Source organism: Miscanthus floridulus, chromosome 1 (genome assembly GCF_019320115.1).
Source record: "Miscanthus floridulus cultivar M001 chromosome 1, ASM1932011v1, whole genome shotgun sequence".
Classification (NCBI taxonomy): domain Eukaryota; kingdom Viridiplantae; phylum Streptophyta; class Magnoliopsida; order Poales; family Poaceae; genus Miscanthus; species Miscanthus floridulus.
Window position 1 is genome coordinate 61,855,782 of NC_089580.1, and position 72,089 is coordinate 61,927,870.

Consider the following 72,089-nt stretch of genomic DNA (forward strand, 5'->3'; position numbering starts at 1 on the left):
GACTTGAATGAAACTGCTCCTGCGTTAACTGACCGTCCAAATCCATGTTACCTTGAGCTGCTTCCCATTCGACCACTAATTCTTGCTCATTGCCTCCAACACCATCAATGGACGATCCATCCAGGCCACCCTGCATCCTGTATCCATTCTCCACCACCACCTTAGCCATGGGCACATTGGAACCTTAGAGCACCCTAGTGTAGCAGGACTACTGAGCAGGGTCACGCAAGGGCATCAGGACATAGTGTGCCCTAGTTTTCCTAGTATCAAACCTCCCCTTCAGTGTGAAATCACCGCCAAACTTTGCATTCAAATAGACACAAAGGTCGTTGAAGCTAGGAGGTTCATCAAACCATTCCAATTCTTCTTCCATATCCTCAAACATACTAGCTTCTCTCCTAACACTTTCTCCATAAAAAACTCTAACACAACAATTCATCTACAAAAGCATTTCAAGAAACTTCATCAAGTCGTCGAAATCATCGTACGTAATGTCCATAGTAATATTAATACCTATTCTAACTATAACTATACTAACTAATCTAATATTAACATCTATATAAGGCTGACTACAACAACTAATTATACTAAATACAATGCATAACTAGACTCACTAACTATACTAACTAAACTAACTAACTTTACTATCTATACTAACTTACTATATTGCCTATACTAACTAAACTAACTAACTTTAATAACTATACTAGCTATACTTTACTAACTATACTAACTTTACTTATTGTACTAACTTACTATACTAACAATGTCGATTCACTCAACAAATACACTAGGAGAGTACCTCACGGCAATGGTGCTCATCCTCACAGCGATGGTGAAGCTCATCCTTGCGGCAGCAGCATGCACTCGTCCTCACGGTGGCGGTGTGCTAGACTAGGCTGAGAGGCGCGGGCGCTGGCCTCGGTGGCAGCGGTAGGTGGAAACGGGATAGAGAGAGAGGGGTGTGCGACAGTTGGGAGTAGTGTACAACACGGTAGTGAGGGCAGCGGTGGTAGTCGTGGCGGCCAGCCGGCAGTGGTGGCGCGCCGGGGTTCATGGTGCGGTGGGCGTGTGTAGGTGCGGCGGGAGTGGCGCGTCGCGATGCGTGGCGCGGCAGGCGCGGCGTGTGGCCGCGACGGTGAGAAGGTGCGACGGGCGCGGCGACTGCATGTGGGCAGGTGGGCTGGCGCAGGCATGCGTGTAGTGGGCAGGGCGTGGCACGGCGGGACTGGACCACGGGCCTATAGCCAGCTCTGCCGCGCCCTGGGCGATGGCGCGTCACTGTCGCGCCATGCGCGGGGCATCACCGCCGCACCCTGATCATTGGCGCGGCAGAGCTGGTCACATCACCAGTCAGGCCCTTGGTCCCTGCCACGTGGGCAAACTTGCTAATGGAGACGGGGATCCCGATCTTCCATCAGGTGATGTTAACTATCGTTGTGGCAGAGAATGACAGACCGATCCGGCTTCAAATCGAAAGATCGAACCCTACAATCTTAGCACCACAGCTCCTCTAGTTATCAACCAAGTCATGGACTAGGTTGACCTCACCAAGAAGGCTAATCCCTGCCTGCGCAATGAAGAACACAAGCAAGAACAAGAAAGAACGCAACCAAATTACAGATGAATGATTATCTCACGAAGTTGGGGTCTCACAAACCGATGAACGGCGAAACTGTTCTTGACAGAATAATCTAAGCAAAACCCGAACCCTAATGGAGGGGCGGTGACTGTTTATGAAGACTCTAGGGTCATGCAAGACCCCTGGACGTGCCCCTAATGGGCCCAAACTCGATACATGGTCCAACGGACCAAAAGACGGTGTCGCGGCACCCTGGCAGATTCTGGACGCTGACTTGTTTCGACGATTCCTGTTGATTCCGAATAGCTTTTGATGTGAAACCACTTTGATTAGCTTCCTTATCAAATTAGCTTTCCATCCATATATGGATCATCGAAAACGGAGTCTGGATGCATTCTGGATGACCAGTTTAAGGCAGACTGGTCCTGGAGGCCGAGGCAGACTCGAATTCTTGTTGGACTGGGCCTCCGGCTTGTGTTGGATGTCCTTGCTGGTCATCATCACCTCCACCACTTCGTCTAAGTCCTTCATGACCCTCTCCAATATTCCTAAGCAAGATAACATCATTAGATAGTAGTCTATTCTCAAAAGTATGAAAAGTGTCGCTTAAGAACGAGCTCACCTCTAAATTGAGTTGTCACTTTTGAGCCCGGGTCATTGGACCTTACATGACGGTTGGAGGATCAACGGGTACCTCTGAAGAAGTGATGTCCTCATCATCCTCCCCCTCTTGAATTGGAGTCATCCTCGACTCAAGCTCATCTTCTCCCAAATAAAGTTTCAAATCTACAATGTTAAAGGAGGGACTAACCCTGAACTCGGGTGGCAATTCAAGTTTGTAGGCATTATCATTTATTTTCTCAATGATCTTATAAGGACCAGCTGCTCTTGGCATTAATTTAGACTTACGCAACTTAGGAAATCTATCTTTTCTCAAATGTAACCAAACCAAATCACCCGGTTCAAGTTTAATCTCTTTTCTACCTTTACTACCAGCAATTCTATACTTTTCATTCATTCTTTCAATGTTTGCTTTAGTTGTTTCGTGCAACTTACGAATAAAATCAGCATGCTCTCTAGCATCACTATGTATTCTCTCAGTGGTAGGTAAAGGTAAAAGATCAATAGGAGCACGGGGGTTAAAACCATACACTACCTGAAAAGGACTTACCTTGGTGGTGAGATGTTCCACCCTATTATATGCAAACTCCATATGCGGCAAACACTCTTCCCACATCTTCAAATTGCGCTTCAAAATGGCTCTCAACATGGTAGACAATGTTCGATTCACAACCTCAGTTTACCCATCAGTTTGGGGATGACATGTTGTAGAAAATAGCAGCTTGGTCCCCAATTTATTCCACAACGTGCGCTAAAAATGACTCAAGAATTTCGCATCGTGATCTGAAACAATAGTAGAAGGCATACCATGCAAGCGAAGGATTTCTTGAAAGAAAAGGTCAGCAATATGAATAGCATCGTCGCTCTTAAGACAAGGAATAAAATGTGCCATCTTAGAAAAACGATCAACCACCAAAAAAAATACTATCCCTCCCCCTCTTAGTCCTTGGCAATCCCAACACAAAATCCATAGATATATCTACCCAAGGAGTAGAAGGAACAGGAAGAGGCATCTACAAACCATGTGGGTTCAACCGCGACTTAGCTTTTTGACATATGGCACACCGAGCCACGTACTGCTCTACATCTCGCCTCATCCTTGGCCAAAAGAAGTGTGTGGATAGCACCTCCTCCGTCTTCTTGGCACCAAAATGTCCCATCAATCCGCCTTCATGTGCCTCCTGCAACAACAAAAGACGAACAGAACCAACTAGAATGCATAGGCGGTTAGCTCTAAACAAAAACTCATCGCTGATCATAAACTTATTCCATGTGTGTCCCTCTCTACAATTAAGCAACACATCCTTAAAATCAGGATCAAGCGCATATTTTTTTTAATGGATTGAAGACCAAAAATCCGGCAATCAAGTTGGGACAACAATGTATATCTTCTAGACAAAGCATCAGCAATCACATTATCCTTCCCTTTCTTGTGTTTGCTAATATAAGGAAAAGATTCAATAAATTCAACCCATTTAGCATGCCTATGATTCATATTATTTTGAGAGCGAAGATACTTAAACGATTTATGATCAGAATGAATAATAAATTCTTTAGGCCACAAATAATGACGCCACGTCTCTAAAGAGCGAAGAACAGGACCATGCAATTTTTCACTAAAGTAAGCAACTAGTTTACCATCTTGCATCAAAACACCACCAATGCCAACTTCACTAGCATCACATTCTAGCTCAAAAGTCTTACCAAAATTTGGAAGTTACAGCAATAGTGCGTGTGTAAGCTTGTCCTTCAAAGTGTCAAAGGACTCCTCTTGTGCCTCTCACCAATGAAACATCACTCCGTTCTTCGTCAACTCATGCAATGGGACAGCAATGGTGCTGAAATCTTTGACGAAGCGGCGGTAGAATCCTACAAGACCAAGAAAACTCCTCACCTGTGTGATGGTTTGGGGAACCGGTCAGCTCTTTATGGCTTCAATTTTTATCTCGTCCACCTCAATTCCCTGTGGAGTTACAATATAGCCAAGAAAAGAAACTCAATCCATGCAAAAGATGCACTTCTCAAGGTTACCAAATAGACGTGCATCACGTAAAGCATTAAAAACAGCACGTAAGTGATCCATATGTTCATCAAAAGACTTGCTGTAAATCAATATATCATTCAAGTAAACTACCACAAAATGTCCAATAAAAGCTCTTAAAACCTCATTCATTAAGCGCATGAAAGTGCTAGGTGCATTTGTCAAACCAAAAGACATTACTAACCACTCATACAACCCGAATTTGGTTTTAAACGCAGTTTTCCATTCATCTCCAAGTTTCATTCTAATTTGGTGGTAGCCACTTCGCAAGTCAATCTTAGTGAAAATTATAGAACCACACAACTCATCAAGCATGTCGTCTAGCCTAGGAATAGGATGACGATACCAAATAGTAATATTATTGATGGCTCTACAATCAACACACATACGCCAAGTTCCATCTTTCTTAGGAACCAAAAGTATAGGAACAGCACAAGGACTAAGGCTTTCATATACATACCCGCGGTCCAAAAAATCTTGGACTTGTCGCTGAATTTCCTTAGTCTCCTCAGGATTGGTTCGATAGGCAGCTCGGTTGGGCAAGGTCGCTCCTGGAATCAAATCGATTTGATGCTCTATCCCTCTCATAGGTGGCAGCCCCAGGGGTATCTCAGCTGGAAAAATGTCCTCATACTCCTGCAAAAGGTTAGTGACAGCAGGAGGTACTGTGCTAACAATATCATCAAGCGAAAACATAGCTCGTTTGTATACCAAAGCATAGCAAATATCATCATCAGAAATTTCAGCAAAGTCACATTTTGTTGCAAGCATAACGCCACCCTTCAATTTAATCCCTTCAGCCTTAGAAATAGATGTAGACTTATCCTTTTTAGGTGGGAAAATAGAATTACCAACTTGCTGATTTTTAGATTGAACATCATTCAAACTATCAGCGCGTTCTCTATCAGCTTGTACAATTCGAGCAGGGATCAAAGGTACCAAAGTAATTTTCTTTCTTTTATGCACAAAAGTGTATTTATTACTTCTACCATGGTGTGTAGCATCATTATCATGTTCCCAAGGATGACCCAATAAGAGTGAACAAGCTTGCATAGGTACCACATCACAATCAACAGAATCAGCATAAGAACCAATGAAAAATGAAACTCTGCAAGTTTGTGTTACCATTGCTTTACCAAAATCATTTAGCCACTGAATATGGTATGGACGTGGGTGTGGGCGTGTGGTCAAGCCAAGCTTCTTGACCAAATCAGAACTCATCAAATTGTTGCAGCTACCTCCATCAATAATGACACGTGCTCGACAGTCGCTGATGACGAAGAAAATCTAGAACAAGTTATGGCGTTGTAGCTTCTCAGGTTGCTGGACTTGTGAGCTGAGCACCCGCTGTACAATGATGCGCCTATAGGACGCCGTGGCCTCGTCACCAAGGACTTCGCCGTCCTCCTCATCTGCATCTTGATCTTCTTCATCCTCAATGTCAGAGGTGCTGATGTAACCATCTTCTGTAGCAATATATGCCCGCTGACTTGGGCAGTCCTTCTGCACATGGCCAATGCCATGGCAGCGGTGGCACTGAATACCCGAAGTGCGTCCCGTCGATGCAACGGATGAGGAACTCTTGGTAGGCACCTGCAAAGAATTTTTACCTGAATCTGAAGGTCTTGCGGAAGGTGCCTTAGGTGTAGCGGAAACTCCAGAGGTTGCTGGCCGCTTGCTCGCTGGTGGAGGCGCCCGAAAAGTGGTTGGCTTGGTCAGCCTCGAAGATGGTGCCGAGCGTGGCGTGTATGTGCTGGTGCTGACTTGCTCTTGCCCTGCTGTTCACACCCCTGCAATTCCTTTTCTACAAGCATAGCAAACTGAAACAACTGGTTGACAGTGTTAAATTCTTTATAATCAACAATGTCCTGAATCTCACGCCTCAAACCCGAATAAAAATGACAAATGGCATCTTCGTTTCCCTCCACAACACTACAACGCATCAATCCCTTTTGAAGCTCACCATAGTAATCCTGTACAGATTTATCTCCTTGTTCTAAACGCATCAATTTCTTACGCAAGTCTCTATGATAAGAAGGAGGAACAAAACGATCACGCATAGCTACCTTAAGTTCTTCCCACGTACAAGGTAAAGCATTCTGTGCAGCTAGCCCATTCCACCAAATAATGGCAAAATCCTTAAACTCACTAGTAGGTTGTCTAACTCTATGCTGCTCAGGTACAAGGTGGGCACTAAACTTTTGTTCTACCGTCATCTCCCAATCAAGATATCCCTTAGCATCATAATGACCCGAAAAAGATGGTATTGTGAACTTAATTTTAGCATAAGGATCATCGAGCACATGGTGATTATTACCTTGACGGTGGTGGTGGTGGACACCACCCATACCTGTCGTGTTGCGACAAAGACGTTGTCGTAATCTCTCTTGTCGAAAAGCTGCTCGACCTATGTTCCCATTGGCATCATACACCGTGTCTTGACCATCGGTGTTGCTGCTGGAGACGTCGTTGTTGCCCGCCACAAAGGTTTTCAACTCAGTAACCTTGTCGGTTAGCGTGGAAATTCGCTTGTCCAATCTCTCCATGCTATTGCCAATGTTGAGTTCAATGAGTGCGTCAGTGACGGCTTTCCTAACGGCCTCATTCATTCTTTTTTGGGCATCCTCTACAACAGCTTGTAGTTGCTCTTGATTGACACACTCGTTGAAACCCTTAGGATTGTTATCTCCAGTCTGTTCACCTCCTGCCATTGAAAACACAAAAACAGGAACAAACGGTGAAAGTTATCCCTACCAAATGACTATGTGGTTGCAGTGGTGTCATTTTTCATAGTAAGTGGAAACATCTTACCAAGCTCTTACAAAGTTCTTACCAACACAAGCAGTGGGCGGTACAACCAGCGACTGGTTCGTGATACCTGTGAGGCAGTGGTACCGAGATTGCAAGGCCCTTTGTCTGTACTGATCTGAAGAGTTTGTGGAGCTCGGAAGGCACACAAAGAGTAATATGTATATCTGGCACACAAGTCAGTAACAGAAATTAATGCTGAATTATAGTCCAAAGTACTTGTTCTCGTTGCTAGTCTAAAATGTTCCAAGTACCAGGTGTGTGACAAAAGTATGGTGGATAGCAAGGTGACAGGTGTATGAAAAATAAGTATGGTGGATGGAAACAGCAACACAAACAAGGAACCAGACAACACACGCTAACACAACTCACTTTGGTCTTCTCTATGTGCTCCTCTAAATATTGTTCCTCTTTTGCCCCTCTATTTTTTTTCTATTTTTTGGGCTATCGTTGTTTTTTTGGAAAATTTCGAATTTTTTATTTTATTTTATTTTAATATTTTTCCTTTACTTAGGAGCACAAAAGAAGTAATCACAGAAACTATGAGCTCAAACAAGTGTAAGACGTGGCCTATGGAATTTTCAGAAAACTTGCTCAAAATTGACAAAAACCTTGTGACCACAAAAAGAGGATCTTGTGACCACCTTTTGACCAATCTAAAATTTTCGAACCCCGACAAAGCTAGGGATGGATGGATCCAAAAATTTTTCTGATCGATTTTGATATATGGAACGTTGAAATCGGAGTTTGTATGCGAAAACTAGACCAGTTTTAAGAATTGGCTCCGAATTAGAGGACAAAACGGGAACAATATGCACATAACTAGTCACAACAGCAAAGATTTGATGGAAACGATGGGGAAAACACACGAACTGGACTCTAACACGACCTAACCAGCAACAAGATCTCGACCAGGACACAAACTCAACACGATGGACTTTAAAACTAAAATATGCAAAGGCTATGACGCGGAAGGTTCTAGGACACGAAAAACGAGTATGGCACTGGACCATGGGACGAATGCGAAACACTCAAAACTAGGAAATAAAAGTGAACCTGACGGTATACCTTAGCTTTGATTACCATTTAATGGAGATGGGGATCCCGATCTTTCGTCAGGTGATGGTAACTATTGTTGTGGCGGAGAATGACACACCGATCCGGCTTTAAATTGAAAGATCGAACCCTGCAATCTTAGCACCACAGCTCCTCTGGTTATCAACAAAGTTATGGACTAGGTTGACCTCACCAAGAAGGCTACTCCCTGCTTGCGCAACGAAGAACACAAGCAAGAACAAGAAAGAACGCAACCAAATTACATATGAATGATTATCTCACGAAGTTGGGGTCTCACAAACCGATGAACAGCGAAACTGTTCTTGACAAAATAATCTAAGCAAAACCCGAACCCTAATGGAGGGGCGGCGGCTGTTTATGAAGACCCTAGGGTCGTGCAAGACCCCTGGACGCGCTCCTAATGGGTCCAAACTCGATACATGGTCCAACGGACCAAAAGACGGTGTCGCAGCACCCTGGTAGATTCTGGACGCTGACTTGTTTCGACGATTCCCGTTGATTTCGAACAGCTTTTGACGTGAAACCACTTGAATTGGCTTCCTTATCAAATTAGCTTTCCATCCATATGTGGATCATCGAAAACGGAGTCCGGATGCGTCCTGGGTGACCAGTTTAAGGCAGACTGGTCCTGGTGGCCGAGGCAGACTCGAATTCTTGTTGGACTGGGCCCCCGGCTTGTGTTGGACGTCCTTGCTGGTCATCATCACCTCCACCACTTCCTCTAAGTCATTCATGACCCTCTCCAATGTTCCTCAGCAAGATAACATCATTAGGTAGTAGTTTATTATCAAAAGTATGAAAAGTATCGTTTAAGAACGAGCTCACCTCTAAATTGAGTTGTCGCTTTCGAGCCCGGATCATTGGACCTTACATGATGGTTGGAGGATCAACGGGTACCTCTGAAGAAGTGATGTCCTCATCACTTGCCGCGCCCCCATACATGGCGCGGTATAGTTAATTCACCGCGCCGTGCGAATAGGCGCGGCCAAAAATATTAGATTTGAAAAAAAAAATTAAAATTGTGTTAATTTGAAAATTAGTTTAAAAATGTGTTAAAAATAAAAAAATCCTAGCGGAGAGGCTGCTGGCCGGCCGAGAGGCAATCCTAGGCCCAGCCCAACAGCCTTACCCGTTCGTATATAAAAAAAGACATGGAAAATCTCATTTTTGCTCTTGAATGAACGCACTAAAGTGACCGATTTACCTTTTTTGAAAATAAAATGAAAAATAGATATGGTCTCACCTAATCTATTACTATCCCCACCTACTTTTGGTTGGGTTTTTCCTATTTTTTCACGTTCCAATCTCGTCCAATAGACGGTCCACATTTTTTTCAACTATTATAAAATTTCTCTAGTTATAAAAGATATTTTTAAGTAAGAGAAAACTAATTGTGATAGCGAGAGAACGCTAACTACTCGTGCTATTTGCGCAGGCCACCTTTCTATTAATACTAGAACACTGCACGGCGTTGCCGTGCCAAATGGCCCTCCAGGTAGATATGAATAGTCATAATTCTGGATGTTATTGTACATAAGATATACCGTCGCACGCATATATAAAGTTCTGTTATAGTCGAAAGTACACTAATATACTCCTAGCAACTGTAAAGGAGAAAAAAAAAATAGAAAAAGAGATGGCTGCCATAGCGCCTTGAAGACTCGAGGGTACTCATAAAATAGTAATTTTGAGTACTTTTGTTATTTGCCTTTCATCTGTGCGTCGGATGCCTTAGTTCTCTTCAAATCTGCCATGTGTTTTAATTATGGTTATTATATTTTGAAATTCGTTGCTTGTGGCATAAACCAAATAAAGGAGTTTATCTGAATCACCTCTTGATCATCGTTTGAAGTCTTCCCTATTTACCTGCGAATGAAAAGCTTTGTTGACCACGCTATTCACGAAGCTTGCTATATGAGAATGATTTTTGTGGAGCATTACAGCTTACAGTGTTTAGGTGCTGGATATTTTTTTAAGACATTGCAGGTAGTGAAGGTGTTGCCACGCTTTGTTTAATGAGAGAGTGTATCCAAGCTTGGCTCTGTCAATACTAATCTTCCTTGTGTACGTAATTTTCCTACGTAGATGTGACTTTAGAGTACCCTACATACATTAATTATCAAATACCATCAGTTTATTGAATACGAAAGTATAAATATGGAAGGAAATTAAATTCTTATCAATTTTTAAAGGTCAACAACTTTATGAATTTTATTTGTCCTTATACCAGATACATGGAGCATAGCTAAAGACAAAGAAATTGACTGTGTGACATCAAAGGATGGCAGGGAGGGGAAGCACTACTTAACAGTCAATGGATGATCCATTAGTACATTTGTCAGTTAATACGTAATAATGGTAGCAGTGAAACCTATTGGGTACATTGCCAGAAATACTTTAGTGTGGTGTGTATTGTTTGCATAATGAAGAAACATTGACAGAAAAATATGCAGTTATGGGTAAATGTGGTGTATATCCATGTTTAGCATTAATTGATTAACCTATAGGAATGGCAAAAGAAAGTGAGAATCGCAGTCGCTGCTTCCAGAAATTGTTGGATTGCTACTAGCTTCCTCAAATGGGATAGGAACATGGGGTGGCCTCAGTTTGCCATTTAATAAGGAGGCAAAATGTTCATTGCAATATGCTCTTTCTTAAAACTCTTAATTTGAATACCTGGACACAGAATACCATACGTCGTTATTATGTCAAGATTTTAGGAGAACATGTAACTGTGAAATTAACACCAATTTGTCTGTATATCAGCAACCTTTTATTTTCGGTGGTAGAGTCCAAAGGGAGAGACTGCAAAACTTAAGTTAGAATATCCTTGGTGGTCGACAATCAGTCAGCAGATCTATCTGTTTCTTAACGTGGAAGTGGCTTCATTCTAAATTCTGTGTTGCCCCATAAAGTCTTATGAAGGAACCAAATGAGTTATATTACCTCTTGTTTGTCAAGCCATTTGAACTGAAGGTGAAACAAAAAATATGTATGAAGGTTGGGTAACAAAATAGAAGAAACACACAAATTTGTATTGTAAATTTAAATAACAACTTTTACAAACTATAAGTTTGATTAGGATGTATAAGAAAGAATGTAATTCTACTGTCAAGTAAGGATTGTCTCTGGCAGATAAATATAACTTTGTGTTTCAAATGCCTATATGTCACCATGATATTGCTTCAGCTATACTATAATAAAATGTTTGCTGTTTTCAAATTAAGCCAGTGGGTATCTCGTAGCTGCAACAGACAACGCACCTATGTTAATACAAAATTTTACCCTTAAAACGATGAATAGGAAACTAAAACTAAAAGTATCTTATAGAGCTAATTTTGCCAGACACATTTTTCCAATTGTCATTACATTTTTGTATCTTACTATCGGGCAATTTGGGTTAGTTGTGCATTATCTTAAAGATTGGTTGTGCTGTATGTAAGCAAGAAAGCAGTTGTACTGTATACTAAATTGCTCATATGTGACCATAATAGGTATTGCTTTAGGTGTATGACAATCAAATACTCGTTCTGAAATTAAGCCTACAGCTATCTCACAACTATTTCATATCATCACAGGACAGGCCAAGCTTCAGTAAATTAGTAATTTTAGAACTGGGAAATCATGACCAATATGCAAGTATCCAGACCTACATTTTCCAACTGCTAAAAAAATGAAAAGCCATATCTATTGCTGAAACAACCTTGTACCCAGACCTACCTTTTCTGTTGCACAAATGTAGTGAGGAAAATCTTTGACAATGCTCATAGCTCAGGTTGCTTTCCTTCAGCCTGTTCGCTTGGTCGTAAATTATCGTAAATTTTTAACTAGAACAGTATTTTTCTCTCACACCAAACCAGCCAGCAGTAATAATCCACAATCGTATACGATCGTTTCAGCCCCAGCCGAACAGGCTGCTTGTTGAGGAACTCCAATTGAGCGATCAGTAGCTTTGCCTGCAATCATGTTATAAATTTGTAATCAAGCATATATCCTATAGAATTAGCACAAACTGAGCACTACTATGATTTTTATCATTTATATATACAGCGGATAAGATTGAACTGATTTTTAGAAGCAATACTTATATGAGCAATGTTAATAATACGGAGTATCTATTGAGTTCTTAATTACACATGAGTTGAGGTGTGGAGCCTTACATTGTCATTCTCCGACAGCTTGGTGCTGTTGTTAAATTTGAAGCCTGATGACGAACAGATGGTCTGCATCCAGTGGTGGCAGGCTGGTGCAGGATTTGGAGTGTGCACTGGTGGGTAGGAGAGGACGCGAGGTCTTTGGCGACGGCCTGGGAATCACCCGGCGTGGTCTGCGCTGGCGGCACTCGCGCCGGCGGCGGTGGGGATTGGTTGGAGATCAGGGGAGTTCCTTAGCGACACGGGACGCGGAGGGCCAAGGAGAGCAAGAGCAGGTGGCTGTAGGGGAAGCGGGAGGCGCCAGCGGAGATGTGGAGGCGGAGGCCAACTGGCCGAGGGACAGGTCCAATACGCCGTCCGGCGCGTCCGCATCGAGGAAGAGGAAGGCGCCCTGCTAGGCGCACAGGCAGGGGCCTCGAGGAAGAGGAGGAGCTGATGGGCTCCTCGGTGCAGGGCGACGCCGCTGGCGTGGACTGGGTGGTGGTGTGCGTTCGGACGGCGGCGGCCCGCGGCAGGGGCCTCGGGGCACAGGGAAGAGAAGGATTGGAAAGAAATTGGAGTGTTGGAAAGATTTGCGATTGAAATTTTGTCGAAGGATTTAGACAGAAACATCTCCATGAGCCCATCCGACGGTTTGCGGTTCTCTATCGGGAGATACGACGGATATCCAGCGATAGATGATGTGGAGGGCTCTTTTGCGAAGACCACGGCGCGGTTTCAGTTTTTAAAGATGTTAGTTTGTGGCTAGAAGGTGTCACCACTCACCATGGATACCGAGGCTGATGTGAACTTTCCTGAACCTACCTAAAAACCCAAGACAAGTTTAAGGCCATTTATATGTAATTTTGAGTGTGTGTGGATCTCTGAATGTGATAATCTGAGATAAATTTAAGGATCACTGCTGGCTCCGAACGCAAATTTATGAACGAACGGTCAAGTTATAAGTTGGTGGCTTAATTAGCAGGAAATATGTCTCTTGAGGCACATATCGTAATTTCCTCAAGTTAAATCAAAATTTTGAACGCACATAAATCACTATCATCAGTGCTAAATTCAGTAGAGGGCAGATGGAAAAGGCCCTGAAACTTTCAAACTTATAAGTAGCAGCAAATCTGTACTCCGGCCAATCGCTCGTGTCGTAACGGTCGATGCCTCGACCTTCTCACACTTTGTACCCCTTAGGGCAACTCCAATCAATTTCTCAAAATTTGCCCCCCTATACTCATTTATCTCTGCACTACCCTCATTTCAGCCTCTCTATATTTCTCTCACCTATATTTTATACAACTTCTAACTATCAATTCCACCATTTTATAGCTAAACCGTGTTATTTCAAATTGGTATTATTGGAATGGATATTTGTTAACAATATTTTTGTATGGCTAAATATTGAAGAAATTATTTTTTCAGATAGTTTGCAACTATTATTTTTTGGTTTGTCGGTCTTCGAATGGCTATATATTTGAACCGTTACTCTTCCAACGACTACGAATCAAGCGGTTGCCCATCCAACGGCTATATTTCAAGTGCTCTATCTCCAACGGTTATATGTTTTCGATTTATATATATGTATGGCCATTCCATTTTCTAAACCAATTCCGACATTGTATTTCTCCACTAAAAATGAGTCGTCTCTCTCGACTAGATTCATCTTCCTCGTCTGATGACGGTGATGATGATCTCGAGGACACCCTTACTGCATTACACCAAGCACACACTCAATATCAAGCTCTCCATGCTCCACAATGCGGTGGTTCTGTACCAAACACAAAAATCAACTTGAACTACTAAATAATAAGACCTTAATCTGTCTACAACCAGCAGATAATATTCAATAGGTCTAAACAATCTCATGAAAGTCAGAAAAGTTCTACGGGCAATTTTGGCCATATCAGAATCACATAAGCTTCATAACCTTCTTCACCTATTGAGTAAATCAAAAAAATGAAATGGCCATCAAATCCAAAAGCATCGTTGTTGCAGCGCACTTGTCCTGGTATTATCGGCTATCTTTTTTTTTTTTTTTTTTGAAATTGGTATTATCGGCTATCGAGTGTACCGGAAGAGTATCGTACTTCTCTAAGTAAGAAAGAAAAGGTTTCGTATCGCAGTCCTCAAACAAGAGGTGCTATTTGACACTTGCATACTATCCCTGCCGCACGCACGCACCTGCTTATTTAAACCGCTCAATGCTCATAGCTGAAGCAAGTGCACGCACGGGCACGGCTAGCTAAATCTAGTAAGCCAGCCAAAAGCAGGGGCACGCACAGCAATAATGGCAAGCACCAAGCTTGCGTTCATGGCCGTCGCCGTCCTGCTTCTGCAGGCGTCGTGGTGCCCGAATTTTTTTTTTAGTTTTTTTTAAAAGTTTTTCACAAATACGTTTTTGGAGGAAAGATTTTAGAATTTGGATCCTTAGTTCGGCGCCATCGATGCTGGCGCCGAGCTAACACGCGATGGCGCCGAGTTAACACGCGATAGCGCCGAGCTAACACGTCTCGGCGCCAGCATCCCTAGTGCCGAGCTCTTGGACTCGAGACCCACGTGGAGGTGACATGGTAGGGAGCTCGGCGCCAGGGTGAATGGCGCCGAGCTTGTGTTTTAACCCCAGCCCTAAACTTCCTGCCCGAGTTTTCTTCTTCTTCTTTCTCCTCCCTCTCGGGTTTTTTTTCTCCCCCCACTTCGTCCTACCTCACAAATCGGCATATTGGACCTTGAAAACTTTGATTTGATCCGTAGATCTTCGAGAGCAAGGTATCCTCGCTCCCCTTCTATTTTTTTTTCGTATCGATTCGGTATATATTAGTCGGTTTTTTCAACCTAAGAATCATCATTACTTAGGGTTTCATTCTATCCCTCAATATTTATATTATATAACCGTAGGATGATGCCAAGGCGTAAAAAAGCTAGCAAACCTAAGCACATGTAGTTATGTTATGGGTTCATTGTTGTGCATCAAATGGGAAACCCTAAGTTTAGGGTTTAATGTTAATTGCTTTCGATTCTTAGAACGAAATTGGTTGTATTATAGTTATGGTTCTCATTAACATTTATTTGTGATGTTTTGATTTATGTTTGTTAAATTACATCTGTTTTGTTATATGCAAGAAATGTTTCGAGAGGAGTTTTGGCGAAAACGGGGTCGTCCTCGAGAATTATATCCCGACGCGTCTAGCAAAGATGCCCCTGCCCCTCCTGACCTCCCTGTCCTTAACTGTGACTGTGGTTTCCTGGCCCATGTTTTTCAATCGAAATATCTGGACACAGCGTCGCGGTGCTTCTACACATGCAGTCGTTTTAATGTAAGAAATTGTTTCCACTATCTTTTTTTCTTTATTTGTGTAAGTATGCTACTAATATTTTGTTGGAATCTTCTGTCCACTGCACCCTCAGCCTGCAACGTGTCGCACGCTGGTATCAAGCTTGGTACCACTGAACTCACGGTTCTTGTGCGGCTCGTTGTTCTCGTCTACATTGTCGTGCATCTCCCCCATTGCTTAATGTAGGACTGGTGGTGTTTCTCCTAGTCAAAAATCTTTCTGTTCTTCTGACAATCCAATCTGCACATATGTCATCGTTACTTGAATCCACCAAGTGACGCGTGGGACGAAGTCCGACGACACCCCTCGCACAGCTGCCTATATAGAAAACCCAAGACTGTAGAGCCCCAGCTATAGCGACCCGCCTGGTCTAGTCACTGAGGCAGTGGACCCACATCTAGGACGCAGTGTCACCCATGACGTCGAGGAAGAGAATGCAGGCAAATAGGTGTAGTATCCATGCCTTGCAGTAGTACCCCACTGTCTCCTCATCTATCTCCTCGGGGCACTGTGCGAACTCTTGCCGGAGCCCGAAGATGAGAACTCTAGAAGTGCGAGCCTCTTGCTCGTCAAGCTCATGTCCAAGAAAGGCCTCCACTCGTGCTCTCCAGCCTTCTGACCTACACTGCCCTATGACTGGGTTGCCGTGAATCCTCAGACCTAGCATCTTCTAACAGTCCTGAAGTGTAACTGTCATCTCTTCGAAAGATAGATGGAAGCTGTGAGTCTCCGGGCACCACCTATATTTTAGACAAATCAAGATTATATGTCAAAAAGGCAAGCGTATGAACAAATGACTATGAATGGAGGCAATGATTGAATATAATACCTGTCAACCAACGCAGTTATGGCCGCTGAGTTAAACTTGGGCTACCCACGTCGAACCTGAAAAGAGATGACATCAAGGCTAGATCTTTGCAGAAAAGGAGTATACCTGTCGTCGTACTGCATGTCCAAGAACTCACTGTGGGTTCTAGGATGAAGGAGCGAAAGGTCCTGCATGGAATATAACATAGTCTCCTATTACTTCACGAACACATGTATGCTCACCAAAATTTGAACAGAACGTATAGATTATTACCTGCCCCTACGCTATGAGACGTCCTCGATGGGTCTCCTCGTACGTCGGGTTGAGCAGGTGGAATTGCGCCATCCTACAAAAAAAAGTCAATGAATTAGAAATTCAATATGCAATGAAACATGAAATTAGAAATGTACAAGTAATTGACACAATTACATGCATATTTAATTAAATGAATACGACAAATATTAAGTAATATAATCAACCAATAATCGCACATCACTAATCTGCCAATGGCAACTTCGTGAATTGTGGCCAAGTCTACCACACTTGCCGCACTCGTACTGCTCGGGGTCAGTAACAAATGGGGCTCCGGGCGCGGCGCGGCCTCGGTGGCGGCGCGGCGCGGGCGGCCGGTGGCGGACTCCGGCGTGCGCCGACGAGGGCGAGGTTGAGGCCGCGCGGGCTCGGGCGGCCGGTGGCGGGCTCCGGGCAAGGCGGCGACGGTGCTCTGCTCGGCTTGGGCGAGGGAGATGCGAGAGAAGGGGGGTGAGGAAGAGAGAGAGGATTGGGGCCCATACATAATAAAGGCTTAGCGCCATTCACCCTGGCGCCGAGTTAGGCGCCAAGATCTACGGCGCCGAGCTCGGCGCAAGAGTGACTGGCGCCGAGCTTCCTATCATGTCACCTCCACGTAGGTCTCGAGCCTAAGAGCTCGGCTTCAGGGACGCTGGCGGCGAGACGTGTTAGCTCGACGCCAGCATCGATGGCGCCGAGCTAAGAGTCCAAATTCTGAAATCTTTTCTCTAAGGACGTATTTGTGAAAAACTTTCAAAAAAAAAAAACTAAAAAAAAAAAAATTTGGTCGTGGTGCGCCGTGGCCCGGGCCCAGCACCACCACGCCTCGGACCCGTGCGGGGACTCGGTCGGCCTGCAGCGCCACAAGGACCACGGCTGCTCGTCCCCCGCCGTGTCGGCCCAAGGTGGTACGCCCGCGATGATGACGGTGAACTCGTTCGAGAAGGGCGGGTCCGGCGGAGGCCCGTCGGAGTGCGACGGACAGTACCACAGCAACAAGGACTTGATCACGGCGCTGTCCACGGGGTGGTACGCGGGCGGGAGCCGGTCCGCATCACGAGCACGCAGACCGGGCGCAGCGTGGTGGCCCGGGTCGTCGACGAGTGCGACTCCCACCTTGGCTGCAAGAACAACATTGTCGACACGTCCCAGGCCGTTTGGGACGCGCTCGGGCTCGACTCCAACATCGGCGTGGTTCCCGTCACCTGGTCCGACGCCTAATCGAATGCGCATGGCCGTCGTCGGTCGGCAAAGCCGGGCAAGGATGTGCGTGCCCTGGGAATTTGTTGCTATGTTTGTGTTTGTGTTGAGTGTGTCACGCACCCTGGCATCATGCTGTGCGGATGACGACTTAACTCAAGTCTATGATCGACTGTTCTATTCCTGATCGATGGGGACGGAATGGTTTGTTGTCGTTGATGTGTGTCGGTAGCCACTCTCGAGGCAGACTTTCCTTGAGTGGCTGAATAAAACACTTGCAAGCGGTACTTGCAACTTCATCCCGCTCTTGCTGTCAGTAGTCCCCGATTGAAAACGTCGGTTTGTTCAGTCAGTGGCGTGTGTTCGTGACGCACTGTTTGACGGTAGTGAAATATGGCGATCAGAACTGATTGTCCTCACTTGAGAATCTGGGATCTGTTTACGATGCCAGCCATGCATTGCGTAGTCGACACTGGAACCGGCCGATAGGCAAGAACGAGGCGGCAGCCCCTTGAGCTCCGACCACAATTGTTAACTCAATAGTTGGTAACAGTAGAGATAAACACCTCCACTCCGGCATGAGATATATATTTCATATTTTATTACTAAAATAAAGTAAGATATTCACCTCACTGGATAGTCCCATACAGTTTATGACAAGTATTCACCTCGCTTGGCTGCCGGGATATGAGCTATGCTCTGCACCGTTAGCCGTCTACTTTGATTGGGGAGCGAGGGCCATGCACGTCCGCCGATGGCCGTATCTATCTCTGGGCAGCTTCAGGAGTGACGGCGGCCTCCTCTTTGTGATACGCTCAGTGAAGCGCTTGAGTACGTGCTATCCTGACCACTTGTCTTTTTCCCTGCTTGCCATGTTTGCAGTTGTAATTCCCCTAAAAAAAAGCAGTTGTAATAAAGTCCCGTGAGCCTGCAGGAGTGGGTAAATTATATGTCTATTTTAAACTTAAGTTCTAGGGCCCAAATTGAACTACGACCAGAAAAACAATAAACTACTCCATCCAACAACATGCCTATTTTAAAGTTTTTTCTTACATGCTCTAACTTATCCTAAAAAAGTTTAGCAATCTAGCGGCAATCCTATCAACTAAGTCTATATCTAATCTAGAAAGGTAACTGCCACAAAAGCAAAGAACAAGCGAAAGCAATAAACGTAGTAAGTAATTAAAGTTATAGAGGGTAAACTCTTTGAGAGCCGACGGTGTATCCTGTGATATCGATTGCCAAACCACGACCCATAGTCTATGTAGAGCTCCACCGAAGTATGCTCAAGGTCACAATGTTGAATTTGCCACACAAGGCATCTACTAACCAAAGGCTAGTACTATGAGTCATGGAGTCTCACCACTGTCACCCGACTCTTCTGGTCATCTTGATGTCGTGTACACTACAAAGATCTCCACACGAGGGGTGTCTTCTCGTCAACACACATCGATACGAGGTCACTCCACACGGAGAACAGAGGGCCGCCATATAGAAGGCCACCACGCCCTCACTGGAAGGTTATGAAGACCTTAAGTGCTCTAGCTCACCAATATAAAGGGCGCAATAGCCCAATCTCTCAAAGCTCTCAAGCTCAAGGTCTAAACCTCACAAGGATGCACTATAATGTCTATTTTAGTTTTGGATGCGATATTTGTGGGGGTATTAACCCCTATACCCTTACGGCTAGGCTTGGGCCGGCCCGGAGCAGGGGGTCCAGTCCACTAGAAGATGACGCGCGGCCCGGCCAACCTGTTCGGAATCCCGCGCAAGGAATCAAGGCAGATTTGGAGATCAAGCAAGATCCTGATCGGTTAGAATAGGAATCCTTATCCGGCCACCTATGGCAATTGTAACTGGCTAGGATTAGTTTCCAAATCTGTAACCCTGCCCCCCGGACTATATAAGGCGGGCAGGGGACCCCTCTAAAAACATCTCTCATTGACATACAACAATACAATCAGACGCAGGACATAGGTATTACGCCTTCTCGGCGGCCGAACCTGGATAAAACGTCGTGTCTGTCTTGCGTTACCATCTTGTTTGTGGCTTGCGCATCTGTCTGCCGATAATCTACTACCTTGGGCATACCCCTAGGTAGACTACCGACCATATTTTGTCGACAGTGGCGCGTCAGGTAGGGGGTGTGCATACTGCTCTCCAAGCGAACAAGATGGTCATCATCTCCGGCTCCATGGCTACGCCGAACGACCTCACGTTCACCGTCGGCCAGATCACCTAGACCACTGGCTCCGACGACTTCATCGCCATGACCACGGAGGAGGCGCGGATTCAATCTGCGTCGACCACTGCTTCACCTGCATCGGCTACGGCTCCGACCATGATGGGTACGGCTCCGACCACGGTGTATCTGGCTCCGACCACGGTGTATCTGGCTCCGACCACGCCCGCATCATCTTCAGCCACGCCGACAACCTGTCGTCCGCTTCCTCGCTACAAAGGGAAGCAGATCAACAACACCGACCTGCTCGACTCCATCGATCGGGTCGGCACCAAACTTGCTGAAACCCTAGCTCTGGTAAGTTCAATTCAAAGTCAACCTAATGAGCAGGTAACCGCTACCCACAACAGATCTACCCGACCAACTCGGGCCAGTCATCATGCACGACTCGGTATGGATCTCGTGGTCACATCTACTCCTGAAGGGCGCTTCGCTCGTCGCCGGCCAGCCTCCGCGATGGGTCTCTGGCTCTCCGAGTATGAAGCCTCGACGGAGAACTACCAGTCCTAGCCCTACGGCTTGCGCAACTTCGTCAACATGGTCCGGATTGAGGATTATCGAGAAGGATCTGTCCTCACAGTCCAAGAGGGTGGCTCCAGCTCCTCGTCTGACATCGCATCTAATGCCTCCGTCCACACCGAGCTCCAGCATCATGACGATGAAGGCGTTGAATACGATCTGGATATCCCAGACCACGCCCCGGGGTTCCCACAATTCCCGTCTTTCCCACCAAGGCGAGAGGACTTGATCAATGTTGTCAGTAATGACGAACCACCGACAGTTGGTGAAACAGAACAAGAAAGGCTTGCACGTGAAGCACGTAATATTGACCGGTTTAATCGCTGACAAATCGAAGCCGAGGCAGAAGAGGAGGCACGACGCATAAGGGTCCAGCCATGCGACCTCAACAATGCCTTCGACAGGGTGGGGGACAAACAGGTCTTCAGGACTCCAAGCGCCAGCGTAGCTGTCGCTATGGCGACAATGCAACGACTACCCAATACCCCATAAACCCAGGCTGTTCGCGATGATATACAAGCTTATCTGACGGCTGCTATGGCTCAGACCGCAGAGATTGTAAATCAGGCCTAGGTTCCATCCGTCTCAGTCGAGTCAAGCCACAGCCGCCAGTACTCAAGTCGCTCATAGCCACTCAACCAACGTGGCTCGTGCAATGATGACCCCTCAGACAACCGTCAAGGCGGAAACGGTTCAACTTCTGGGACGACAACCGCCGAGACAACCGTGACAATCGCCGTGATATCCGCGGTCGCAGGGTTAACCAGGGTGGCAACCAGGATCGCCGTGATGGCAATAACGATCTCTACCATTACCTCGGAGAACGCGATCTGCGCGATCGCATCAACCAGAGAGCCCACGATCGTGCATCCCATAAAAGCCATCGCCGTAGCCCAATCTCTCAAAGCTCTCAAGCTCAAGGTCTAAACCTCACAAGGATGCACTATAATGTCTATTTTAGTTTTGGATGCGATATTTGTGGGGGTATTAACCCCTATACCTTTACGGCTAGGCTTGGGCCGGCCCGGAGCAGGGGGTCCGGTCCACTAGAAGATGACGTGCGGCCCGGCCAACCTGTTCGGAATCCCGCGCAAGGAATCAAGGCAGATTTGGAGATCAAGCAAGATCCTGGTCGGTTAGAATAGGAATCCTTATCCGGCTACCTATGGCAATTGTAACTGGCTAGGATTAGTTTCCAGATCTGTAACCCTGCCGCCGGACTATATAAGGCGGGCAGGGGACCCCTCTAAAAAACATCTCTCATTAACATACAACAATACAATCAGACGCATGACATAGGTATTACGCCTTCTCGGCGGCCGAACCTGGATAAATCCTCGTGTCTGTCTTGCGTTACCATCTTGTTTGTGGCTTGCGCATCTGTCTGCCGACAATCTACTACCTTGGGCATACCCCTAGGTAGACTGCCGATCATATTTCGTCGACAATATTGAATGACTTGAGGGGGTGGGATGGAGTGTACGTAGAAACCACAGCTCTATTTTGAAGCAATCTAGCATGCTCAATGGAAGAGAAGTCTACCACTTTTCTATGTTGCACCGGAAGATCCACCGCTGTCAGAGATACTTCATAGGATTATATGGTGCAACTACTTGTTGGAACTGATTGCCCCCTTTGCATTTGGACTCGATGACCCAAGCTCAAGCAATCGTGTCATGCCTAGAGGTTGGAGAACCGGGCCACCCTATGCTCTTTGGCTCATGCAGCTTGATTTCTAATACAGGGTCGGAGCCAAGATTTGACCATAGGGGGGCCATTTTGGTATATCAATGATAACCACATATGATAAAATATACGCGCGTACATACACATATAAGTATATTGAATTAGCAAGAGTATAATTAATAACCAAATCAATATTTGTTTCACGATACAAAAGGAATTTAAAAATCTAAAATGATACTAAAAATTATAGCAAAAGGAAAAATTAAATAGCCCTATGTCTCTAGTCTCCACCCAACTAATATAATTCATAGAAAAAATCATTGTAATAACTGAAATAAAAGAGAGGGGAAAGATATAAAGCACTAATAATTAACGTCATAACTAGCTAATTGCAACACTAATGTCAATAAAGACTAACACAAAGAAGAGATGCTAAATAAATACAACACTAATTAGTAATTTTTATTAACTAATTAAGGGGTTATATAGTGGTGCACTAGGGTGGTTGGGGGGGGGGGGGGGTGTGCCCCCCCCTTCCCTCTGTCCCTGCTCTAATATACTCATTGATGCCCATGAATCACCCAGAGTTGATCTAAAAAAAGATGACCATAAAAAATATATGGTGAAGTCATTACGTAATTTGCCATCGCACTGAGTAGGAGGAAGAAGCCGCGATGCCATGGGACATGGGAGGAGAGAAGCGAGGCCGTGTGGCTGAGGTCTTTGTTGGGACAGGAGAGAGAGATGGAGATCAAGGGATATATAGTTTTTTTAGTGGAAAATCGAGGGATAGTTGTGGAATAAGTATGTACATATAGGTAGGGTTTGGCTTTGGAAGGTGTTGGTGCATGTCTCTCGTAAGCTCGAAACTAATCCAACGGCCAGGAGGCATGGTCCAATATGGACTGAGGTGGGCCGAATCATGGTCCAAATCAAAGTTGTTTTCGACCCTTTACTGTTAATAGTTTTCCATAATTTTCTTTTTAGTCTGAATTAATACATGTTCTACAAGTTATGAAACAAAACCAAAATAACCACACTTTTTAATAAGCATCCTAATACAATATTTAAGGACATCCTAAAAGTAGATGAGAAGTTCAAATGTTTGTTAGGAATAATTCAAGCTTCTATTTGCAACGTATCAAAAGAAATAATGATAATATCTAAAGGTTGTTCAAAAACCCTATAAATTGGCATGAGATGGTATCATAGGTGTATAAACTTGAAACAAAAATTTTAGAAAAAAATATGAAAGTTGGGCTATACATTTTTTAACAAATGGATACATCTCACAAAGTTTCATACAACCTAAGGCAAACTTTGAAGTTTGTTCATATTGAAATATTTTCACGCTCATATACACTTCAAATTTGTAGGAAATCTTACTATATACCTTCATATTAGTAGATGCAAATTTGCATAGGCACTTATTATTTTATTTTTTATTTCTATTTTTCAAATAACTAAATAAGGAATTGTGAAGTTGTGGACGGCGAAAATGGTCGGTCATCTCGCCGCCAAGGCACACACGCAAGCAAGCCGAGAGAAACCGCGTGGAGCATATCCCGAGCTCTCCCCGGGCTTAGGGAAGCACCAGACCGGATGGTCGTGACCTAGGGCGTGCCAGTCAATTTGACACTGCAATTGACAAGGAGAAAATGTTGATCAGTAATTTAAGGTGGAACATGTCGGTGTTGCTCCAGACAGTTCCAAATATGCGGCTGAACAGCCGATGAGATAAGGCTATCGACTAGAGAGTCAATATCTAGCATGTCCATGATGCAAAAAGAATAAAATAAGCATATCGACAATTATCAGATATTTAAGTGTATAGATCTTAACATCTGATGATCATGAGAACATGTAAAAGCGTGATGGATAAACATGAAAGCATCTCTATTAATTGAAAATCATACTAGCCTTTAACAAAAATAAGTACAAACATATGAACAGCCAATATATTCTCAATAAGCGGGCTATCGACTAAAATAGCCGATTCCGATGAAAGAAGGTTCATAACATGCAAACACTCGACCATTAAACATAGATAGATCCATAAACCTATCAAATCTAACCTATTATATCTAACAGTCAGGTTCAACCGGATCAATGGCAGCCATAATAAAGGTAACAGATTAAACCTTCAAATAATATGAGTCTATTCATACTTAACGGAATCATGAAGCATGTTACGATCGTGAAAGCATAGGTGATTGGCTAAATAGCCGATGTGAACATAGCATGTAGCTAGAGGCTATGTTTGACCATAAGCAAGACTTACTACTTGATAATTTCCAATCTATAGAGCTAACAATGGGGTCAATCGGATCGATGGCAGCCATAATAGCAGTTCTAGACTAGATTTCATCAACTAGTGTAACACCCTAAAAATTTGCTCTTTTTCAAATAGGGTTAAAAAGATTTAATTTGGTATTTTTGTGCTTATGAAAACATAGGTAAATAATATTTTTTATTAAATTAAAATTTAACATAAGGCTTAGCAATATTTTTGTGCATTCATGCCATTGCATTTTGTTTATTGTGATGAGTGGTTTGATCCAAATTCAAATTTATTTAAAATGTTTTTTGAAAATGAATTTGAAAATGGCTTTGAAATAAAAGAAAAGAAAATTTGAAAATAAAGGAATTTAAAAAGTTGTAAAATTTATTTTTGGAAAACTTACCAAAATTTCTCATTTTTATTTGAATTGAAAAGTGTATTTTAAACCATATTCAAATTTGATTTGGTTTATATTTGAAATTGGATTTGAAATTGTGTTTGAGAAAATAGAAAATGAATTCTTTATTTTTCCTCTCCTTCCTCGGTTTTTGGCCGCGGCCAAGTCTTTCTCCAGGCGGCCCATTCCCCGCTTCCCGTAGGCCCATCTCCCTCTCGGTCCAGTTAAGCGGCGCCGCGTAGGCCGTGTCCCTGCCTCCCCTCCCGCGCAGTTGGCGACAAGTGGGGCCCGCGTGTCAGCTGCACCCTCTCCTTCTTCCCCGATGGAGTCCGCGTCGGTCACGACCGCCGCCGTCGGAGTCCGCTCCACCCACACATCGCCGCCTTGCCGTGCCTCCCAAGCCACTTGCTCTTGTAAATAGCAGCAGCCGAGTGAGCTGCCTCTCCCCATCCCGTTCTGAGCCGCAGCCGCCTCGCCGAGACGCCACGCCACACAAACCCTAGCGCCGCCGCCATCACCGCCCGCTTCGTCGTGCACTACGTCGCCCTCCATCGCTCCATACCATGGTAAGCTACCTAGCCGTGATCTCCATTCCCTTCTTTACCTCCCGGTGTTTTTCTCGCTTTGAACTGAGGCTCGTATGCCGTGTTCCCCGTGCGCCGCTCTTCGCCGTCAATGGCGCCACCGCCAAGCTTGCCGCCGGCCACGCTGGTGACTCTCTCTCCCTCCCGATCTGTTCTGAACCATCCATCACCGATCTAACGGCTTAGACCTCACCGTACCCCTTTGTTGGGTTTATTTGCAAAAGAGCCCCTACACTTTTCCATTTTCGAACCCACCGTCCACTGCCTTTCAGAAATAATTCAAAATATGCCCTTGATTTATCTACTTTGGCCCCTGTGTTTTTCCAAAAATGAGGCTAGGTCCATTAGGCATTTTTAATTTGGTTTTTAATTAATTTTAATGCAAAATTAATTCCAAATATTTACATAATTGCCACTGATCTTATTTTATGCGTAGTTTCTCCGTTTTAACTCTGATTTGACCCGTTGAAGTTGCGTTAGATTCGTAATTGTGTAATCTACATGTTCATCCTATTATTAAACATGTTTTTAAGTTTTGAAATTCGAGGTTAGATTTAATCTATTATTTTATTAAAGGAAATCTTGTTTAATTCATAACATCTTCGTTATAGCTCTGATTAGCGTGCTTTTTGCGTCTGAGTGATCGTAGTAACGTGTAGAACATCTTTAGAAACATTTTTACTTGTTGTTTCATATGTTTGGTGTACTGTTCTAATTTAGTTCTACTATTTGCTTTGTGTATGATTGCATGGATGTTTGTGTGGTGGTTTATGATCCTATCCAGTCGGTGAGCTTTACGTGTTGATCAAGGAGTTCCTTGGAAGCTTTGGACTAGAAGAAGGATCAGAGTTTTAAGGCAAGTATAGCATAGGGATCATCCTTGTTGTCCTATTCACCTTAATATCATTTTAATCATATGCATGTGTCTGCCTTGGCAACCATAGTAAGTTTCCTAGCTATTTAATATCCTAGATTCCTTGACACCTATAGGGTATAGCATTGGGTAGCTTTGCTAGTGCTTAACTAAAGCCATGATCTTGTAACTTGACTAATGGATTATGCAATAAACACTAAAAGATGCTTTTTAGCAACATGGAACACGGGGGCTAGAGCATTGAGCTATTTTTATGGTGCTCTATATTCCTCTCTCTAAGGACTTATCTGTAAGTGATCATCCGGGATTTATAAGTACAACTATAAGGGCTACATGGCTTTGGCTTTAGCTCAGTATGAGGACCTTTTCTAGCTTGTTAGAGGTTACCTTTATTGGCATAAGAATGGCTTGCCGAATCAGGTATAGTGCGGCCTCTGTTCCCTTGTGTATAGGCTGCACGTCATTGTGCCATCGGGAAGGGAGGCTCTACATCTGTTTGTCGAGTGAATCTAATGGCCCTAACTGATTAGACGAACCTTTGAAAGGCTTCATAGTGAACCCTACCGACCTTACTTGGAAGTGGGTCGAGAGATTAGCTACCTCGAGCAAAAGGGTAAATCACGACTCACATTGAAAGTGTACAACCTTTGTAGAGTGTAAAATTGGTATATCAGTTGTGCTCATGGTCACGAGCGGCCTTGGAACCCTTACAGCATAGATGATGAACACTGATGATACTGAAGATGAAGATGCTCACTAATGATTACTGTTTATGTTGTTCATTATTCGTGTTTACCTGATCATGTGCTTATATGGGCTTGTGAATAAACTTGTTGTCACCCAATTGCTAAAAGATGACTCATTAAAAGCTAATCACAGTTAAACTAGTGTCACCCTTTTGAGTCTCATGAATCCCATGTTATATTTGTTGAGTACGACATGTACTTACATTTGCTTTATTTTTCAATTATTTGGATAAAAATCCAGGATGGGTACCAGATTGCTAGAGTTTGGAGGAATTAGGCTTGTGAACAACTAGTCAGTTGTCCCTGTGGAATTAGAGTCTTCACCCGAAGATCGGAGTTGTCTTTCTATTGTTTGCTGTCTAAGATTATATCCTTTATACTAAGTACTTTATATATTGAGCATTGTCTTTCGATACTTGCCCTTATTTGTAGCTATATGTGAGATTTGACTTCTTGGACTCACATATGGTGTGTATCTGGTTTTGTTCTTAAAATCAGGTGCTACTAAAGTGGTATCAAAGTAATGTTGACTGTAGGATGCAAGCCAAGTAGAAACTGGTCAGTGTTAAGGTTTAGAAGTCGCTACAAAAATCCTTGCTCTATGAACCTTGATATTTTCTTCTCTACTATATCTCTACCCTTGCTATTCATCTCTACCTTGGTGCTTATTTTAAAGTGTTTGTTCTCATTTCCACTTCTTGATTTGATATGCTTTTAGAACTATTCCTCACCATCTTCTTGCATAATCTGAAGATGAGTCTTAGGATTGTTACCCCTAGTATAATAAGGACGATAGTATCGTAAGTTGAGTCAATGATTGAATTATGCACCTTTATTATTTTATTGAATTGTCATTGTGCTTATGATTGTTTTGAATCTTTGCAATGATTACAACTATCTTGTTGGGTGTTTCCACAATTTCATTTAGTTTATAGGCCTAAGGTATAAGGATCAATGCAATAAATAGTTGAGTTTTGGTTTCTCCTATTTCTTGTATCTTGTCTTTCGGAGCAACCTGTCTTTATCGGCTTATATATCTATTCTTGGATAACAAAAAATTATGAGAAAAATTTTGGATAATAGTAGACTTCGATATCTTTCTGTGATAGCAAGAACTGCCCTCATATCTATTTTGGTTATGGAGTGATGAAAATCACAAGACGATGCACCTGTGCTGTCTAAAACCTAGAGTAGTTTCTGTTGTGCACTGTTTTTGACTACTGTACTGCATAATTTGGAAAAGTGTTCTATAAGAAAGTTGTGGAGGATTTTATAAGCTTTCTAACGGTATAAGATACAACATCATTGGTTTAATAGAATGAGAGTTACAACTGTGTTTACTATGCTGCTGTTTTTCTGCTCGTAAGGAATTTTAGATTTCTTGTTCTTACCCATACACAAGAGTATCATTGGGATGTCTGAATGTATTGATACTAATTAGTTCATCTAGAAGGAGGTGCAAGCTATACTTTGGTGTCCCCTACTTTATCTTTTCTTGAGGTGGGTAGCCAAGTTGAAGAATTTATAAGATGAAGTATCATACGTTCTAGTTTGTGCAGCGGAAAGCAGTGGTGGGCCATAACCCACAGGTCCCTAGGATTGAAACCTTTGGAGGAGATCAACTAAGATAGACAATCACGTCTATGCAAACTATCCAACTAAGAAGGGTCCGAATGCTCAAGGTGCCATATGAAGTTCAGTTATGCTCTCTAGCTCTCACTTGGAAGAATCGGTTAATTTGATAAGAAAGGTGGTACCCTAGAGGATGTATGCCACTTAAGGGTTTCATTATCTAGAGTAAGTATCCTTTGCTCAGTTGGTAAGTTATTGGTTCATCTATGAGGAATGGATGCATTCGTCAATATGCCTCTGCAACTCGAGCTATCCTCAGCTGGGAGTCCAATCTTCAACATACCCAAGACAAGTTGACATTGATGACATAGGAATGAGATATCTGGTAACTATAGATGGTTCTATAAAGTATTAGGAAATCCCAATGATATACTAAGCATGATAAGAAGGTTTGGATTGAAGAAAGTTAATGATGTGATTGAAACCCACTCAAAGATGTAAGAGAGAACTCAGAGGTTTCAATGAGATTTGGTTAGAGGTTCAAGGGAGGTTGAACCAAGATCATCAAGATATTAACAATGCTACTTGAGAAGGTTTTAAGTTTCGATCAAGAGACCTCAGCTAAGTATTGAAAGGAGTAAAGAAAAAAAAAGTTGGAATAAAACCTATGTATTAGCTTTGTCAGGTCAGGACAAGAGCTTTATATCCATTATGATGCACCCTGTCAAGGTGTGAGATGTGTCTTTATATAGGAAGAAAAAGTAGTAGTTTCTTCATTAAGTCAACTAAGAAAGTGTGAGTTGGAATCAGATCAAAACTTTGGACATTGTCATTGCAATGAAATTGATTATGACTTGGAAAAGTGCTATCACTTCGAGGAGCGAAGTCATTGCTGATGCCCTTAGCAAAGGATAGTTATGCTAAGAAGATTTGAATGACACCATGGACTTAGAATTATGTTTGAGAGTTGAGCAACTTGACCTGCGCATATAAAGTTATTAATATTTTGAAGTTGGTGACAGAGCCTACTTTGGACCAAGAAAGTGAAAAGGCTTCGTTGGAAGGTGAACATATGAAGGAGGTCTAATAAGTATGGACTAAAAAGGAAAGGTGGCCTAGTGATTGGAGTTACCTGAGTATTGTTTGGAGTATCTGTCAAAATCTTGGAATTAGTTTGGCAAGTTACTTGGAGTAGGGTTATCATATGCAAAGGTGGAATCCTTATTAAGAAGATGGAACTACACGATGAAACTATACAAAGAAGTAAAGAAGAATCCAAAGACGGAGTATCCCTATCTCCTATTTGACGTCTTCCAAATCTCAGGGACGAGATTCATCTTAAGGGGGGGGGGTAGAATTGTAACACCCTAAAAATTTGCTCTTTTTGAAATAGGGTTAAAAAGATTTAATTTGGTATTTTTGTGCTCATGAAAACATAGGTAAATAATAATTTTGATTAAATTAAAGTTTAACATAAGGCTTAGCAACATTTTGTGCATTCATGCCAGTTGCATTTTGTTTATTGTGATGAGTGGTTTGATCCAAATTCAAATTTATTTAAAATGTTTTTGAAAATGAATTTGAAAATGGCTTTGAAATAAAAGAAAAGAAAATTTGAAAATAGAAGAATTTAAAAAGTTGTAAAATTTATATTTAGGAAAACTTACCAAAATTTCTCATTTTTATTTGGATTGAAAAGTGTATTTTAAACCATATTCAAATTCGATTTGGTTTATATTTGAAATTGGATTTGAAATTGTGTTTGAGAAAATAGAAAAGGAATTCTTTATTTTTCCTCTCCTTCCTCGGTTTTTGGCCGCGGCCCAGTCTTTCTCCAGGCGGCCCATTCCCTTCCACGCCATTCCCCGCTTCCCATAGGCCCAGCTCCATCTCGGCCTAGTTAAGCCACGCCGCGCAGACCGTGTCCCCGCCTCCCCTCCCGCATAGTCACCGACAAGTGGGGCCAGCGTATCAGCCGCACCCTCTCCTTCCCCGATCGAGTCCACGTCGGTCACGACCGCCATCACTAGAGTCCGCTCCACCCACGCCTCATTGCCTTACCGTGCCTCCCAAGCCACTTGCTCTCTTAAATAACAGCCATCAACTGAGCCACCTCTCCCCATCCCATTCTGAGCCGCAGCCGCCTCACTGAGACGCTGCGCCATGCAAACCCTAGCGTCGCCGCCATCAGCGCCCGCTTCGCCATGCACCGCACCACCCTCCATTACTCCACACCATGGTAAGCTACCTAGCCGTGATCTCTGTTCCCTCCTCTACCTCCCTGTGTTTTTCTTGCTTCGAACCGAGGCCCGTAGGCCGTGTTCCCCGTGCGCCGCTCGTCGCCGACAATGGTGCCGTCGCCAAGCTCACCGCCGGCCACACCAGTGACTCTCTCCCTCTTGATCTGTTCTAAACTATCCATCACCGATCTAACGGCTTAGATCTCACCATACCCCTTTGTTGGGTTTATTTGCAAAAGGGCCCTTGCACTTTTCCATATTCAAACCCGTCGTCCACTGCCTTTTAGAAATAATTCAAAATATGCCCTTGATTTATCTATTTTGGCCCCTGTGTTTTTCCAAAAAGGAGGCCAGGTCCATTAGGCATTTTTAATTTGGTTTTTAATTATTTTTAATGCGAAATTGATTCCAAATATTTATAAAATTGCCACTATCAGGAATAGTGCGGCCTCTGTCCCCTTGTGTATAGGCTGTGTATCATTATGCCATCGGGAAGGGGGGCTCTACATCTGTTTACCGAGTGAATCTAATGGTACTAACTTGTTAGATGAACCTTTGAAAGGCTTCATAGTGAACCATGTCGACCTTGGAAGTGGGTCAAGAGATTAGCTACCTCAGGCGAAAGGGTAAATCATGACTCATAGTGAAAGTGTACAAACCTGTAGAGTGTAAAACTGGTATATCAGTCGTGCTCACTGGTCATGAGCGGCCTTAGAACCCTTACGAAATAGATGATGAACACTTGATGATACTGAAGATGAAGATGCTCACTAATGATTACTCTTTATGCTATTCATTATTCATATTTACCTGATCAATGTGTTTATATGGGCTTGTGAATAAACTTGTTGCCACCCAATTGCTAAAAGATGACTCATTAAAAGCTAATTGCAGTTAAACCAGTGTTAGTCCTTTTGAGCCTCATGAACCCTATGTTATATTTGTTGAGTACTGACATGTACTTACGCTTGCTTTATTTTTCAATTATTTGGATAAAAATCCTGGATGGGTACCAGATTGCTAGAGTTTGGAGGAATTAGGCTTGTGATCAACCAAGTCAGTTGTCCTATGTGGAATTGGAGTCTTCACCCATAGATCAGAGTTGTCTTTCTACTGTTTGTTGTCTAAGGTTATATCCTTTATACTAAGTACATTATATATTGAGCATTGTCTTTCAATATTGCCCTTATTTGTAGGTATATGTGAGATTTGACTTTCTAGGCTCACATATGGTGTGTATCTGGTTTTATTCTTAAAACTGGGTGCTACAACTTGCAAGCTTACTTAGGGTTAAACACGCCTTGACCACATGCTATCTTTGATCAAGATTGGAACAAAACGACTAATCTAGCAAAAACCGTCGTCGAAGTGGGATGTGAGCAGGATAAAGCAAGATCATAGTTCAAAGAGATATAAAGCCGATCTGTTTCAATCTTAATTGGGTAAGGGATGATGTTGTTACAAATAGTAAAAAATACTAATTATAACAAGATCGATAACTAGCAAATCTATTAAAAGTAGCAAGGAAACCCTACCAATCTTAATAGACCTAGCCAATAACTAATTCGTCTCAAAATTTGTATGAGATCGAGCCGGACGATGCAACCTTACAAATTTTGATAAGAATTGAGGGGTAACTTGTATCAGAGATTGTAAGAGACTAGAGCTGGACCAATGCAACCTTACAATAATTGAAGATAACTAACTTATACAAAGCTTACAAGAGGTCGAGCCAGACCGATGCAACCTTATAAACAAAGTATAAGTCATGTCGGATACTCACAAACAAACTGAAAGTCGGACCTAACCAATGCAGCCCTGCTTGCCCAAAGAACTCAATGAAATCTAATCTATGCCTACTCCTAAGGGATGGCGTATGCCAAAAAGTAAAGGTACTTGTTTGGTTGATCGATGAGAGATATCTATTACAATAACCGGGGTCTAATATTTATACCCGAGGCTTGACTATGAGTCTTGTTCAAACAAGACTGGTTTTAAAATTCATAAAAGAAGACAAACATTCTAAATTAAGATAACTTGGACTCCAATCTTTCCCTTCTTCGGAGTCCACCATGCTTTTCTGCTCCTGATCGCCGTCATCTTCCATCGGACAAAACCCATTTTTGAAATGGTGACATCATGGAATTCAGCCGATCCTGATCCCCTTTTGGGTAGCTAATCTTGAAGTCACTTCAGCTTTCCTTAACAAATGATAAAATCCAAGGGCGCTACACTGACCCAAATTTTGGTGTCAACACATGCCCCCAATTTCTGGATGAAATGATTTTATCCCGAAATTCTCCCTTGAAGCCGCTGGCAATCTTTTGTTGGAGATCAAGAGAACCGCCCCAGGGCCCATTAGCTTTGTTCTTATTGTTTTTTGCTCTTCCAACCTATTTGTAGGTTTCATAGGATCACTATTCTCTTGTTACCATCCCATACTCCAAGGCTTGATGAGCGAACTATCGGTTCACGGGTGTTCAGCACTCAGTTCTTCTAGTGAGCATAAGTATCATACCAGACCTTGCTGAAGGACCTCAGGTCTCTACCATGCTCCTCTCATCTTCATCCCTCCAAGAACTTCTAGTTCTGCTGGATCCTCCATGGATCAGTTGCTCTATCATGAAGATCTTTTGTGGTTAGATGAATTCTTGTGTTTACGACGATTGTGTCATCCATTTTAGCGCCTTGTCAAGCAAGGGAATTAGCCGCTGTGGTTAGAAGAATTCTGATGACATCACCTAGTATCAGGCTATTCTGGTGTTTGCAAGGGCTTAAATGTGTGGACACCTTCACCTTGTTCGCTCTGCCTATGCTAAGAAGCCTATGAAATTAATCAGCGTATTCTTCTTAGGCCTATTATCTTTCCCACTTGATGCTACTTCCATCTTTAGCCTGATGTGATGCTCTATCCATGTTCTTTATTTTTGGCTTTGCGGGGTCTGGACTCCCTTCAATTCCAATAAAGTCTTCTTGGGTTGGTTAATTGACAACATGTGTAACCCTCTTTGTAACAAACCCCTGAGATCTGAGATGCCCATGACTATGGAAAGCAATAAATTCACCGCATTCTTTATTTCCTTGTGAGCCATTTCCTCAATTCCTGGTGTGACATTTTGTTTCCATAACCAAATCTAATCGCATGTCCCCAAGGAGTTCTACCGCTGCGTCTGCCCGGGCTATAAATATGGGCCATGGTTGTGACCGAGAAACCAATCTGCCTTGTCCCAATCGCTTGTGCCTCTGGTGCGAATCGCTTCCCTCATCTTTAGATCCAAAATTATCATCTCTTGCCAAAGAGATGGACAATGGCAAGCAACCTATCGATGAGATCCCTTATGAGCTCATGCCATCACATCAACGTTCTCGCCTCCAAGAGTAAGGACAAACATGATCTCATGGTTCCTGAGTGGATCGTCTTAACTTTTCATATGTGCAGGGCCCACTCAAATGGCGGTGTTCCTACTCATGCGATCATCGGCTCCAGTGACGCGAACATGGTGGCTCCAGTAAACTCCTCCCTAGAACCCTCTAGTTTCTACAATGGGGACGAAGCTAACCGCTTCATTCAGGAGAGAGATGAGGCCCATGCCTTGTATTCCAACACGGTTCACAATCTCAGATGAATGAACTTTCATCTGAACACGATGCAGGATGCCCTCACCATCTCAGAGAATAGGGCCAACACCATCCAAATGAGGCTAGAAGAGGCTGAGGCTAGAATATCAGGTGAGGTCTCTTATGGCAACTCTTATCTTCACTAATCCTAATTTCATAGACTTCTAACTGCTCTTCCATTGAATCAACCAGCCTTGTCGTTGTAGCTAAAAAGTCTTCAATCGACGGTAGACTATGCTGCACAATCAGTCAACACCAGGGGTGCCATATCGGTGTTTGCCTGCACTGATCATGCAAGGGAGATCGCCCTTCATGGTGTTCATCATGGTGCTATTGTTGCTCTAGGCTAGTGGCGTAAGTCTGCTCTTGATACGAGCTTTCGACTTCTTCCCTATGGTTTTCCAGTGCACCGATCATCCTGAAGATCATGAGAACTTAGTTGAGGATTTTTCAAATGCCACGAATACCATAGCTTCTTCTTCTTTCGTCTGAATACATTGTAAACAAAGTGTTTCTCGACCCTTAGATTATAGCAGGGAACTAGTGAATAAACTTCTTATGTTTGAACCTAATTTTTCCTTTCTTGTTTCCTTGTGTATGGTAGATTTTGTTTTATTTTTGCTCTAAAGGCGATGCAGTGCCGCATCGGCTTTTCCCTCTTGAGAAGAGTCAGAGCTGCTTCATTTTTATTCTGAAGGCGATATCCTCTTATACTGGCTATAAAAGTTGATGAAAATTCAACCGGCTACCTCAGGCATCAACCCAAATACTAGGATAATATTTCTAAAAATGTTTTCCATTGAGTGCTCTGTCAAACTCTTCGCCTTCCAATGTTTCATAAAAGTAAGCATTGCTAGGCACGCACCGAGTGATACGATAACGCCCCTCCCAATTAGGTGACCACTGGCCATACGTAGTCTTTAGTCCCAATCGGCAAAATTAGCTTCCAAACCAATTCACCTTTATGGAACTGCTTAGATTTAACCTTCTTGTTGTAATACTTGACAATCCTTAATTTGTGAGCTTCGATGTTCTCCAAAGCATGAAGTCGATGGCAATTTAAATCTTCCAGGTCATCCATCATCAGGACTTTGTAATCATCGGCTGTTAGGTTATCTTGAAACTCAATACATCGCGATCTAGTCCTAATCTCCCAAGAAAGAATGGCTGTATGTCCATACACTAGCTCATAAGGAGAGCACTTAGTTGATCTATGACACGCCATCTGATAAGCCCACAGTGACTCATTCAATGTTAAGTGCCATTTTCTTGGTCGATCGATTTTTTTCTTCTTGATCAGCTTGATCAGCGTCTGATTAGATGCCTTGGCTTGTCTATTGGCCTAAGTGTAGTAAGGTGAAGAATTCAACAACTTAAATCCCATATTTGCAGCGAAATTCTCAAATTCCTCAGATATGAATATTGTCCCTTGATTAGTTGTGATAGTTTGGGAAACCCCAAATCGATAAATGATATGTTACTGGACAAAGTCAGTCATGTTCTGGGACATCACTGTCTTCAGCGGGATTGCTTCAACCCACTTGGTGAAATAATCTGTCGCCACCACTATGAACTTTTGACCTTTGCTGGATGGCGAATAAATTTGGCAGATCAGATCAATTCCCCAACCTCTGAATGACCATGGACTTGATTATAGGATTCATAACCGATGCGGGTGACCTTTGAAGCATTCTCAAATCACTTGTAGTCTTAACACCCTTTATAATATCCAAAACAATCTTCCAACATTGTTGGCCAAAAATATTCTGATCTCTTGATAATCCATTTCATCTTATAAGCCGATTGATGAGCTTCACAAACTCCTTCATGGACTTTGCCCATGAGAACCTTAGCATCTTCTTGATTTAAGCACTTGAGCAACATTCCATCGACTATTTTTATAATATAGCTGATCATCAAGCAGCACATATTTGATTGACTTATACCTGAGCTTTCTGGAGACCTTTTGCGATGGATTTCTAAGATAGTCTATTATTTCACTTCTCCAATCGTCGACAACAATCTCGCTGTTGAGGACTTCTTGAATTTGCTGATAATCAGAAGCACTTTGAGCTAGCCGATTAACTTCTTGATTTTGAGCACTTGGAATATGTTTTATGGTGACCATGGGGAACTCATCAATCAAACCTCGACATTTCTCATAGTAATCCCTTAGGATATCATCTTTACACTCATATAGGCCGATCAATTGATTAATTATTAATTGAGAATCTTCAAATATCTCAATGGCATCGGCCTTTACTTCTTGAAGAAGTTGAAGTCCTTTAAGGATGGATTCATATTCAGCTTGATTACCGGTGGACATTGGTTTGATGGGATAAGCGAACTCAAAACTTGACCCTCAAGGTGAGATAATGACGATACCGATACCGCCACCCTTGTTTACATGATGAACCATCAAAGAACAAAGTCTAGGGTATTGGTTCTACATAACTGATACTGGGTCCATGATGATGAGTCACAAAGTTAGCCATTACTTGTCCTCTAACTGATTTGGCTGATTCGTACCTCAAATCAAATTCAGACAATGCCAGAATCCATTTTCCTACCCTCCCATTCAGAATTGGCATTGATAGCATATGCTTGATCATGTTGGCTTTAGACACCACAGTACATTCAGCCGATAGCAAATAATGCCACAATTTAGTGCATGAGAAGTATAAGCACAAGCACACCTTCTCGATGAGAGAGTACCTTGTCTCTGGATCCAAGAGCCTTCTGCTTAGAAAATCAGTCATTCTTTTCCTTCAAATTCTTTCATCAAGGCCGACCCAATTGTACAGCTATCGGTCGACATGTACAATTTAAAAGGCTTACCACATTGTGGAGGGATTAACACTAGCGAAGACTTCATATATTCCTTAATTTCATCAAATGCCTTCTGTTGTACATCACCCCATCTAAATTCTTGATCAGCTTTTAGCATCAATAAAGGGGAGAATGACAACATCATTTCAGATAGATTTGAGATGAATCTTCTAATAAAATTAATCTTGCCGATCAAAGATTACAGTTGGGTTTTATTTGTTGGTGGGACCGCTTCATCAATAGCCTTCATACTCTTTTGTCCAACTTCAATCCTGCCTTTCATGGACCATGAAACCTAGGAACTCTCCATCTGATACCCCAAAAGCACACTTGCTCAGGTTCATTTTCAAGGCATGCTTTCTTGTGCACTCCAAAGTTTCCTGTAGATCAGGTAGATGTTCTTTATAACTCTTGGATTTCACGACCACATCATCGATTTAAATTTCAACTATTCTGCCAATCAACTTATGAAAGATATAATTCATGGCTCGCTGATAAGTTGCACGGCATTCTTCAGGCCAAAAGTCATGACTACCCATTTATATAAACCAATGGCTTCGAGGGCACCTAAAAGCAGTCTTAGGGATATCTTCTTAACCATGAAGATTTGATTATAGCCTCGCATTGCCATCCATAAAACTAATAACCTTGTGCCATGAAGCTACATCCACTAAAAGGTCAGCTATCGGCATTGGATAACCATCCATAGGTGTAGCTTTGTTCAAATCTCTAAAGTCAATGCAAACTCTTAGTTTCCCATTCTTCTTGAGCATAGGGACTATGTTTGAAATCCATTCTGCATAACAACACTACTGAATAAACTTAGCCTCATACAACCTTGCAATCTCCTTTTTAATATCTTCAACTAATTCAGGTTTAAATCTCCTTAGGGCTTGTTTAAACGGTCGATATCCATACTTAATAGGCAGCCGATGTTCTATAATTGATCGGCTAAGATCAGGTATTTCATAATATTTCTAAGCAAAACAATCTTAATACTCTTTCAAAAGATTTATTAATTCTTGTTTATACTCAAGATCTAATTTAGCACTTACATACGTCGGCCTAGGCCTATCACCAGGCCCAATGTCAACCTCTTCTAGTAAATCAGCCAACGTAAATCCTTGCCCTAACTTCCCCTCTGTATCATCAATCGGAAAATCCATTAAAACACATCTTTAGAGCCAACTGGTTTGTTCGGTTGTTGACGCTCATCATCAATTTTCATGTGTATCCTTTCACAATTTCACTGTAGAGGCGCTTGTGCTTCTTCTGCTCATACTCTGAGGGGTCTTGAGCTTTGCAGGTTTAGCAAAAATTGTATTAATATCAGTCAATGGCTTACCCTTATCAATGTTTGTTTGACGTGCCATGTTTGAGGTCTGCTAAATTTCTGAGCTTCTAATTCTTGTTCCTTATACGCTAAACCCTTCTCTTCTGTCTCCTTGTAGACCTCCTGGATACCATTGGCCTTCCTACCAAATATACTCTTTTCCTTCTTCATCACGACCGGCCCAGTTTTGATCATATCCGCGCTTGCCTAGCCGATTGTGAACTCCATTATTTTTTACACGGTCCATGTCGCTAGATTAGTAACTTAAACGCTCATGGATAGACCAGCAGTTGGCTTGAGATTGCCTGAACTCTGAATATTGATTACCACACTTGGCGCAGTTATGTCTTGTAGGCAATTTCAAACCTTCATTCCAACAGTGTCTGAAGAAAGGACTAGTTCCAATGTAACTCATCTTGCTTTCTTTCATACCTTTCTTCTTCACACCAACGCTATATTCTTCTTCTTCAAGCCGGTGCTAGTAGTCCTTTTCCTTCTAGCATTGTCACTTGTTCAACAAAATCCTGAAAGTCACACAAGGACACATGGCACCAGCTCTGGAAGTCTCACCTTGCTCATATCAGCTCTTTTGTTGATCGTGCTGCTGCTTAGCTTCCTTGTATTCATTAGCCAATATCTGTACCTTGGGGTCAACTAACCCATCTTCTTTGTCCTTAGCCTATGTTAACACCTTCAGTCTTTCCTTTAGCCTAACTAAAACTCTACCATATGCACTCCTAGAAAAGGATGCCCATCTATATCCATTGCTAGTTTCTTGGCTGGCTCAAACTTGATCTTCCCTTGTTCAATGGCCTTCTGAATATGCAGGTGAAAGATTCTGCATTCATTAGTGTTATGATTAGTAAGCATTGTGGAAGCTTGTAGTATTCCTTCCCTTTTAGTTCTCTAGTCAAAGGGATCACATGATTTGCAGGTAACCTCAATTGCTTCTTTTCTAGCAGCAAATCAAAGATCTTATCGTCCTTTTTTATGTCAAAGTCATAGGTGCTCTCCATCTCTTTCACCCAAGGACAAGATACAGGAGCCTTATCCCATGTCCACTCAACGGCTATAACTTCTAGATCATCTTTATCAGAGTCTGCATCATATGGATCAGTCGTACCAGTAGTACCCTTCAAATATTTTTCTTTGCGCATGATCTAAAGTTGGCCTTCAAAAGCAGACACCCTTTGAACTAGGTGGGGCCAAATTCTCAAATTCTTGGCCATTGAACTTTTCTCTGAGTATTGGGGACATCCCCTGAAGGGCCCATTTAGCCAATTAGTTTGTCAGACAGGTTCAACGAGTAGCAACAACTCCTTACTTCTCTGAATCTTTGAATGAACTCAGAGCCTAACTCATTATTCCTCTACCTCATCTTTGTCAAATCTATGATCTTCTCTTTTGTCCCATTGTAGAAGTATTCATGAAACTTGTTTCCTAGATCAGCCCATCCAGTGATTGAGTTTGGTTTGAGCGATGAAAACCAACTGAAGGCCAGTCCAGACAGAGACAAGTGGAAGAACCAAACTTTATGCGCGTCCTCAACAGATGCATCTTCGAGCTAAATGAGATAGCGGTTGATATGCTCCATAGTTTACATCTCGTCTATCCCGGTGAATTTGGAGAAATCAGGGACTCTGTAGCGCTGGGGAAGCTGCACCATATTATACCAGGCCGAATACGGACGCTGGTAAGAGCCAATCTGATTCTGAGGCTTCAACCCGAACTGGCTCTACATCATAGCTGTTATCCTATTGACTAGCTCATCTGCATTCATGCTAGCAATTTGCTGTCTTGGCTGTCCTTGGACTTGAGCCTAAGAGCCTTATACTTGGAGCTGTTGACCCTAAGCCCGAGACTACTATCGCTAAACTTGAGGTTGTTGTTCATTATAACTGTAGAGATTCTAACACCTAGGATGTGGCAAAAGCTCATATGTGTTGGCATAAAAAACCAGATGATATCCTTTGGGATAGTCGATCTGAGCATTATGAGTAGCATATCCTTGTAATCGACTATTGAAATAATTTGGATCAACATTCTTGATGATTCTTTGCACTAATGGAGCAATTTTATGGGCTGACTGAGGCGTCTGGCAGGAAGTGCTGAATCTCCCTAGGTCGGCCATTGCCCAACCTGCTGAGTAGCTAGTGAGGTTGGCTGCTGGACTACATACGTCTAGGTCTGTCCTGTAGGAAGCTGAGTCATCTATGTGATAGGGGCACTTGGTGACTGTTGTAATGGTGGTTGCACCCTTGTCATTTGCTCTTGCCCCCTGTTATTGGCAGGGCTTGTCCTTGCCCCCCTACCGTTGGATGAGCTTGAAGGTCTTGAGCTTGTCCTCCTGGAAGCTGCTATGCTGGTGGCTATTGGTACTGCCCATCATTCGGCTGTTAGCTGGAACTAGGCACACTGCTCCCAAACGCTGAAGAATAAAAGCCATTGAAATATGATGGTCCTACCTGATCAATTGGCGCTCCAAAGAAAACTTCTTTCATAACATTGCCAATTGTATTGACTAACACCCGATTGTGATTTGTAAAGGCTTCATGAATAGTTTTGTGAGCCATTTGAGCAGCAATTCTAGCTTCAGCTTCTTCGTTTGGATCATTCTGTCCATGTAGGAGAACTCTTGGCAATGGGGTCTTCTAAATGATAGAATTGCCCGTCCTATTGTATGACAACAGACACTTCTCTCAAAACTCTTCTGCTGCCTTGTCGATGAGCACCCTCTGATCATGGGGCAAGTCCTCAAGGTTGACTGTGAGGATGGCGTTGTTGTTCATGTTGACGATTGTGGTCCCACTGGATGTGTCAAGAGCGTGTGGATGGTAAAAATGGTCGGTCGTCTCGCCGTCAAGGAACACACGCAAGCAAGTCGAGAGAAACTACGTGGAGCAGATCCCGAGCTCTCTCTGGGCTTAGAGAAACACCGGACCAGAAGGTCGTGACCTAGGGCGTGCCAGTTAATTTCACCATGCAATTGATAAGGAGAAAAGATTGATCAGTAATTTAAGGTGGAACATACCGGTGTTGCTACAGACAATTCCAAATGTGCGGCTGAACAGCCGATGAGATAAGGCTATCGACTAGAGAATCGATATCTAGCATGTCCATGATGCGAAAAGAATAAAATAAGCATATCGGCAATTATCAGATATTTAAGTGTATAGATCTTAACAGCCGATGATCATGAGAACATGTAAAAGTGTGATGGATAAACATGAAAGCATCTCTATTAATTGAGAATCATGCTAGCTTTTAACCAAAATAAGTACAAACATATGAATAGCCAATATATTCTCAATAAGCGGGCTATCGGCTAAAATAGCTGATTCCGATGAAAGAAGGTTCATAACATGCAAACACTCAACCATTAAACATAGACAGATCCATAAACCTATCAAATATAATCTATTATCTCTAACAGTGGGGTTCAACCGGATCGATAGTCAGCCATAATAAAGATAACAGACTAAACCTTCAAAGAATAAAAGTCTATTCACAATTAACGAAATCATGAAAGTATGTTAGGATCATGAAAGCGCATAGCGATTGGCTAAATAGCCGATGTGAACATAGCATGCAACCAGAGGCTTATTTTGACCATAAGCAGGACTTATTCACTTGATAATTTTTGAATCTATAGTGCTAACAGTGGAGATCGACCAGATCGATGGACAGCCATAATAGCAGTTCTAGACCAGATTTCACCAACTAACAAGCTTACTTAGGATCAAGCATGCCTGGAACACATGCTATCTTTGATCAAGATTGGGAACAAAATGACTAATCTAGCCAAAACCATCGTCAAAGTAGGATTAAACAGGATGAAGCAATAAGACGACATAGTTAAAGAGATATAAAGCCGATCTATTTCAATCTTAATCGGGTAAGGGGTGATGTCATTACAAATAGTAAGAGTACTAATCATAACAAGATCGATAACTAGAAAATCTATTAAAAACAGCAAGGGAACCCTACCAATCTTAATAGATTTAACCGATAACTGATTCGTATCAAAATTTGTACGAGATTCGAGCCAGACCAATGCAACCTTACAAATTTTGATAAGAATTGAAGGGTAACTTGTATCAGAAATTGTAGGAGATCGAGCCAAAACCTTACAATTAGTAATAAAAGTCGATAAGTAACTTATACAAAGCTTACAAGTGGTCAGCCGGACCAATGCAGCCTTATAAACCAGGTATAAGTCGTGACGGTACTTATAAACAAACCAGAGGTCAGCCGAACCGATGCTGCCCTACTTGCCCAAAAAATTCATCGAGATCTACTCTACTCCTACTCCTAAGGGCCGGCATAAGCCGAAAAGTAAAGGTACTAGTTTGATTGATCGTTGAGAGATGTCTATTACAATAGCTGGGTCCAATATTTATATCCGAGGCTTAACTACGAGTAAATTCATAAAAGAAGACGAACATTATAAATTAAGATAACTTGGATTTCAATCTTTTCCTTCTACATAGTCCACCATGCTTTTCTGCTCCTGATCGCCATCTTCCATGGGCACAGCCTGTTTTTGAAACGGTGACATCATGGAATTCAGCTGATCCTGATCTCCTTATGGTTAGCTAATCCTGAAGACACTTTGGCTGTCCTTAAAAAATGATGAAATCCAAGGGCGCTACACTGATCCAAATTTTGGTGTCAACAGAACTAACACGCAAAAAAACCTTTTATACCTAGATACATTTTTAAAATGTAATAGACTACATATACATTGTCGTGAAGGAGTTTCAATAATTCTTGAACTAATTAACTTCCCTTGCGTCACTAATTAACAGCATATTCATATGGCCGATCAGATGACAGGCACGCTGAGTCAGCCTGCAGGGATGTCGATTCATTGGATGACTTCCCTTGCTTCTCTAATCGGCTGAGAGCCGTCCAGTTCCCGCCAAAGTTCAAGCCGACCAACATTTCAACAAGTACGATGGCTAGAGGGAACCATCTCAGTGGTTGCGATGCTACTCGCAAGCCATTGAGCTGGCAGGAGGTGACAAGCTGACAATGATATTAAGACCATCTACTTCCCAATGGTATTCGACACTACTCCACAAACTTGGTTCGAATCGAATTTTATATATGCTCCATTTTGAATCGAATTTGTAGTGGCAGTTGTCTTAGAGCGACTGCCACAAGAAATCAATTTTTTTTAGAAAAGGAAATATATTAATATCCCAGCTTCTGTATCGATTAATGCATATAGCTGTTCCTTATTAATCACACAAGCACAAGGGTCCACACAATCTCAAAAATAAAGTTTTGATCCAAAAAAGAAGGTAAAGTTTTCCAAAGCAACATCTAAAATGTAATTCTATTACTGAATCTCCAACCGTTTCTTGCAAACACTTCCATCGTGGTTGTCTTAATCTTCCTGCAACCCATATTCATCATATGACGATCCTCCTCCTTCTGAAGTAGGGACCAAAACCTAATCCAGTAAGTCCCCCTGAAGATAACCTGCAAATAAGATGGTGCTAGGACCTTGTCAAAAACTATGTCATTCCGGGTTAACCATATTACTCAGCAAATTACACTCCCACCCACAAGAAATTTAAATTTCAGCTTCCTATTAAACCCATGTAACCAGTCTGTAAACATATTGTGCACACTAGTTGGAGGTATCAAATTAAAGGAGATATGAATAGTTCGCCACACAAATTTAGCAAAATGACAATCAAAGAGTAGATATTGTATGGACTCCTCAGATGAACAAAAACAACACTTTCTGTTTTCTTGCCACTGTCGTCTTGCTAAATTGTCTTTTGTTAAAATTACTCCCTTGTACAAATACCACAAAAAGACTTCGATTTTAAGAGGTAGTTTCAGTGTCCATATTAAAGTGTTATAAGGTATAGCTTCAGATCCTAATAAGCTCTATACATGGATTTTACTAAAAAGAATCCATTCTGATGTAGCCTCGCACAAAACAATACCTCTGGTTTGTTAATTGTACATTTGCCACCATGGCAACCACCTCGTGGCATGCTTGTAGATTAACACCTACCATGAATCTCCTAAAAGCCATATTTAACGGTGTCATAGACAACATCGTTCTCACATACGCCCCTTTCCTCCTAACAATATTATATAGTGCAGGAAAGAGCGATTTTAAAGGACGTGGTTTTATCCATGCATCCTCCCAAAATCGCACTTGAGAGCCATCACCTAGTTCGAACTTGCCTAACGAGAGGAACTCCCCCTTGACCTTCATGAGGCCAGCCCAAAATTGAGAATCCCCAGGCATATGTTGAACCTATGTTAGGGTCATGTTTTTTAGATATTTATTCCTAAGTAATTGTTGTGAAACCCCATCTCCATTCAACAACCTAAAAAGCCATTTGCTTAGGAGACACTTATTTTGAACATCTAAATTTAAGACACCCAACTCCCCTTGATCTTTCGGTGTACAAACTATCTCCCATTTAGTCAATCTGTATTTCTTCTTATGTTCATCGCTCTGCCAAAAAAACAGGATCTGAAATAGTCTAACTTCTTGAGAACCCCTTTCGGTAATTCAAAAAAGGAAAGCATAAACATAGGAAGACTGCTTAAAACAGAGTTAAGCAAGACTAGTGTCCCTCCTACTGACAACATTTTACTTCTCTAACAGTTCAGCCTCTTTTGAAAATGTTCTTCAACATATTTTTAGTCCTTATTCATGAGCTTTCTATGATACATAGGAATACCCAGATACCTAAACAGAAACGAGCCCAAATCACACCCGAAAATTTGTGCATAATCGAATTGATTCGCTTTGGCTGTTCTGTAGCAAAACAATTCACTCTTATGGAAATTGATCTTGAGCCCCGACAACTGCTCAAAAGCACAAAGCAAGAGCTTCATATTTTTGGCCCTCTCAAGGTCATTATCCATAAAAATGACAGTATCATCTGCATATTGAAGGACTAAAAGTCCCTCATCTACCAAATGCGGAAGAGCCCCTCGGATATGATCGTCCTCTTTAGCTCATGAAATAAGGATAGCCAGCATATCAACCACTATGTTAAAGAGAATAGGAGATAATGGGTCCAATTGCCGCACTCCTTTCCCAGTTTGCAAATAATGGACTATATTATCATTAACCTTTACTGCAACACTTCCTCTAGACATGACCTTCGAAATCCATTCACACTAAGTTGGTGAGAATCCTTTCATTTTGAGGACCTGTTGAATAAAAGGCCACTTTATCTTATCATACGCTTTTTCGAAGTCTAACTTTAAAATCACACCATCTTGTCTTTTCATATGTAACTCATGAATCATTTCATGCAACATAACAACTCCTTCCATAATGTAATGACCTAGGATAAAGGCCATTTGTGACGGTCCTATCAACTTGTCTGCCACTTTCAAAATTCTATTATTTAGCACTTTCGTAAAAATCTTAAAGCTCACGTTTAGCAAACAAATTGGCATGTATTGTTGTATTCAGGCCGCATCAGCAATCTTAGGTAGCAAAGTAATAATCCCAAAGTGTAGGCTATGAATAGGAAGTCTCCCAGCATTGAATTCATAAAAAAGATTCATTAAGTCTAGCTTTACAACTTCCCAAAAAAATTGGTAGAAATCCACAGGAAAGCCATCCGGACCAAGTGCTTTGTTATGTTCCATGTCAAAAACTGCCATTTTGACCTCCTCCTCTCTGAATGGAGCTGTCAACATCTCATTCTCCTCCTCCGACACTTGAGGTATGTCATGCCTCAAAGTCTCGTCCATTGAGAAAGAATTTAGTGTATGAGGTCCAAACAGTCCTTTATAAAATTCAGTTATACAGTTATTCAGATTCACATCTCCAACAACAATTCCCTCTTCTTGTTCTAGCTGTATGATTTTTGTTTTCCTGTATCTTCCATTTGCGACTAGGTGGAAGTTCTTAGTATTATCATCCCCTTGCAATAACTTTGTTGTTTTCGATCGTTGGAGCTAATATATCTCCTCTGCTCTCAATAACTTAGTTAATTGCCCTTTGAGATGATGTCTAAGATCCTCCTCCTGAGGTGAAAACAAATAAATCTCAGCCTTTCTATCCAACTCATCTATCTTAGACAACAAATTATATTTATGTTTCTTGTTTTGTGAGGATATATTCCTAGACCAACCTCTAATGAAACATCTCAACCTTCTAATTTTATTTTGCCATTTCTCCATAGGTGACCTACTCCTATTCTTAGATTCCCAAACCTCTTTAACCAACTAAAAAAACCATCTCTAGTCAGCCACACTAGCTCGAATTTAAAGTTCCTAACATTTCCTCTATGAGATGGTTTCCCAATATCTAATAAAAGAGGTGTATGATCTGAGATCTCTCGGGTAAGTGCTTGAACGGAAGCTAGTGGAAATTTTTGTTTCCAATCTGTTGTTACTAAAATATGGTCTAACTTTTCATAAGTCAGAACCTCTGCATACTTTGCCCAAGTGTATCTCCTATCCGTCATCTCCACCTCTCTTAAATTCAAAGTCTCAATAATAGCATTAAATAAAAGTGGCCACTTATTGTTATACCTTGAATTGTTTTTTAGACGGGTTCCTAATGATGTTGAAATCACCCCCTACTATGAAGGGGAGATCCCCATAGCTAGTACTTCGTACTAACTCTGATAAGAAGTGTTCTTTGTGCTCTTCCTGTGCTGCCCCATATACAGACTAAAGAGGCCAATGATAACCATCTGTTTTATTTTTAATGATAAACTTGATATGATAATCACCATCCTCAATACTCTGTACTTCAAAACAACCCTGATTTATACCCATCAGCATCCCCTAGACATGCCCCGAGGACACCTCCAATGCCAAATAAAATCAGCCCCCCGCACAAAAGTTCTCTAAACACTGAGTCGAGAAGCTATTTTTATTGGTCTCTGAAAGCGCTATAAAATCAAGGTTATTATCCCTAGCCACATCATGCAAAAAAAGTATGTTTAGCTAGGTCACACAGACCTCTACAATTCCAAAACACACCTTTCATTGGAAAACTATTTTTTCTTTGCAACCGTATTCTTATTGAGGAGTTTCTTTTTCTTTTTGCTCTTTGCCACCTTGATGAAAACTTGACGTCGATGTGCTTACTCCGATCATGGAGAACCAGATTCTTCGCGAGGGCGATGGTGGGCTGGTTGTCCACCATCAGTGTTGGTGGGTAAGCTTCCCCACCGGTCAGCTCGCCCAGCAGCCGGCGCAACCACATAGCTTGGCACGCCGCTGTGGCCACCACCACGTACTCTGCCTCACACGTGGACAGCGCCACCACCTTCTGTTTTAGCGACAGCCATGAGATTCGAGCAAACCCGAGGAAGACGAGCACGCTAGAGGTGCTCCGCTGTCCGTCGATGTCCCCTGATATGTCTGCATCGCTGGACACAGTGAGCTATAGACCACTTCCGCCGGTCTTGGGGAAGACGATCACCTGATCCACCATTCCCTTGACATAGCGCAGCAGCCGCTTCACCGTGGCCTAATGATCCTCTCGGGGATCCCCCATGCAGTGGCTGACGTAGCCCACGGCGAACGTAATGTTCGGCCTCGTGTGGACTAGGTAGCGTAGACTGCTGATGATGCTCCAATAGAGTATTGCATCTACCTTCGCTGTGGTACTGGCCTTCGTCAGCTTTAGTCGCTCCTCAATTGGAGTCACGCATGGCTTGCACTTAGCCATGCCGCTCCGCTCCTATAGCTTCGAGGCGTATGCGCTCTGACCGAGCATGAAGGCCTCCTTTCCTTGTCTCACCTCAATGCCGAGGTAGTAGGAGAGCGCGCCAAGATCGCTCCTTCGAAAACGAGCCACCATCTCGCGCTTGAAGCTGTCGATGTCCTCCGCACGTGCGCCGGTAATGATCAAGTCGTCCACATACACGCCGACAACGAGCTCCTCCTTCCCTCGTCACTGCATGTTTAGCATGTGTTCTGTTGCGCACCGCGTGAACCCAAGCTCGCCCAGCGTGGCGTCAAGCTTGGTGTTCCATGCTCGTAGGGCCTGTCGCAGCCCATAGAGCACCTTGCGCAGTCGGAGCACCCTGTGCTCCACTCCTTTGATGATGAAACCCAGAGGTTGCCTGACGAAGAACATCTCCACCACCTCGCCATTGAGGAAGGCCAATTTTATGTCTAGGTGATGGACGCGCCAATTCTTTGCTGCTGCCAAAGCCAGCAGCAATCGGATAGACTCCATACGCGCTACCGGCGCAAAGACTTTCAAGAAGTCGATGCCCTCGCGCTGGACAAAGCCTCGGGCAATGAGGCACGCCTTGTGCTTGACAATGGCACCGCGCTTATCCCGCTTGACCTTGTACACCCACTTTAGGTCGCTCGGATGGCACCCCAGAGGTGGATCGACGAGCTCCCAAGTCTCTTTTTCTTCGATCGTCTTCATCTCCTCCATCATCGCCCATCGCCAATTTGCATCATGCTCAGCCAGCGTGAATGTGGGTGGTTCCTCTGCACTGACAAGAAGCATCTCTGGGTCATTGAGCAGCTGACCCGCTAGGCCTAAGGACCCTGTGCTGCCAATGATGTCGTCCAGCCTATGGAACCGCACCTCCTCACCATCGTGGAAGGCATCCACGAAATCAGTGATGTCGCTTGGAGGAGAGGCGAACTCAATCGATGTCGATGGAGTCCCATATTCTGCCGGAGTGGTCGACACAACACCTGGAGTGCTCGGCACCTTGGTTGTAGTGCTCGATACCTCTTCTGGAGTGCTCGGCACCCCTCCCGGAGTGCTCGGCACCGCCCCAGGAGTGCTTGACGCTAGTCTTAGAGTGGTTGGCACCACTACAAGACCTCTCGGCTCCGCTATAGGAGCATTCGACATCCATCCTGCAGTGATTGGCACCACTGTAGGACCGCTCGGCACCACTCCTTGAGTGCTTGGCACACCTCCTCGACCGCTCGACACCCATCCTAGAGTGCTTGGCACCATCCCAGGAGTGCTCGGCTCTGTTGCTGGAGTGGTCGGCACCTCCTCTCCAACGTCTCCACCACCGTGGATGACCAAGTGCTCAATGACGAAGGTGCTGGTGAAGCCGCCAGCTTCCCCCGTGCCCGGACTATCTCAGTCCTAGGCCGCCTTCTCATCGAATACGGCATCGCGCGAGACAACCACCTTGCCTCCATGTGGGTCCTAGAGCCGGTATGCTTTGGTACCTTCCTCATAGCCTAGGAGCACCATCGGTGCACCATCGGTGTGCTCCAGTCCTCTGGCTTGGTGAGGACCGGCTTTGTCTTCCTGACGTGGCTAATGCAACCGAATGTACGGAGGAAAGACATGATCGGCTTGCACTCATACCAAGCTTTGAATGGCGTCTTGCCATTTAGGGCCTTGGTGGGCGTGCAATTGAGGATGAACACCACCGTGGTCACTGCCTCACCCCAGAACCTTACCGGCATGCTCTTGGCCTTCATCATGGATCGAGCCATGCCAAACACCGTCTGGTTTCGTCGCTCCACCATGCCATTTTGCTGTGGCGAGTATGGCGCGGTGTGGTGTCACACCACACCTTGATCCATGCAGTACGCAATGAACTCCACCAAAGTGAATTCACCACTACGATCAGTCCGTAGCACGCGCAACTTCTTGCCGCTCTCCGCCTCTGCGCGTGCCTTGAACTTCTTGATTGCCTCCGTTGCCTTGTCCTTGCTCGTCAGGAGTTGCAGCCACATATAGTGACTGCAATCATCCACGAACAGGAGGAAGTACCACCGACCACTCCAGCAATAGAGCCGAGCATGGCGTGATTGGCCCGCAGGGATCGCCGTGGACGAGCTCGAGAGCGTCCGCCGCGCGATACTTGGCCACCTTTGGGAACGACGGCCTCTTCTACTTTCTGGCCAGGCAGCTATCACACAGCTCGCCTGTGTGCTTGATGTGGGGCAGCCCTGGACTATCTTCTCCAGCCGACCGAGCGCGTCGAAGCTGAGATGGCCGAACCGGGCATGCCACAGCCACGGCTGCTCGGTGTGCCATGCTGCTAGGCAAACCGGCTGCTCCACCTTCAAGTCGAGCAAGTACAGCTGGTTCTGAGACATCTTCACCTTGGCAAGAAGCCGCTGCTTCTGGTCCCTGATCCTAAGGACGTCGTCCTTGATCAGTACCTTGCTGTCGTGCTCATTTAGCTGGCCAATGCTGATGATGCTTGAACTCAACTGTAGGATGTAATATACATCCGTCAGCGCGCGGTGCTCACCATTCTGGCACCTGAAGATGATGGTGCCACGCCCACGGATCCCCACCCTTGAGCCGTCATCGAACTTCACCGTGCCGATCACGTTGTCGTCAAGCTCAGAGAAGGCTACCTTGTAGCCCATCATGTGGTTGCTGGCATCGGAGTCCAGGTACCACCGCTGCTCCTGCTCGCCGCCCACTCATCCGAGGCGGACTTGGGAGTGTAGTTCGTCGAGGTTGACAGCCTTCAGAGCCTTTCCGTGCCATTCCACTGCCATTACCTCTCCCTTCTCCTTGGCCTTAAGGTCGTGAAGTGCACAGAACGTTGCCATCAGGAGACTGGCCTTATCATACTCATCAACCTATGCTAAATGGGCCTTAGCCTTCTTCTTCTGCTTGCGATTTGGGCACTCCTTTGCCCAATGGCCCGTCTTCCAACAGCGTCGGCAGGCGTTGGGGTCGACCTTCTTTTTCTTCTCCAAAGAAGCATTGCCACGACGCTTGCCATCGCCACCACGGCTGGAGGAGGCTTCCCCAGACTTCTTCATCTAGGCAGCCCACTCCTCCTCTGTCAGCAGCAGCTTGCCGCTGTACGTCGTTGTTGTGGCCTGCTCCATGCGATCATCCACCGCCCGCAGACGGCCTGTCACATTCTCAATGGTGAGGGTGGACAAGTTCAGCATCGTCTCTATAGAGAGAGCGATCTGGATGTACTTCACTGGCACGGAGTGGTGGTACTTGGAGACCGCCTCTTCGTTGTCGATGGTGACGCCGTGGCTCCTTAGCTTGCTGATGAGTGACTGCAGACTGAGGAAGAAGTCCTCCACCGACTCACCATCCTTGAACTTGAGGGTGGTGTACTCCTGCTTCAACAGTTGGACCGTCGCCTTCTTTGCACGGTCGGAGCCGACACGCATCGCTGCAATGGCCCCCTACGCCTCCTTAGCAGAGTTCTTCGTCCCCAACGGCTACTTGTACTCTGCTGGCACAGCAGCGAGGATAGCCTCCAATGCTGACATATCATCGTCTTCGTTGTCGGTGCCCTTGTCAATGGCATTCCAGAGCCGTCAGGCTCTGAGCTTGACATTCATGGTCACCGTCCACTCGCCATAGTTAGTGCGAGTCAGCGTCGGCCAACTGGTGCTGCTGACCTTCCGCACCGTGCGCATGACGACGTCCTGTCATGGCTGGACAGTCACAGCAGTGCCGCTGCTGTCGCCCTTCTCTAAACCATCCGTCATCGCCAGCGATTAGTCCGGCGACGGCGCTCGTACGGCTCTGATACCACTTGTTGGGCCCAGGATCTCCCACACGGCTGAGTCGACCGCTCACCGGCGTTCTCGTACACACTCTACGTCTGGAGATAGAAGAGGGAGAGAGAACAGAGCACACACAACACAAGCACCGGCATTGCTCGGAGCTCTGCAGAGGAGATGGCAAAACTGAACTCTTTCACTTTACTGAGTTGTAGTGAAAAGCTATATATATAACTCTACTTCTCACTTTACAGACATGCCAGGCTGCCATGCTGCTACAGTGACTAGATATTACAGTAGGGCTGCTTTTGACGTCTGCTCCTGCTGTGGCTACAGTACGGTAGAGGAGCCTTTCAGCGCCTCCTCCTACCGTGGCTATAGTGCAGCAGCAGGGGAGCCCTTTCGACGTATGTCCCTGCCGCACGGAGAGAGAGAGCAGCACATCAACTACCGCTGGAACTGGGACCCGATCGCGGCGCTGTCCACGGTGTGGTACGCGGGCGGGAGCCGGTGCCGCAAGCCGATCCGCATCACGAGCACGCAGACTGGGCGCACCGTGGTGGCCGAGGTACGGGACGAGTGCGACTCCGACAGCGGCTGCGAGGACAACATGGTGAGCACGTCCCAGGCCGTCTGGGACGCGCTCGGGCTCGATACCAACATCGGTGGGGTTCCTGTCACCTGGTCCGACGCCTAATCGAAATCGACTGCATGGCCGTCGTCGGCCGGCAAAGCCGGGCAAGGATGTGTGTGCGCCACGCGTGCCGCGGGAATTTGCTGCTGTCTGTGTTTGTGTTCTGTCAGTGTATCACGCACCCTGCTGTGCGGACGACGACGTAACTCAAGTCTGTGATCGACTGTTGTGTTCCTGATCGACGGGGACAGAACGGTTGTTGTGGTTGATGTGCGTCGGTAGCTACTGTTGAGGTAGACTTCGTCCTAGAGTGACTGAATAAAACTATACAGCTGCAAGCGGTACTTGCGTTGCAACTTCATTCCGTTGTTGCTGTCTGTAGTCCCAGATTGAAAACGTTGGTTTGTTTAGTCAGTGGCATGTGTTCGTCACGCATTTGTTTGACGGGTAGTCAAATATGGCGTTCAGAACTTTTTTAGGCGGAAATAGAATTCCATTACTCGGGCGTTGCATGATCGGCAATCACCAAGAACTGAATACAAGAACGAAGTGGATCCACTAAGGGATTCTCATCTTCTCCACACGCACACCTCAACGCAGCTAATGGGGATCGGTCTTCGCAGTCCCTCTTCCCTGATGTTGTTCCTCTCGGCCCACCATGTCCACATTCCGATGGAATTGTAGTTCCTTGTTCAGTGACAGGATGTGGCGAACTGCATCACTTGCACAATCAATTTTTGTTAGCCGCTCCCTATGCTCATCTGCTCCCAGCTCGGCCCAGAAATGATGAACTGCTGGACATTTGAAATAAAGGTGGCCGCCATCCTCAATCTCATTGCTGCACACCACACAGTGACAGTGGCTTTCAACATCCATACCTCTGTATGCAAGGTTTGCCCTCAAAAGATAGCTATTGTGGGCTATCCTCCATAAAAAGTGTTTAATTTTATTGGGAAATTCCATCTTCCAAAGAGAGCTCCACAAGTCATCCTGCTTGTTGGCCGAGCCCGAACTGGAAGTGCCACCGTTCTGACGCTGCCTGTTAGCAATGCCCCTTCTACAAACCTTGTATGCACTTCGGACTGAAAATAGGCCCGCTGGTCATAGTGCCAGGCCAGCGTGTTCTCCTGCTCCGAAGTAAGAGGGATGGCAAGAATAAGGGTGTATTTAGTTGGAGATGTGAAAATTTTTGACTGTTATATTGGATGTGTCGGAAAGATGTCGGAAGAGATTTTTAGATACTAATAAAAAAATAAATTACAGAATCCATCAGGAAACTGCGAGACGAATTTAATGATACTAATTAATCTGTCATTAGCACATGCTAGGTTACTGTAGCACTTAATGTTTTTCATGGACTAATTAGTCTTAAAAGATTCGTCTCGCGATTTCGCCGAGAACTGTGCAATTAGTTTTTTTTTCGTCTACATTTAGTACTCCATGTATGTGTCCAAACATGCTCTTTTACTATAGGAGACAAAAAAAAAAAAATTTGGAAACTAAACTGGGCCTAACCTTCGCATCATCTTCACAGAAAATATCCCGGATCGATCAGTTGAATATCCAAGTCCCCAGTGATCGGGTCAATGAGTTCTGAAACCTAGTGCAAAATGTTGGTCCCTCGAGGAGTAATTGGCCGTCGAGTATGATGTTTTGGTAACCAGGGGTCTTTCCACATGTCTATCCCCTCAGCATCCCCGATTCTCCAATCTATCCCCTCGTTCAAAATGTCAATCCCTTTAATATGCTTCTCCAAGTGTACGATATACCTTCTTTTGGGCGGGCTTGAAGGCAGCTCGAATTTGGAAAATACTTCGCTTTCAGGACTCTAGCGCACACAGAGAATCTGGGTTCTTAATAATGCGCCATCCTTATTTAGCCAACATAGCTAAATTGAAGACATGGATATCCCAAAAACCCAGCCCACCTTCCCTTTTCGGCAAGATCAACTTTTACCAGCTAAGCCAATGGATCTTATGTTTCCCTTCCTGTTGATTCCACCAGAACATGGAAATCATGCTGCTTATTTGGTCACACACTCACACAACGATTTTGTTAATTCAAAACACCCCATAGCAAAAGTGGGAATTGCTTGTGCGACAGCTTTGATGAGGATCTCTTTGCCGGACATGAGAGCATTTTCTCCTTCCACCCTTGGATGCGTTGCCAAATCTGTTCATTGAGATAAGCAAAGGATCCACCTTTTGATATTCCCACATATGAAGGTAACCCGAGACATTTTTCATTCATAGTTTCCCTGCTGACCTTCATTTATAGTTTCCTGCTGATCTGCTCGATTTGTTTCACCTCTGCTCGATTTGTTTCACTGGCATTGTGACTAAATGTAACACCCTGTGTTTTGCATCACGATACAGTTCACTAAAAAATTTGAACTTATTAAATTTTACAACAAACTAAAACTTGAGTAGCTTATTTCCTACAAAAACTATTTTGAAAACCCTTTTCAAAAACCGTTGCATCAAAACTCGTCATATGCATTTATGTTTGAAATGTGTTTGAATGCTTGTTGATTGATTGTATGTGTGTTGCCCTAGAATTTATAATTGGCACCAAATATTTCCCTTGACACTTCCCTTCCAAACCATCCTTGGATTACCCCAAACCTTTTCTCCTTGAAATTCAAATTCAAATTAATTCAAATGGCTTGAAAGTAATTCTGGGAAAAAGGAAAAGCAATTCATAAAAGGAAAAGCCCCTCCGGGCTCAATCCCTCTCTTCCCTCCTTTGGCCCGTGAAGCAGCCTGCTCCCCTCTCCCCGCATTGGGCCGCCCCCGGCCCAGCTCATGTGCGCGCTCTTCCTTCCTGCTTGCCCCAACCCACGCAGCTCACCTCCTTTCCCTCTCTTCCCACTGACAGCGAGGCCCCAGCCGGCAGCCCTTTCCCTTCCCTCTTCTTTCACCGCCGAGCTGGACCCATCCGTCAGCTTCGTCGTCTCCGGGACGAAGCGACGCGAATACCGCGTCACCATACCGATGCCTCGACCTCGCCACCGTCTCGCCATAGCGCCGAGCGAATAAGGATCAAGGACACGCTGCGGACCCACGAAGCTTGGCGACCCCGCAAGCTTCCTCTCTTCTCTCCCCGCCACGCGGCCGCGAACGGTGACTTGACCGTTGCCGCCGCCATGGCCGCACTCTGGTCCCCGCTCACTTCTGGCCAAGCAGGGATTGGAACACAGTGTTGCGCACCGCCTTAGAGCTTGAGCACGTGCGCGAAAAGAGAAAAATCCGAGGCACGGCGGAAATATCTTGCCGCCGCGGCAACCGACCTCGGCGGACTATAAATAGGCCCGGCCGATGCGCTCCGGCTTCAACCATCTCCACAGCGTGCCTTGCCTAGGCCTATATATAACACACCATCTCCCTCTTCTTTCCTCTTCTCCCTTCCTCTACCGAGCCCCTGCTCGATTTTTCCCTAAATCTGGGCACTGCGGCCGCCATTAGAGCAAGCTCCACTCCCTTCCTCTTTCGTGTAACATATTTCGATTAGGATAGTTGGTGAGCTCCCTGACCTCCTTCTCCACCTCTTCCGCCGTTCCTAGCCACCTCAACCCTTCTGCATTGCCCTGGGCCCGTGCGCAACCCTCTACCGAGCCGCCTTGGCCGCTGTCCGCCGAAGGCAAGGCATGGCTAGGCAAGAAGACCCCTGCTACGCACTCACTAGAGAACTGCGACCACACGCTACCCCTCCTCGGTCGATTGAGCACACCGCAGGGGCATCTACTCGTCACCGCGCCGCTGTACTTGCTCCGGCGAGCCGCCGTGGACACCTCGAGCACCCGTAGTCCCCACTAACTACCCCAGGCACTGTGGCCTGGCTTTAGGAGCACTGTTCGCCTGGTCACATCGAGTTTCGGCCACCAGCACCACCAGCGTAACCCACTTCGGTGAGCTGAAGCCCCCAGGCTCTATTTCCACCGGCGTGCCGGCATCGCCGTCTCGTCGCCGTTCCCTCCCTGTTCCTTCTCTCCCCCTCTGCCTGTGGGCCCGAGCCGCAATGGCATTACGCCATAAGAAAGGGAGCCGAAGGAGGTGGCCTACGTCTTAGTAACTCCTAGAGCCGACACGTCGGACCCACCTGTCGGCCACACACTGCCATCACCTCCTACTCCCTCCTCCTTGCACTTGGTTCACATGGACCCGAGACCCAAGCCATGGGTTTACGGAACGGGGTACTGGACAGGCTCACGGCACAGTACCGGCAAGCCCTGACCCCTGACTGGTCCCACGCGTCAGCCTCTGGATAGAAGGGAAAATGTTATGGACACCCGGAGAGTGTACTCAGAGAGAGGTGAAAACTCATTTTCCTTGCATAGAAAAATTCCCAGAAAGTTTCTATAAATACTAGAGCCACCCTAGACCCTACACAAACTTTTCCCACTCATTTTCCATCTTCCAAAATCCCAGAAATATTATCCAAATTCTTTTCCATATCTTTTCAATTCCTTAATAAATCTTTGAAAAACAAAATCTCCTTCACCTTAAATCCAAATCCCTCGATTCTTCCACCAAAAATATTCTAAAACCAAGTCCTATCTATTGATATCATTTGCTCTATTATTTGGTGCCTATTTAAATTCTAGTTTGATTGTTTTTCCTTTCTTATATTTATAGTAATACTAACCGTAGTAGTACCCACCACCATATATTCACGTATGTGTACATCATGACACATATATACTCGTATATGCCTAACATAAAATGATAAATACAACATAGATATACCCCGTGTATAGGGCACATGTACACTAGGGTATACACCTAAGTATGGCTAACCCCATGTCCCGCCTTCGACCAAATTTAACCACGGGCACATACATACACATGTGTGTATGTGCCGCTAACCCTAGCCACCATCCACGCATACTTAGCCCATACCCTCCGTATTTGTACATACGCATGTACCTAACCACTTAACCCCACCTTCACGTATATGAATACATATACGTGAAGCCACCTAGCTAACCCTGCCAAACCCCGGTGAACATGTAGAACGAAGTCGGTCAAGTCATCTATGACTTAGTCAGGCTTTCTTTTTAGGTTCACATAATAGTGGAACTTAATAATGTGGTATGGTTTTCCATCAGATAACCGTACCACACTAACCTAGCCCATAGGAACCACCTTGTTAGATGGATTCTCTCCATTCAACTGCTACTTCAAGTTGACATAGTAGTGATAGGCTTAGAAATTAACCCATCAAACAAATAGAGCCAACTGACCTAGGACCATCACCTTTTCTTTGATTGATTATGCTTGTTTGTATGCCTTGCTTGTTGTTTTCTTGCTTGTTGATGCTAGACGTCATAGGGCAGAAGGTGTGGAGAGAGAACTCGATGGAATCTAGAAGTACAGGACATAGAAGCAAGAAGTACGAGAATCAAAGTCTTGGAGTAAGGATATACTCGCCAGCGAGCAGAGGCAAGTCCTAACACCCACCTACCCCTTCCCTCCACATAATATACCATCCTTAAACTACTCTCCTTCCACCACCACCACATCTCACTACCACTGCCATAAACCCTCCGCTCCCCATCTTCACCAATTAATTAATAAAGAGTAAAATACACCGGAGGTCCATTAACTTTCGGTAAAGTTTCATCTAGGTCCATCAACTTTGAAACTGCATTTTTGGGTCCATTAACTTTCGTTTTGTGTCATCTAGGTCCATCAACTTTGAAACTGCATTTTTGGTCCATGAACTTTTAAAATGGTTCACTGCAGGTCCACGCATGCATGCATGCACGTCGGCTTCGGCTGCAGTACATGAGCGGCTGTAGTACAGTAGTATGCCCATCGACAAGCCCCGCTCCCTCGATCTGTATAAAATCACAGCATACAGCACTGACACCAGAAGTGAATGTGTATGCAGCTGCGGCAGCCACCTTCTCGCGGTTCATCCCAACAGTGAAAGCGCGGTTCGACTACGGCGTGACCATCTTCATCCTGACGTACAGCCTGGTGGCCGTGTCGGGGTACTGCGTCGACCAGCTCACGGCGTTGGCGCAGCAGCGGGTGTCCACCATCGGCATCGGAATCTTCATGTGCCTCGCCGTCAGGGTGCTCATCTGCCCCGTGTGGTCCGGCGCGGAGCTGCACCTCCTCACCTCGCGGAACATGGACAAGCTCGCGGACGCCGTGGAGGCCTGCGTCGAGGACTACTTCGCGGAGGCGGAGGAGGTGGCCGCGCGGCAGTCCAAGTTGTCGGACGGGTACAAGTGCGTGCTCAACTCCAAGGCGTCCGAGGACTCGCATGCCAACCTGGCGCGGTGGGAGCCCGCGCACGGCCGGTTCAGCTTCCGCCACCCCTACGGGCAGCGTGGAGGCCCTGAGCAGCTGCGCGGGCGCCGAGGTCCAGGCGCCCCCGCACATGAAGCGCCTCCTCCGCGACGTGTGCACCCGGGTGGGCGCGTGGTGCGCGCGGGTGCTCAGGGAGGCGTCGTCGCGCTCCGTCGCCACCATGACCACGTCCTCCTTCGGGGCCCTGGACTTCGCGGTGACGGACATGAACACGGCCGTGCAGGAGCTGCAGGGCGACATGCGGACGCCGTCGACAAGCTGGCGACACTTGCGAGCTTCAAGCAGGTCGACGACGACGACGATGATGATGACAAGAAGGGAGAGACCGAGATGACGATCAAAGTGCACCCATTGAACGAGCCGGACACCGACGAGGAGTCACCGGAAAACAAGACGAGCAATAAGGCTTGATCGATAACCATGAAAACCCTCGACGATCGATCTATCTCCAAACCAGGACGGCAGATTAGACACGACGAACTCGATAAGATTTAGCCTGGCGGGCGACACCATTTCATTATTACTAGATATATTATTTGAAGGCCTTGATTATTATTTTCCGTGGATCGGAGGAGCTGCTAATAAACATGAAGTGTACGTCGTCCCGTGCCCTAAACGTACACATACATACGCTCGTGTGTTGCCGGGGCACGTGTACGTGTATATGCACAGTGACACGGCTACACGTATGAGACGCCCCTGCCGTGCCCCCTGCCTGCCATGTGATGTACCGGGCGCCCGGGCAGCCGAGAACGGACACAGGATCCATCGCCATCCACCGCGTATGTACATGTATATCTGGCCATATGGGTGGTACTACATATATACGTCGTGTGTACGCGTTGGCGGCCGTACAAGTTTTGGTTCTTGTGTGCCTGCATGTAAATGTAATGTACGTACATTCATTCACATACGTGGCTGCATAAGTGTATATAGGCCGTCCGATCCTCTTCGTCGACATGTCTGGCCATATGGGTGGTACTACATATATACGTTAAGTGATTACTATCACACAAAGCAATGACAAATGCAAAATACGTACCCAGCAGAAAGAGGGAGCCAGTGACGATGACCGGCTCGAGCTCGCCGGATCTGTCCGCCACCCAGTGCACGCCGAGCGCGAGAACGCCGGCGCTCGCCGTCGCAACGACCCGGTTGAAACACTTGTACACGCTGCCACCTGCCCATGCAAAGACCAGCTGGTCAAGACAATATCCACGCATGCATGCATGCGTATGTATGGCAGCTCATCTGCATGCACTGACTCTGCCAAGCAAAGCCGATCGATCGACTCACCGACAGTGTACTCGAAGACAACGATGACCGTCATGATGGCCCACATGGCAGCCCCACCAACGCCGTCGTACAGGGGCCTGGTGTAGTAGAACACGGAGACGAGCGTCATACAGGGGCCTGGTGTAGTAGAACACGGAGACGAGCGCGAGCGCCAGGCCGACCTTGAGCCCGTGCACCGCCTTCCGAGGATCATCTGCCGCGATCCACCACACCTTCCTCGCGAACCCGGCGACCTTGCTCCACGCCTTGGCCAAGCAGGCCAGCAGCCACGCCCACGCCCTCGCGGCAGGGCCACCGGCCTCGTGCTCCATGGTCACCGATGCGCCCTCTGGCACGGTCACCCACCATTCCAGACCACTCTGCGCTTCCCTCGCGGCAGCGTCCATGCTGACCGGTGTTGACACCGTTTTTTGCACGTGTCAAAATAATCGGAGTGGACTAATCGGCAAGGGGAAAGTTATTGAATACTTTGATAGCTGATGAAAGCCAGTTTGAAAAGATGGTTGCCGATAGCTGGTGATGGTCGATGGAAAGGTTGATTTGGACTCGGGCATTGCCGATGAGGTTGGAGGTATTGTCGATGCCGATGAAGGGAGGCTTGAGGACTACTGCCGATGAAACATGGAGTATGCCGATGAAGGGAGGCTTGAAGACTACTGCCGATGAAACAGGGAGTATGCCGATGAAGGAAGACTTGAAGACTACTGCCGATGAAATAGGGAGTATGCCGATGGGAAAGAGGACGGTGAGGTTTCCATCGTAATTGAGGCGGACAGGGAAATAGATAGGAGTTGATTTCCTTTTCTATATTTGTTAGGGTATGATTCATGTAAGAGTCACGTGTTCCTTAGATATGGGATTGGTGTCCTAGTTGTGTTTGGTTGTGTCTCTTTAGATCAGGGTATAAATATGGAGTAAGGGGCAATGTAATAGATATAATATCAATCAATATCAAAACCAATTTTTACTCCTATTCGCATCTACTTACTTTTCGGCGACTTCGTCAATTTGCATATTTTTCCTTTTTTACGAGTTCTCATTGATTCGGCGAGCTGCATCGTTTCAGTACGACCTTCGGCGATTCTTGAGTTCCGCGTGAGCACCTCTTGGCCGTGACTTCCGGGCGTATCGCTGTTGTCAGGACCAAAGTGTTCGTATCTTCATCCTTGTCGATTAGCAGGTCAAATCGACTAGCACGCTTTGGATATCGATTCGGGTATTAGCCCTTTGTGTTTGCAGATTCACTTTTGCATCAACACATCTTTTGGCACGCTCGGTGGGACAAATCAATCAATATGTTCAATCCCGAGATCGATTCAGGGAACATTATCGCAGTATCAGAAGAAGATCTCAAGGAAGAACAGAGGCAGGCTATGGAAAAGGCTGTAGAAGAATACAAGCAGCTTTGTCTGAGATCGTTTAGCTTGAACAAGAGTGGACAAGTCATCCAGAAGCAAGATTTGCCGTTGCCTCGGCAGGTTACCTTTGATTCCAATCCTGGTAAACTTCAAGAGATGGTTAATTCTGCAGTAAATCATGCTTTGATTAATCATTCCAATGTGCTGTCCAATACTGTTCATAATGCTGTGGTTCGAACTCTCAAAGAAGGACAAGCGGCACCACATTACGTTGGGCCTGCCTATCATCAACCAGAGCCGGCATCTGTCAAAACTCCATCGGCTCCTTCGGCCGTTGTGGGTACAGAAGTTACTTCCCCTCCAGTATTGGCAGGCTCACCTAATATTCAATCTACACCGATACAATCAGATCAGGTACTACCAGGAGGGCGAGTTCAGCTTAATACAGATCTATCGGCATCAGCGATGTCAGGCCCTGTGTCTCAGAATAGCCAGATTCCTACTAATTGGTGGGGATATGGCATGCCTCCAGAGTCATCTGCTTTCAATCCTAGATTACCTCAAGTGTTTGATGCAGTAGGAAGAGCGCCTATACCATCGGCCGTTTCGCCGATGGCTCAAGTGCCTCAATATGCCGCAACTACTTCTGTGCAACCAACTCCAGGAGGTTTCTAGATGCCTATGGTTCAAACATTCAATTCAAGTCCATCGGCGAGCTTACTGCCGATGCAGCAGAAAGCCCCTGCTATGAGTCAAACTGGGGTTCAGTTCATGCCTCAAACCAGTTATAATTATCCAACAATATCAGCAAATTACCAGCCATCGGTAAGTTTTGTACCGATGAGTTCTAATAATGATTGGTCAGGACAGTTACCTGTTCAACATACAGTTCAGCAAAATCAGCAGGTTGCAGGGATTCAACAAGGTCATATGCAAGCTGGTTTCCAGAATCAAGCATCGGCAGCCCAGCCGATGAATCCTTTCCAACAGGCTAATGGACCACAAGTAACGGCAAATATGCCGATTGCTGGAGATCGTGGGCCACAAAGATATGTGGAGGGATGTCAGCAGGCACCTCCTGTAGAAATTCAACCAGTTCGTCAGCAGGAGGCTGATGCTTTTTGGGCCGACAAGATAGCAGAAATTATGAAGGATCAGTTTGGGATAAAGTCCAAGGTCAATACTTATTCTTATCGGACTCCATACCCTCCTGCATACGATTTAATTCCTCTCCCAAATTGGTACAAGGTACCGGATTTCACTAAATTCTCTGGGCAAGATGATACATCAACAATGGAACATGTCAATCGCTTCATTATTCAATGTGGAGAGGCAGCTAACAGAGATGAATTAAGAGTTCGATTATTTTCATCATCTTTGTCTGGATCAGCATTTACATGGTTTATTTCATTACCACCAAATTCTATTATTACTTGGGTTGATCTAGAAAAACAGTTCCATAAGTACTTCTTTGCTGGAATCCATGAAAAGAAGCTTACCGATTTAGTAAAATTGAGACAGCGTAATGATGAATCGGTAGAGAACTTTGTACAAAGGCTACGAGATGTAAAAAATAAGTGCTACAGCCTGGTGCTGGATGATCGGCAGCTTGCCGATTTGGCTTTCCAAGGGTTATTGCCACATCTTAAAGACAGATATGCTTCTCAGGAGTTTGAAAGCCTCAGTCATCTTGTGCAAAGGATCTCTGATCAAGATACTAGGGTTTTTGAACCTAAAAAGAACTGGAGTAAAAAGGTATCATTTGTTGAAGAAGTAGGAGATTCTGACTCTGATGAAGAACCAGTTATCGGCTTAGCTGAGTGGGTTAAGAATAAAAAGCCGATATCATGTCCCTTTGGTCAAAAAGAGCCAGAAAAGTTTACCTTTGATATCACCAAGGCCGATAAAATATTTGATCTTCTGCTTCAAGAGGGCCAAATTAAGCTGTCACCTAATCATGTGATCCCATCGGCAGAAGAGTTGAAGAAGATTTTGTACTGCAAATGGCACAATGCAACTTCACATAGTACAAATGAGTGCAAGGTATTCAGGCAACAGTTACAATCGGCTATTGAATCTGGGAGAATTAAGTTTGGTACTTCCAAGGCCCAGAAGCCGATGAAAATTGATCAACACCCTTTTCCAGCAAATATGTTGGATGCCAAAGGAAAGACCAAGGTATTGACGTCAGAGGCTGCTGAGAAAAACGCGTCAGTGGACCCCCAACATCGGATAACTACCGATGATGCAAAGAGTAAGGGTTTGCTAGGAGAAAGCAGTAGTTCCAAAAATCCTCCTCGACCTGGCATTGTGATTACTCATCGAAGGCAGCAGGAGGGTTGGCGTCAACGTAATGACCGATATCGACAACAGCAAGAAATGAGACGTCAGGAAGAATGGAATCGACATAAAGATCATTGGAGATGTCCGTTTTTCATCCATTGCTGGGAAGAAGGTATTAAATTGCCAACTGTTGAAAATTGCCCTGAGTGTAATGGTTATTACGGAGTCAATCGTTCAGAAAGGAGGTTTCAACGTGGTAGTCAGGGTTTGTCTATCAACGAGCCGATCAGAGGCAGAGCATCAGTGCATGATCGGCTGGGGGGCAGACTTAGTGTACATGAGAGGCTTGGTAAACGCGCTGGATATTTTCCAAGGAATCAAGAGGAGCTTGAGGAGATGGCAAACGCAAGAGTTCCCGATGAGGAAATATTCTACAGGGACCCTAATATACGTCGTGTAGAACCAACTAGGACTTGTTATCAGCCGGTTTGGAAAACCAAGTTTCCTCGGTGGTGCCCAGAGGGTCTGACAAAGACGCAGAGAAGGAGGATGCAACGTGAGCGTCAGGAGGATTTATACCAAGAGGAAAATTCCTCCAATGAAAGGCTTGGTCATCAGCAGTGGCAGGTAAAACACAAAAATAAGGGTCCATCGGCAGATGTTAATATGGTATTCATGTTGCCGATGGAGTTTCTGGCACTATCTGATAATGAGGAAGAAGTTGTTCTCTCTGATCAAGTAGCTCAGCTAACACTAGATCCAATGATGGCTGTTTTTGAGAAACCTACCGATGACGAGAGACAGCATCTTAAGGCTTTATTTGTGAAGGGCAGAGTTGATGGGCAGCCTATGTCTAAGGTACTTATTGATGGAGGGGCTGCGATTAATATTATGCCTTACGTAATGTATCGGAAACTTGGTAAAGGAGATCAAGACTTGACCAAAACCGATATGATGTTGAAAGATTTTGAAGGCAATGTGTCACCGGCTAAAGGGGCAGTGTGCGTTGAATTGACCATCGGCAGCAAAACCTTGCCAATGACGTTCTTTGTTATCAACGGCAAGGGTGCATATAATCTGCTTCTAGGGAGGGATTGGATTCATGCTAATTGTTGTGTTCCTTCTACAATGCATCAATGCCTCGTACAATGGATTGGGGATAAGATTGAGGTCGTCCCTGGTGATTCTTCTTATATCATCGCATCGGCAGAATCAGATACTTATGAGCGAACTAAATGTATATCAGGAGAAGCTTGGGAAAAAGAGTTCCTTAGAGTTGCTGATTATGAAATTCCACCGATCCAAGCAGTCGGTTCTGAAGAGGAGTTTTAATGGATAGGTTTGCCGATGATGGAAAATTAGGTCAAGGGTTCACATCGGCAGATGATTTAGTAGAAGTAGATATCGGTGATGGTGATAGGTCAAGACCTACTTTTATTAGTGCTAAGTTAGATTCCAAGTGTAAGCAGCGAATAACAGATTTATCTGCCATCGAGTAAGGGACATAAATTTATTCTGGTTGCTACCGATTATTTCACAAAGTGGGTTGAGGCAATTCCTTTAAAAAAGGTGACATCGGTCAATATGATTGATTTTGTGGAAGAGCATATTGTTTACCGATTTGGTATTCCTCAGACTATCACTACCGATCAGGGTACTATGTTTACATCAGGAGAATTTGATGAGTTTGCTGTAGGTATGGGAATTAAAATTTTAAATTCTTCTCCATATTATGCTCAAGCTAATGGTCAAGCTGAGGCTTCTAACAAAGGGATCATCAAACTCATTAAGCGCAAAATTGAAGAAAATCCTAGGAGGTGGCATACAGTATTAAATGAAGCCTTGTGGTCATATCGGATGTCATGTCATGGTGCAACCAAAGTAACGCCTTATCAGTTAGTATATGGACACGATGCAGTATTGCCTTGGGAAATTAAGGTTGGCTCTAGACGAATACGTTCTCAAAATCAGCTGACAGCCGATGATTATAATACTCTTATGAAGGATGAGTTGGAAGATGTGGCGGGTCATCGGTTAAGGGCTTTAGTTAGTATCGAAGAAAATAAGAAAAGAGTAGCTAGATGGTATGACAAGAAGGTGAAAGTAAAAGAGTTTGCCGATGGAGATCTGGTCTGGAAGTTGATTTTACCGATTGGGACTAAAAGTTCAAAGTTTGGAAAGTGGTCTCCTAATTGGGAAGGTCCATATCGGATAAATCAGTCTATTCCTGGTAATGCATATATTTTAGAAACCCTCGAAGGGGTTGTGTTTCCCAGAGCGTTAAATGGAAAATATTTAAAGAAATATTACCCTAGTATCTGGACAGATGCATAAAAGTATAAGTGCCGATAACAGTACTATCGGCTAGAATTATGCAAGGGTGTCAATGTCTCATAAAGTGCCGATACAATAAATAAGATTACACGTTCAACAAGGATTGGATAGCTAATATCGCACGCAGGCGAATCTGGTCGGCTTCCTCCATTTCTTTGATATCGTCATCGGCAGCACCCTCCACAGGCTTGAGTTTTTTCTTCATGGCTAAAGCTTTGCGAGCTTGGATATCTCTTTCTTGCTGAAGGGCTTTGACGGCATTGGGTAGCTGGCTTTCTTCTTGTTGAGCATGAGTTAAGGCTGCGTCGATTTCTTTCAATTCAGCCAATAGAGCTACCTTCCTTGCTGATAGATCCAAGATTTTCTGCTTAAGTGCAGCACCCGAAGTCTGCAAGTTGATGATGCCCTTGTGCTTCTCATCAGCGATTTGTTTCAGTTGTAGCATCTCTTCTTTAAGTTGAGCTTGAGCTGCTCTATCGGCAATGCGCTGAGCAGCCCGTTGATATTGCAGTTGGCGGCTTTCTAAGTGAGCTGCTGGGAAGAGTATTTCTTCAACATCGGCAGGGACCTGGCCACGAATTGTTTTGAAAATTGCCTTTGCGGGGTCCGAATCATCTACCAGTTGGGCGGTTCCTTGCTGTAGCAAGTTCAGGAGGGTTTCCAACTTGGATTTAGTCTCTGCCGATATTGTTCCCAGTGCAAGAGAAGAACTTGTCTCCTCTCCATCGTCGTCAGAAATGTCAATGGCAAAGGAAAATAAGCTGTTCGGGGAATCTTGTTCCTGAGAGAGAGAAAAGGAGATCAGTTAGGGGTAAGTATGAGTATTGTAAAATCAGATGGGCTGATTGGTTTACCTGTTTCAAGGCAATTTCCTGTGCTTGACTGGAGGAAGCAACCTCGAGTATGTCGTGTGGGGGATCGGCTGAGCTTGCCGATGGGATATCCTCTGTGACTTCATCGGTGGTGGGCTCTTGAGGTATGATGACCGATGACATTGGGGCAGATGTAGGGATCGGCATAAACCTTTGTTGTTTTGGCTGTGCTTCAGTATCTGTTGAAGCTTTGCGCTTTGCTTGAGCATCGGCAACGATTGGCTGGGGGGCATCGACACTTGTTGGTTGTGAAGCTTGGACATCTGGTACGTTTGCCGATGTACCCAATTGTTGCTGCAAAACAAGTGTAAGATATGATATTTAACAGATAAAATGTAAAGTCAAGAAGCTACCTCTGAAGGAGTGGTGCTTGATATCGGCGGAATTGCCGATGACGATCCAGTAGCAGCTCTTACCCCCTGATGATGAAGGTTAATACAGTGTGTGATCGGCATAAGTGAAAATAATCAAGGTTGTTACCTTAAATGCTTTGACCAAGGTTTGTAGCAGCGGCCGATTGAGTAGCCCTGGATGTAGCCAATTTGGACTTAGAAGTGATGGTCTTGGTACGAATCTTCTGGTGGGTCAAAGCGGCTAAGGTGGGAGCGTTGTAGCCGATCGGCGATGTTGGGGAAACAGGCCGGAGATTGAAGGGTTTCCCACTTTTACTCACCGATGGTGCTGGGTTGTTAACCTGTTACAAGAGAGTCAGTTACTGATATATGAAAGGAAAAGCAGAAGGGAGTTAAAGGAAACTTACCGCGTCGTCAGGGATGGCATATTCAGGGTCGATCATATGCCGATATGTGTGAACAGAAGTTGCGAACAGTTGTTCTTTCCACTCTCGCCACCATTGCTTATATGACTCGGTGATGAAAGATATTGGTGTCCAGGTGGATATATCAACATCTGTAGTATCGGCATCGGGGGAGAGTTGTACTACCTTGTTCCAGTCTGTTCCGCAGGTGATTGTTTCCCTGGGTTTGATTACATCGACAAAGCAGAGTTTGATTGGCAGTTGCCCAAAAGCCAATTGGCGGGATACTGCCGATGGGTTGTAAAATTCATATGTAATGTTGGTGTTTTTCCCGCTGCCGAATGTGTTTACTGGAATTGCCCTGGGAGTGATGATAGCCATCATGAGCTCATTATCTTGATTCAGAGTGTCATCGGCAAAGTTGAAAAGAAGGGGGAATCTGTTTTCTTCGTCGATATAAGGCACCCAGGCCCTATGATCACGAGAAAGACCATTGTAGAAGCTTTGAAAGAATCTACCGATTTGGTCTTCGTTGGCTTCTGTTCCAGGAAGGACAATTATGGCTTCACCAAAATTGAGGGGTGAGCGTGTTGCCGATTCATCATCCCCGAGCACATAGTCTTCAGCAATTTCTCGTGGGAATTGTTGAGCGAAAAAGTCCCATTGCAAACGTTTGTGCATATGGGCATTCAGCCACATGTTGATAAACCACCACGGGCCTCCCAGGTTGCCGATGGGTTCGCCAAGCAAAAGTTTCTGAGACACTTGATGAAGAAGATGATAAGTGGAGCTCAGAAGGTATCGGCCAAGAGGAAACCTTACGCCATTAGCCAAAAGTTCAGCTGCAGGGAGGAAGGCGTTGGTTGGTCCTACTGATCGACCACAGAAGATAAATTTTTCTAACCACATATTTAGGAATGTGGCATGTTCCCTCTGGCTAAGTGTCCCGGTTTTCTGGTATTCTTGAATATATCCTGTCCAACCGCCGATGTTGCGGGTATTTACCCTATATTCAGACTTTCTACCATAGATGGAGCCTTCATCGGCAGTTGAGATGTCCAAGCCAGTAAGCATGTGGACATCGGCAAGGGTAGGAGTAGCTGGGCCATGTCCAAACATAAAAGTATTGGTCGTGTCTGACCAGAAATAAGCAGCTGCAATTATCATTGATTCATTTTTCTGCATATCGGCAATAGAGAGCCTGATGCATTGGTCTAACCTTCGTTCTGCCCAGTATACTTGCATCGATCTATTAACCCTCAAGTACCAATCTTTCCACCCTTTGGTGGTTTTGGGCCAAGATCGGAATGTGTCTTTCCACAAATTCAGAGAGAAATTTTGGGCTCTAAAGGGGATTCTGTTAACCTCTGCATTGATCAGATCGGTTGGATCTGGGTTGCCCATTGGTCCAAGGCATTGGACGTGCGGCTGATCGGTTGGGATAATTAATTTGTTGCGCAGTTCCTAAGGTTATGGAATCCAGAAGACAGAAGAAAGAAAAAATCACCAACTGAATGAATTTGCAAAAAGATCAAAGTAAAAGGTAATGGAAGTGGAGCGAACCGCGGGGACGTCGAAGTTGATGGCCATTGTCTTGAGGAAGGTGGAGGTACGAGCCGGAAACTTGAAGTTAGCGCCGGAGAAGGGTTCTTGTTGGTTGAGGTCGCGCGGTTGTTCGTCGGAGTCGCCGCCGGAGAGAGAGAATGCCAAGGATTGGAGGCTGAAGATAGGAAATGAGGGTTCCGGAGAAATCTATTTATAAGCCGCCCAGAATAAGGGTATTTTGGACTTATCTCTATGTCGCGCGCATATAGGTCAAGGCGGTTCAGAGGGATATGGTAACTGTTCGCGCGATAATCAGGGGATTGTACAGATGAGTTGATAACAAGTAATCATGACTTGGAAGGGATATCGATACATGATATTTTAATTCTGAAAATGGCAGCATTATCATGTTAAGATCTTGCCGATGGGTTATTGTTTTGGTATCTTAACCATAATCAAGGCAAGAGTGGTTGGCGATTGTGCGATATTTACTGAAGTGCGTGAATTAAGATTAGATTTGATTGGATTTGATAACAAATCAAGTTTTGGCTTGGAGAATGAGTTACGGTAATCGGGCAAAGGCAAGCGTTATCTGGAGTAAATTTCGGAGCATTAATGGTTTTATACTCCGAAATTGGGGGGCATGTGTTGACACCGTTTTTTGCACGTGTCAAAATAATCGGAGTGGACTAATCGGCAAGGGGAAAGTTATTGAATACTTTGATAGCTGATGAAAGCCAGTTTGAAAAGATGGTTGCCGATAGCTGGTGATGGTCGATGGAAAGGTTGATTTGGACTCGGGCGTTGCCGATGAGGTTGGAGGTATTGTCGATGCCGATGAAGGGAGGCTTGAGGACTACTGCCGATGAAACATGGAGTATGCCGATGAAGGGAGGCTTGAAGACTACTGCCGATGAAACAGGGAGTATGCCGATGAAGGAAGACTTGAAGACTACTGCCGATGAAATAGGGAGTATGCCGATGGGAAAGAGGACGGTGAGGTTTCCATCGTAATTGAGGCGGACAGGGAAATAGATAGGAGTTGATTTCCTTTTCTATATTTGTTAGGGTATGATTCATGTAAGAGTCACGTGTTCCTTAGATATGGGATTGGTGTCCTAGTTGTGTTTGGTTGTGTCTCTTTAGATCAGGGTATAAATATGGAGTAAGGGGCAATGTAATAGATATAATATCAATCAATATCAAAACCAATTTTTACTCCTATTCGCATCTACTTACTTTTCGGCGACTTCGTCAATTTGCATATTTTTCCTTTTTTACGAGTTCTCATTGATTCGGCGAGCTGCATCGTTTCAGTACGACCTTCGGCGATTCTTGAGTTCCGCGTGAGCACCTCTTGGCCGTGACTTCCGGGCGTATCGCTGTTGTCAGGACCAAAGTGTTCGTATCTTCATCCTTGTCGATTAGCAGGTCAAATCGACTGGCACGCTTTGGATATCGATTCGGGTATTAGCCCTTTGTGTTTGCAGATTCACTTTTGCATCAACAACCGGTACACGAGCGCATGCACATTCACTTTTGGTGTCACCGTCGGGATGAACCGCGAGAAGGTGGCTGCCACAGCTGCATGCACATTCACTTTTGGTGTCAGTGCTGCATGCTGTGATTTTATACAGATCGAGGGAGTGGGGCTTGTCGATGGGCATACTACTGTACTGCAGCCGCTCATGTACTGCAGCCGAAGCCGACGTGCATGCATGCATGCGTGGACCTACAGTGAACCATTTTAAAAGTTCATGGACCAAAAATGCAGTTTCAAAGTTGATGGACCTAGATGACACAAAACGAAAGTTAATGGACCCAAAAATGCAGTTTCAAAGTTGATGGACCCAGATGATACTTCACCGAAAGTTAAAGGACCTCCGGTGTATTTTACTCATTAATAAACTTAACTTATATTATCAAAGTTCCTTCTTGTGAATTTATGGATTATGATGAATTATGAGCTTGATGTGAATGTTGATGACTATGAATGATAAAACTAGTAAACTTGAACCTAATATTGACAGGGGGCGAGTGAGGAGTACCTTATGCGCTATAAGTTACCTTGGCAGGATCGCCTAGTGAGGGTTCCTATTGAGAGATACTCGCCTCGGTCACATAAGGACCGGTTCATAGTCCATTCGTACAGCCACATGTCTGCATGGGCAAACTTGATCTCACACCCCGTTAGATAGAAGTATAATTTCTACTAGGTGGCCAGTGTTGGCAACGGTTTATCAGGAGAACACACGGATGCTATGTGATATTTCGTGGTCCGGTTGGCACGGTTGCTATGTGGTCTTCCATGTAAAGCCCCTTGATTTTGGCCGTGTTCGAGCCCATACATATTATTGATAGGATGATGTGGTATCATACGAGACATTGAATAGGATGATGTGGTATCATCCAAGACATTGAATT

The 72,089-nt window shown here is 44.6% G+C and overlaps 1 protein-coding gene, 1 long non-coding RNA gene and 1 pseudogene across 2 annotated transcripts; 2 read left to right on the forward strand and 1 right to left on the reverse strand.

Moving 5' to 3' along the window:
• Window positions 1-9,321: 9,321 nt before the first annotated feature.
• Window positions 9,322-12,822, reverse strand: LOC136485079 (uncharacterized). Its single transcript, XR_010766316.1, has 5 exons — window positions 12,290-12,822; window positions 11,850-12,085; window positions 10,078-10,232; window positions 9,962-9,995; window positions 9,322-9,876 (listed from the first exon to the last, which is right to left on the reverse strand). It is a non-coding gene; the product is annotated as an uncharacterized lncRNA (long non-coding RNA).
• Window positions 12,823-14,558: 1,736 nt separating this feature from the next.
• Window positions 14,559-52,963, forward strand: LOC136485084 (putative ripening-related protein 6). The gene is made up of 3 exons (XM_066482033.1): window positions 14,559-14,614; window positions 17,495-17,749; window positions 52,774-52,963. The coding sequence occupies exons 1-3, from the start codon at window positions 14,559-14,561 to the stop codon at window positions 52,961-52,963; spliced, it is 501 nt and encodes a 166-aa protein (XP_066338130.1).
• A 5,693-nt stretch (window positions 52,964-58,656) lies between these two features.
• LOC136457714 (aluminum-activated malate transporter 10-like) lies at window positions 58,657-59,830 on the forward strand (annotated as a pseudogene).
• The last annotated feature ends 12,259 nt before the right edge of the window (window positions 59,831-72,089 follow it).

Coding starts and splice junctions, on each gene's coding strand:
- LOC136485084 (XM_066482033.1), top strand. CDS start 14,559: ATGGCAAGCACCAAGCTTGCGTTCATGGCCGTCGCCGTCCTGCTTCTG. Junction 14,615..17,494: donor GTCCTGCTTCTGCAGGCGTC/GTGGTGCCCGAA, acceptor AATTTGGTCGTG/GTGCGCCGTGGCCCGGGCCC. Junction 17,750..52,773: donor TGGTACGCGGGCGGGAGCCG/GTCCGCATCACG, acceptor CGCGGGCGGGAG/CCGGTGCCGCAAGCCGATCC.